The sequence below is a fragment of the Lottia gigantea genome, assembly GCF_000327385.1.
Source record: "Lottia gigantea unplaced genomic scaffold LOTGIsca_54, whole genome shotgun sequence".
NCBI classification, from domain to species: domain Eukaryota; kingdom Metazoa; phylum Mollusca; class Gastropoda; family Lottiidae; genus Lottia; species Lottia gigantea.
In genome coordinates this window covers 1,185,602-1,257,690 of record NW_008709848.1, presented here as the reverse complement: position 1 = coordinate 1,257,690, position 72,089 = coordinate 1,185,602, and the positions used below count along the sequence as shown (strand labels likewise).

General features: G+C 34.4%; 4 protein-coding genes across 4 annotated transcripts; 2 read left to right on the top strand and 2 right to left on the bottom strand.

The window, feature by feature from the left end:
* Positions 1–15,401: 15,401 nt before the first annotated feature.
* Positions 15,402–28,638, top strand: LOTGIDRAFT_165912 (hypothetical protein; the record flags this gene model as incomplete). The annotated part of the gene is made up of 6 exons (XM_009062946.1): positions 15,402–15,441; positions 15,648–15,772; positions 24,136–24,355; positions 25,908–26,198; positions 26,710–26,733; positions 28,580–28,638. 6 exons carry the CDS (start codon positions 15,402–15,404, stop codon positions 28,636–28,638), a joined length of 759 nt encoding a protein of 252 aa, XP_009061194.1.
* A 16,044-nt stretch (positions 28,639–44,682) lies between these two features.
* LOTGIDRAFT_165911 (hypothetical protein) lies at positions 44,683–46,179 on the top strand (the record flags this gene model as incomplete). Its single annotated transcript, XM_009062945.1, has 1 exon — positions 44,683–46,179. One exon carries the CDS (start codon positions 44,683–44,685, stop codon positions 46,177–46,179), a length of 1,497 nt encoding a protein of 498 aa, XP_009061193.1.
* Positions 46,180–48,069: 1,890 nt separating this feature from the next.
* LOTGIDRAFT_234721 (hypothetical protein) lies at positions 48,070–49,812 on the bottom strand (the record flags this gene model as incomplete). Its single annotated transcript, XM_009062944.1, has 2 exons — positions 48,070–48,639; positions 48,939–49,812. The coding sequence occupies 2 exons, from the start codon at positions 49,810–49,812 to the stop codon at positions 48,083–48,085; spliced, it is 1,431 nt and encodes a 476-aa protein (XP_009061192.1). The 3' UTR covers positions 48,070–48,082.
* A 1,760-nt stretch (positions 49,813–51,572) lies between these two features.
* LOTGIDRAFT_126644 (hypothetical protein) lies at positions 51,573–53,230 on the bottom strand (the record flags this gene model as incomplete). Its single annotated transcript, XM_009062943.1, has 2 exons — positions 51,573–52,266; positions 52,848–53,230. 2 exons carry the CDS (start codon positions 53,228–53,230, stop codon positions 51,573–51,575), a joined length of 1,077 nt encoding a protein of 358 aa, XP_009061191.1.
* Between the last annotated feature and the right edge of the window lie 18,859 nt (positions 53,231–72,089).

Genomic DNA, 72,089 nt, shown 5'->3' with positions numbered 1-72,089 from the left:
CTTTAATGAGCGTTAAGGTTCGTTCCAAAATGTAAGAATTGATTCATAAAATCCTTTCACTCCAGTACAATAGAAACCATTTAATTGGATAATGTACATTGTAGGTTTGTGAAAGGGGTTTCAGAGATCTATACTCACAATGAAGATATACCAATTTCTTAATTAAATAGTTCGCACCAATCCCCACCCAACTCGTTTCACCCCACCCTCCGATCACGGGGTTGGGTCAGTTGTCCAGACAGAAAAGTGTACCATATAGGTTTAGACAATCATGATATATATATATATATATATATCTTTTTTACGTAATGCATGCTGATTTATTTCACCAGCATTCTTTACGTCAGATGAAATATGTTCATCATAATTCTCACTGCAACAAGTATCAGAGCATGTGTTTCTCTGTATCAACCCATGTTTACCATTGAAACACATGTATTCTATCAATTAACAGGCAACTTAGTGCAAAAACTGGAACAGAATATTAGAAATTACTCAGAAAAACGTTAATGTTTTCTAAATATTTAAATGGTTTAGAGTGATAAATATATAAACGGCGTGCTCGTCGTATTTTGATTACTGTAATCGAGTTCTAATACCCAATTCCTTGTAAAAAATTAATGCTGAAAATAACTGAGATTTTGGTCAGCTTGATAGTTAATACCTAATAAGACGTGTAATTGGCGTTAAGCCGAGCTTTCCGGCGATAGCTTAAGCTAAAACCATGTCTTCCCTCTCGATTCAGATCAAATTAGGTTTGTTAATATAAAATGTGCTATCATCAAAATGAAACACGGCTGATTTTAGCAATCCTTTTATCTTAACACATCAATTATTATGGATTCAACATCATTTTTCTACATTTTATCGATAAGTGAACTTTTGACTCGAGATGGTGCTTCAAGATGCTTTTAGTAATTTATCAACACAAGGGTGTGAATAATTTGATCATCTACCAAATTTTACGCATTTTGAATTCTGCACATCTCGTTCTTTTCTCTCCATTGCTTCTTGAGATCTGATAAATATTGCCAATTAAATTGGAAATGTGTTGTTTAACCGAGCAGCGTTAAGGTACTCTATTTCATCGATCTCTTTTTCATTCACATGTACTCCCAGGAGGTATCCCACTGTAAAACTGCTTGAATGGTAATGCTTAGTAAAAGTGCTTCGTCCTTATGTTACCAACATTTGTGGTATTTCGAGAGTGAGGTGGCGGATGTATTACACTGGTCGCCCTCATTAGCATAGTAAGGTTCACTATTAAAAAACAAATCATTTCATATGTAAGTTTGTTGACAAAGGACGATGCGTTCAAGCATTCATGATCATGACAAACAATAGTTCGAACTTATATTGTACAAGACAATAACAATAATATATTTTTTTGGGAATATTGAATAATTAAAAACCAGCCAAAATTAAACCGAGCATAGCAGATATATTTTTAATATTTATAGAATATGGCGTGTATGGTCAAGAAAACTGAAATCTGAGTTGATTAAAAGTTGCTAGAATCTGATCTCTCGTCATTCCTCTTCAGACATTGTATTTTAATTTGTTTCTTATAGATTATAGATTCCAACTTTATTTAAAGTGAGCTATACACCAGAATTCTGTCTACAAACCGAACCTGACAACTTCTACTTGATGGAAATAGATCGATGACTGGATAGAAGTTAATAAAACAGTCCAACTCTAGACAGACATATTGTCCATCTAATTTTAAACGTCGTCTTTTACCATCAAATTAAGACTTACAGTTGTTAGAGATCCCCTCTGGTCATATAAAGTAATGAATTGTCTACCTAACCTAGTGTATATGCAAATGAGACACTACAGGAATGAATTAATATTAGAAGTTTAAAGGATGACACACTTTCTATGAAGGAAAACGATGATGCATGATCCATTTCCTTTCAGAGAACGAAATAAGATGATCAGTATAAAAATCCGTTCTAGCAAGACAATTCAATAAAATATATTGTCCAAAGAATGGCAAAATCGGAAGAAAAGGTAGTATAGTAGTGGACTTACTACGAGCACCTCGGCTCCTCTTTTGAGTACTAGACGCTGTGTAAGGAGGAGGATGACCTCCACCTGGAAAATTTCTTATCTAGGCAGAATGCATCTAATGCGCTTTTGGCAGTAAAAGTCCTTCTTTTATCGTGGAGAACACGGTAAAGAATAAACCACTTTAGAGGAGTAATCATGACAAGGGATGACCCACTTTATCGGGGAGAACATGGTTAGGATAACCCACTTCAGCAGGGGGAGCACGGTAGCGGATAACCCACTTTATCTGGGAAAGTATGACAAAGGGTGACCTACTTTATCGAGAATACGATATCGAGAATACGATAAAGTATGTTACACGAAGACCCGATTTTTAAAAGAAGTAAAAATATTTTTCATGGTTTGTTGTCTCGTCAAACCCTCGTAATAAATATTTTATCAAACTAGGTCTCGTTTCTCGTATTTACAGAAATTTGGTTTTCTACAAGATGGAATTATATTTTCTTTCCTTTTGAACACAAAGCGAACTGTATGTCTGACTGAGAATAAAGGAATGCAGACAATATTAAGTCCATAAATCCTTGATTTGGACAATATTTCATACAAGAATACTCTCTGTTAATTACATGTGTCCACAAGATGGCCATGGTACACCGCAATTACATCCATAACTGACTGAAGCAGGGAACAATTAACCTTTCAACCCTAGTAATCAACTATAATTAAACCCCGTGACCCTCTTAGATCACTTCCATACAGTACGCTCAAACATACGTCAGATATAGGGGAATTCTCTCGGCCATGTTTCATGTCATTGTTTTGAAAGGGGAGATAATAAGGGTCAACTAATCAGTGTTTATAATGAGATCAAATTTCTCTTAATGGATTAATTTAAATGAGGAATTAAACGACTCTGCTTTTCTCAATAGAATTACTTCCACTGCAACGAGTTTGCTATTCTGTACATAATGCGATTATGTGTAAACCACCACTGGCTTGTTGGAGGCAATCGAGTTAAAAGTCGTGGTGACATATGCAAAGGTCAATGCGGGTCATCATGCCACGTGACTGATGGTAATCATTTGGAATAATTATGACATGAGTTTAATTTTGAAATGATTATGTTATTGAATGGATAATTGGAAATGGAAAACAAAGAAATGCAAGTATCCGGTCAGACGGTCCTGACCCTGTCACATGACAGAATTGGTATTGGAATTATAATTCGGGAATTTGAAATAACGCAATTTAACATGTTAGAACAGTCTATTGGTGTTTATAATAACACCGTTATAATCTAAAGAAATTAGTATGTACATAAATAATTATGTATATATACATATAAATAAGAAAACATGATATGCAGCTTTCATTAAATCCGTACTACTAGACTGATATCAGTTTCGGCAAGAGGCAGACGTAACTTGTCCTCTAACAACCAACCTTACTAATAATATTATAATATTATACGGTTATGATACCATGTTACGTAAAACTAGTCCCTATGCTGTCCAATGCTGAATTTACTGTATAAATGACTGTGCATAATAATAACCGTAGTGGCCATGTGGAATCCACTACAAGGGGACCGAAATGTCTGACACAGTCACACAGTGGCAAATCGTTGTGTCTCATCGCCAACAAGCGGTAACTGACTCCAGTGATTAATAATCTGTAGTAAATATAAAACTATGTTGACGATGTCGAAGATAAAATGAACCTAATCAAACTAATTGAAAGCTTGCCAATGTCTAATTCCACTTCTTGTGTTGAAGTTTACAACAATTTTTCCAGTCTTAACATTCAATCTGCCAAGTTTTATTGAATTGTGCCCTATATAATGTGTAGGGCCCGAGTTGGTTACATCACGTTTGCGGTACTAACTACGGACTGCCTCATCTGATATTATACAACAGAAATGTAACAGTGTTGTGCCCAAAGGAAACACATTTAGTATAACTGTTGCAAAATAGACTACGTAATGGTGGTATGCGAATTTGTGAAGAGCTCCTCGCAATTGTTATTGAACCAACGGCTTAACTTGATGTCCGTAGTTATTATACAACAACAATGTAACCATTTTCCGTTCCTAAAAGACACAAATATGTACTCGCTGGTTCCGTAGTAGAGAGTAGAGACAATATACTTTTGCTAAGGTTAAAGTTTCCTGTCAAAGGCTCTCCTTGATGCTGTTGCTGAACCAACCATATAAATGACACTGATAATGGCCCGTTTCTCTGATAATAAAAAGCCGTTGTTTATGTTTCATATAATACGGAAATTGAATGATAAATAGTAGATGAAGAGTCTCTATTGATTAGACAATACTTCAATTCACATCTCCAATAATTGTCAATTTGTTAAAAGGATTAAACAATTTGTTATTAAGAGACTGCAGGTCGAAGCACGTAAAGAAAATACGGAATATTTACTCAACTGATTGTAGCGTGACGTCACAAGCATTGATAGGCATGAACTGATATGCTGGGATGATTGGTAACGTGTCTTGTAGACGCTGCCTGGTCGATTGTCAGATTACATCATGTTCACCAATGTATTCAGCATGCAGAAACTTGATATTCTTATTAATTCACAATGCACAATTTCCATTCCCTGTCTGGTCGAAAAATAACATCTCGGAATGCTGAGTTTGCGAACTCATTCGCTTAGTGGCATCAGTTTTCCGGACTGTCTTTAACGATTATGATAGAAGCCTCTAAAAAGCCTGTGCTCCATGGCAGTGACAAGTACTCCTACTTGATTGGAATGGTGTCTATTCCTATTATATTCTACATGTATCTTTACCATTACAACCATATTCTGTTGCCATGGTCAAACAATAACAGTTCCGGTTTTAATTTGAACGGAAGACAGAACTAAACTGGTCCTCCATTCCAACCGTAGCTTCACCCCATTTAGCAATAGTCAAACACAACAGGGGTATAGTTTAAGTCAGAACCTGGCTTGAACACGACACCAATTTTGTTTTTATTCCAGTAGAGTTTCGTCTTGAAATATCTATTGTCATTTTGTCGATCACATGCCCTTGGAATTTCCTCAGTAAATATATGTAATTTGGTTTGACTTGTTTAATCACATTATAACCTTCTGAATATATATCCCCCAGACGCGAACAAAAACGTTTTCCGTTTGAAGGTGTCTAATTGTATTTTACTCTCGGCTTTTTTTCTTACATCTAAATGCATTATGAGAGATTACACGTGACATATTTTTATCGTCTGAAATTAGAATTGCGAAATATAGCCCGAAATAGAACACCAGAAGTCGCCATACATGTATATATGGATTTAGTCGGTGTTAAGACTCATTAGAAGGAATTCGAAATTGTACATGACTTTTGAAATTATCTTATATAACAAACTTAATTGCTGATATGTGCTATAATACTGTTCTCCACGACTTGTTGCCGTCATACAGACCAACCAAGCAAGTGTGTATTTCCTGGAACATTGGCAAGTTGATAAAAACGAATGGTCTTGAAGGATATATATACTTCTTGAGTCGTAATCTACGCTATGTGTGATTGTTTGGATTGTATCTCCCAAAAATGCATGTTGATTATGAATTTAGAATAATGTTTGGGACTAATAATATCGACAATTTTAAAAAGGCATTGTCACATAATGATGTCATACCTCATTCCAACAAACTTGTCCTCAGATCTAACCTTAGTTTTATTCGATATATAGGGCGACCCGCTGTTTGTCAGCATGTAGACAGAACGTTTACTGAATTTTCTATTCGGGCATATTGATTCCGCATCAGAAAAGCTTAATTAGAGCACAACTCTGACACAATTTCAAAGATATGTAATTGATTGATTATTGACAATGAATGAATAGAAATATCTCCATCTTGTCATCAGGAACGTAGAAAGAATGTACCACAGTCACTAACTAGAGATTAACTAGCGATGATATTTGCAGTTTACGATAGATAGTAATAACAGATCAGTTAATAGGCCAACTATTAACTGATAAATGTTATCTTAATTAACGTACAGATGTTAATGAACTAATCATTATAGACTCCAATACCGACTGTTACTATCAACTTTTACTCCAGTTTAACTGCTGTTACAGCCGGGATACAGATGTCTACTCAGTATGACAGAATGTAATACATGTAATGACAAATTAACTCACCGGAATATCACGACTCGTGTCTGTTATTTTAAAGGCAGAGGCATTAAACAACAACGTCGACTGGATATAAAATTAAATTTAATTTTTACGTCGCAAGGAATTTGTCGTATTCGGCTATACTGGAATCCAGGTGTTCGAAATAATTTTCTTAGAATACATGGGGACACAATAGTTAATGTCCACACGTTTCAACGTCTGTCTGAACAGCAGTTCTTATGAGGATGTGTTGAATGTTCTGTGCACGATTATCACATATACTCAGAATTGTATACCTGAACAAGCTAAAAAAAATGAGATGCGACATATATCAGAACAACTAAGAGCTAGATCTACATGCTCGGTACTTTTGGACTGTCTGGCTGTAACATGTTCTGAGTATTTCATTTTATGAAATAAGAGTTCGAAGATGAAGGTGTTAAGATGTCTGACACCTTATATCATTATTATGTTCCTTTGTCGATTTGTTACACAATAATTAGTCTTATGTCGATTAAGACGTTTTGTCTTATACAATAATAAATGCCTTCTGACGTGCAAAGATAAATAGTTGATCATTCGATTATATTTTGTTCAATCTAAAAATGGAATGAAACCATATTACTTTTCAGAGCAAATGTCTTCCTCTCTTAATAAACTGCAATTATTCCTTGTAATTGCTTTTACTGTTATGTATTGTTGTGCAATATTAAAGGTAAGCTGGGTGCGAAGATTGATATAACACATTTGGATCTTTCCACAAGGTTATTGCGGTCAGTGATGCTGGCCAGGAACGGGTACCCTGTCTATCCGAGGTTCCAACGTGTGATACAGGGGTTGATTTCTGTCGGAAAATAAAAAACAGAAGGGTTATGATGCTGTCCTGGTCAAAATCAAACTTATTGTACACTGCCTTCCAGTCTAATCTGGATCATTTTAAATTCGTTTGTCATTAAACAAGACGCTTAGATATTAAATATTTTCTCTCAAACTTGCTGATATTATTATGAGGTATTCTGGAGAGAAATAAGAGCTTTCCCTATTTCATCTGTTTATTTTTGTTACTATGTTGTTTATGTATATAGACGAAAAACCTGTAAACACCGCCACGCTTTAACTAAATAATGCCCAGATGGCCATTTACCTTGGTCAATGAAGAACGACAATCAACATGTGGTTATCGCTGGTCAAGCACGCGACACTGACCACCCAGGGGACAAGTCTAATTAAATATTTATTCCAGTGATTTACGAATTCATCCTGGCATATTTTGACAAATTGCTTTTCTATGGAGTGTCTCTTCAACATCTCTTAAATGATTTGAAGCCCATTCTCGTGAATACCGATTAGGCTTTTATCAGATTGACGCATTAAGGAATAAACCGATTTATGTTGTATTAAATAATTCATAGGAGATCTTGGCTATTAGTTATGATAATTGTTTGGTACTCAGAACAATAGTAAACTTTCAGATTATTATTCGATTTCAATTAATGTATAAGTTTGCCAACCGATCAACAATTTATCCTGCATCAACTTAGCATCTATTTCATAAATAATAAACATATAATCTTCATTGAAATAAATTATAATTGGTGTTTAACGTTCTATTGCTATGTGCCCCATAGGGTTAATATAGGGTCTTTATTTTACTAGCATACATTTCGGTTTCTCAGTTTTTACCAACCAGTGGCTCATAATCCCAACCTCTCTTTGAAATGATTTTGTAAGATTTTCCAAGGATAATTGAATTAGAGAATGTGGCTTATACGAATCCCATATAATATCGTTTAATATACTCAAATATATTCTTTAACGTCAAAACTGGAAGTACTCGAAAGTCTTCTGTTCATTGTAAAAAATTTACCACTGAGAATAGTGACTTGTGATTCCATATCAAAATAGTTATGTCCCCCATGCTTAAACAGATAAGAAATAGATTTTCATATTTATTATTCTAAGTTGTGACCAAGGAGAGTATTGTTCAAGGTTAAAATTAGCAATTGAAATAACTATAATTCAGACTTGGCGGTGGTCAGAAATAATGATGATTATATGTTGACTTGTCCCTGTATAATTTCCGACTTAAAACTAATATCCAAGGATAATCTAACTAATCCCAAAATTAAAGGACTTTTCTGGATTTCTAAATGTAAATATGAGGGTCTTAAGATTCGTAAGGCGATGTGAAGGTTTTCAATTACTCACCTCTTTCGCCTAACGTTATGCCAACCTGGCTATGAATCTATCTAAGGAAAGCCGTGCTGAATTTGTGTGATGCAACTTAACATATCTTTTTCACAAATCTCAATTTTAGAGTGGCCTTAAAAGGATAGGTGCCCCATTTTTTTGGGGGGGGGGGGGGGGGGGGGGGTTCTGATTTTAGACTTGAATATATGTAAATCAGAAGTACTAGAAATGTACGAAAATCACAATATTTCATTCAAAAATACTTCAAACTAAACATTTTACTCACTATTATTATAGATGTCTTTTCTATACAACATAGGGTATCTTAGAATAACGAGTCGTATAATTCTGGACACAAGTGGATTTTAAGGCTCAAATATCGACGATGGGCTGTGAAAACTATTACTGATTGTCTGAGCTAAAAAAAATCCCGTTTCTGAGACTAAGTATGATTGGCCAAAAAGAATAGCAAACCTGTCCTTGAAACGTTCTATTATCTTATATCTCTTGGTGATTCCATCTGGGGCAGGATTGTTCTCTTAAAGAATAAGTCCACTCAAGAAGATTATGCTCATTCATGCATTGTTTTTTATTCAAAATAGCTGGCGGTCTGTTATTATAATAGGGTTGCTGGTAATGTGAGCAACTTTGGTAAGTTCTTGTCCGAAACAGACCGACACTTATCTGGCTCTACGAATGACCCTGTGAGCTAGAAAGAATAACACTTTTTGTGCTCAAATTCCCTGCCTTTCATCTCTGGTCAAATTTGTGAAAATGATCAAAGGTTACGATGATAATCTCGATGAAGGACTTGTTACGATTGATAACAGCGCTGAATCATTCATCAAACCCATAGAAATTCGAAGAACGGAAAAGAAGGGAAGCGAGCACGTATTGGATACCGAGCAGATACTGGAGGACATGTTGTAAGCGTATGGCGGGAATAACTGTTCACTGTATTTTGTAACAAGAGTTTTCGGACTATATTATATCATGTCTCAAGGGGGTATCAGTATAATCTGGATTAAATCTGGCAACGTTTTACTAATGAATTACATTGTATTTTTACGTATGAAAACGTGTTTTAAAGTTGATATTGAAGACATTATATTTTTCTTATACAAGGATAGTTGAGATAATTTTTACAGCAGTGCTCCTCAACAGAGGAGGAATCCAACCCAAGGAGAAATTGAAGAGCACTGTAGAGGACTGGGGTTGAGAAGCACTGCATTAGATGGTACCACAATTTACACCAGCATCTGGAATGTGAATTAAAACTGTACAAGTACATGTAGTATAATAAAACGTAAATGTATGTAAGAATCAGCAGGTAGTAAGGTTGTTGCAGACTGGTAATTTATGAGGGTTAAAATACGACTAACATCTTAAAATACTCTACGATAATACTATCTTAAAAGGGATGCAGTTCTCGAATCGTTCACATTTTAGGCTGTGCTGGACTGTTACCCGTATAGCGTTCTAGTCCATCGAGCTGTAAATGTGTATGGATAATCCGGGAAAGACCTAGCAAAGAGGTGTTTCGAAGGGCCAGCTGGTAGAAGAGTTCCCTTATAAATAATGGTTGTTTGTGGTTCTCAGATCAAACCACCGTGGTTGCGTGCCTACTACTTTAATATGTCCAAGATGACAAAGCTTGAATCCAGTCTCATTTTCCGAAAGTTGTTCGTCCCTCCATTTTAAAAATATTGGACGATCTCAATGTTATAAAGATGCATTATGTTTGCATATTCCTTCTGAAAATTCAATGAAACTAATTTAGAACTTGATCAGCAGTTTATTAAACAAAAATTAGATTACTGTATTCCTTTAATGAGAATAATCACCTAATGTTTTTCAACAATCTCTTTATCACTGTAAACTAACACTTTCTAATTTTTAAGTTAAAGTGAGGTTGGTGATGCGGATGTTATATCTTAATAATGGGTTTAAAATAAATACTCCACATCTTCATCAAGAACAATACGGTCTTATTTTAATCCTACCAAGTATTGCTTCTCTAATTTAAACTGTAATTAACTGGTCGTATTGCTCGCGTGGTTACTATGTTTAACGACTTAATTACAACCTCTTGCTTTACAGATGTTATAAAATACTATTCGCGTAGTAGTAGAAGATAAAGCTGGAGAAATTGCTGCATATAATTTTACTTTCTTGTCATTAGTCATAAGGTGCAACCAACATTTCATTCAACGATTATTGCGTGGAGTTAAGGAGCAAAGAAGAGTAAACGCACTTATTGACATGTATCGTAATAGTTAGACCTAACAACTTTTAAAAAATCAGGGCAAATGAGTATACCATTTTGAAAGTGATGACGTGTTGAAAAGCAAAGTAACAATTGGGTCTCGAACGTTTAAGACACACTGGCTCAACAAGATGAGTGGGGGCCAGTGGACCCTCCCACGGGAATTTCTCCTTTTATTTTAAATATGCTCTCTTGCATTCTGAAGCGCCTCTGTACGTCAATTTAATGTCTGCTTATGGAGGATTTAAAGATTGCTTAGTTTTATTATTATTTTACACTTATGTACTTTTTTTTTTAATTTTGAATTGGGGTGGGGACCCCTTAGGGGTGAGGTTCAACTAGTCCCTACGGGTTGTGAACATTTTTAATTTTCTTTAAAGAAAGCCAGTAAATTTCTGAAATATTTGAGGAAAACTCTTTCTTGTTAAATTTATGAGTCAGAGTACTAAATGGAAGCCATAAATCGGAACATTTCATTCAAATTGTTTTGTAGTAAAATAGGCATCAAGTCCACATTAGATAATTTCACTCACTTTAGCCCGATATCTGGTTAGAATCGACATAAAATTGACAATAAAATTTTGATGAGGTACGAGCTGTGTGTCTTTAACGAGAAAATTAAAATTGATTCGAGACAAGATTGTCAAAAGTTGGAAGAAAATTTGAAAGGAATTTTTATGATAAACCTCATTTTATATAACGCATACTTGTGTGATAAGATGTATGATCATTTGTGATTTTGAGTTCCTTTCATTTTGGTCTCAATTAAAGATAGATTTAAGCCGCGTAATAATCAATACAATCAGAAATACAAGAAGTGAACACACGATGTACCGGTCCGGATACGGTGCGGACACGATTCGTTTCTTCTTTTTTCTACTGTATCGATAATCCCACTCCGTATACACCGCAGCGGTCATAGTACCTCGCCTATTCGCATCGTAACGATTTGAGCTGCGAGGGTATATGGCATCAGGTGCGGTGTATATTGTTAGATCATCGATAAAGTAGAAAAAAGTAGAGGCAAATACGACCTGTATACCGTGTATTCACTTCGACCACATCGGATACCGTGCCCCTTCTTTACGTATTACGTGGTTTTGTTCTTGTCTGTTAGGTATTCTACGTATTCCATGTATTCCATAACAGCACAATATAATATTGTAGAAAACGCAACATGTAATGGGGCTATGACAACTCTGACAATATTGTACTTCGGTGGTAATTCTAGATATGTGAAAGAAAATGTAGAAAAATCCACGCTTTCAATTTGTTCTTTTTCTTTTAAACTAAAGAATCAATACGATTGTGGTGCAGCACTTTGTTTGAATGTATCTGCATCTGGTTTGACGGAATTTAAATGGGAAACGTCAAAGTCGTAGAATGAATTTGTTTTAGTTTGTCTTTTAAACTCAATCGTATTCGATCAACTGAGAACGTCTTTGTGCATTTTAGAACAGATACCACACGTGCCAAAATAATAAAAATAAAATCATCAAATAAATTAAATGATGAAGCACCTTAAGCAGGGAAAACTCTATTGTCCTGGTCAGACGTAAAGTGACCGGCGGTCAAGATAATATTGAATCTACTATTGTTCTGGAAAGTTAACAGAAGGCTTAGGGAGACAAGGAAATGCATATTTCACACGAAGTTGAAAGTGCAGTAAACACGCAGCGTTAAAATCAATTGAAGGATGATTATCTGCAAACAAAATTTGTGTTTTCACACGTGCGTCTTTATATATTTAAAGAAAGGTTTTATAATTCTTAAGGGAGAATTATACAGAACAATGTGTAGGAATAAATTTAAAGATCATTGTATATAAAAAATAATCAATTTTGAATACTTTAATGGATACATTCAACTAACGTCGCTTTAACAGCGATCAAAGGTTCGAATCCTCTTTAAATGAAATGAAATGAATGGAGTTTTGCGTCCTACATTTCTGCACCATGTGGGCTAATGAAGACAGGCAACACCATACAGGGAGCAATGAGGGAAATTTTGCCAGGACAGAGGCATTAGCATGCTCTTTTTCTATTTCCAACTGTCGAGGGATTGTTAACGTGCACAGTCTGTAGCACACGGGACCTCGGTTTATTGTGCCATCCGAACGACTAGACGCTTTTTCCATGTCAGCCCCCCTTACCTGCATCACTGACAGGAGGAAACGGGGTTGAAAGAATACACTTTAAGACAAGAAAGCTTTTATATATTCATGTACTGGTCAGTGTTTTCGAGAGTTTCTCATATAACAGCTCTCAACTCCTTCATAAATTTCGTAGACCTTTTGTGAAGTAAAACTCGACGAAAAATTTATTACACGATTTTTCACAATTGAATTAGTATAAATTTTCCAGAGCTTTTATGATTTGTGAAAAAAAATCAACTATCGTCACCTCCGTAAACAATTCCGCTTCTATCGAATTTTATTTTTAAAATTACTTTAACTAAATTCGGTTGAGAAAGGAAAAGAAAGAGAATTTTGTAAGAAAAGCAATTTATTCCTAGTTCTTCTTCGATAATGTTTTATATGCTGGAGGCATGTTCTAAGTAATTTCATTTCATTATTTGTAATTTTCAAGAAATTTAATTTGTTCCATTGTTTTTGAGGTGGGAATATTTCACGATTATCAGAATAATGACTTCCTTGTGGTGTCATATTCACTTTAATAATACATGTAATACTAAATTGAACACAGATTTGATACAGAGGCCTAGTGTTGTTTTTATCTTCTGCTTTTTTAGACGAGGGGAGGGGAAGGGAGAGATGGGGTTTGTCTAGCCCATTGCTCACCATTGTGTATATATACTTATGGTTTTGTATCACACTGTATATGATAACTGATCTATTTCTACGTATGAATTTTTTTTTGATTCTGTGTGTTCTATCAGGTTCTCACTTTCTGCGTATTCCAGAGCAGCTTTACATACATTTTGAAAATATCAAAACACTTATCGGAGCCTTTTTTTTCAATTGCTAACCACTGTGTTTTGTTTCATTGGTTTTTAAGTGCTTTTAACTAGAGCTCAAAATCATATCACCTAATATTACCTATATCGCCTAGTCACGTAAGTTGATCATAACCTCACTTAAATCTTCGCACGGCAAGGTAATTAAAATCCATGTTTTAATTAGATTATCATAATGTATATTATCTTTTCTTTTTACACTTATTGCAATATCACTTTTATTCTCTGATGTAATACCCAAGAATGGGACCTAACGTTGAGTATCTCACTGCAGACAATCATATGTAGGTCTTATGACCAAAATGTTAATTAATAATGTACTTTAGACCCAATTGTATTGTCTGTAATCCTCGTGTTTTTCTCCAATTTAATCAATGTACATGAGAATATTCAATCATTATTGAAGGTGAACTTCTCAGACTGGGCTATAACTAATATATCTATTTTCTATAATATCTCATGTTTTTCTACTCAGTTACAATCAGGGGGAATCGGAAATAGATTCAATTTTTATTTCTTATTGGAAAACGATTTCCCATAGACTGAGAGTAGTAACCATTTATTTAAAGAGTTCTTTACGGATATAAATATGAATGTTTTTTAGCCGATCGATATAACATAGTAATTGTTATTGTTAGTCGGATTTCGAAAATTTTGCTATAAGCTACCATATCGTGAATATTGATGCAGGAGTATTATTCGGCGATTTGCTACTGAAATTATTTTATATTTCGAACGCCAGTTTTCATTAACCCGCACTGAAGCAAAAACGAATGGTTCTTCCTACTGCTTAATTGAAGCGAATGGGACATAAGCAACTACATTATGCATCGCAAGCTAACAATTGATGCAGTGACTAATTGACGTCACCAAATTCAAACCATAAACCTTATCGTATTTGTAATGTTGCATCAAGTCTGTAATGCCAAGATACAAGACGCTTACAAGTTTTTCTTTCTCTGATCAAATTCTATTATGTCATATTATCCTCGATAATTAAGTTTCGTGAGGCTTCATGCTTATAATACGATAGATATGAGCATCTACTCTTCCCCCCCCGCAAACGAGCCTCTTTCAAATATTGATATGAAATTACAATATTATGGTTTCAAACTCTACAATTCGAGGGGGTCCCTATATGGGTTTTTATTAATATGTAAAAGATTAAGTATCGTCTCGAGTGTCCCCTCTTATAAAACAATTTAAACTACATTAATATATTCATAACATTTCATAGAAATGGGTAGATGCAATTACCTTCGTAAAGATAATGCACCTTCAATTCAGATGTTTGTAAAAAGGTATTTTATTTGGATCTTCTTTTGGTCTTACTGTAACTTAGTTAGGATGAACAGTGGTGTATTTAGATCGGCTTCTGGCACCCCCCCCCCCCTCCCCTCCCCGGCCGCCTAAAGGGGCTAAAGGTCTCGCCTCAGAGAGACACCTCATCTGGGCCCCGCCGTTACCCCTCTCCCCTCGGACATTTTCTACGTCCCAGAGGATACGTGTGGGTTGTACATAATGCACCCATGCACCCAATCTGATGTACGGACAAACGTTCAAGAGCAGAAAATCATATATATAGTCCCCTTTCTGTACTACACAATCTTTGCTATCTGTAATTCACTTCTCAGAAAAAAATAAAGCAGAAATAAGACATTGAGACGCTGCTGAGTTAATGACCTCCTTTCATAAACGTGTGCAAAAGAAATGAGTGCAGAAAGTTTTCTTTTCAGTCACACAGCGATGAACTTTATGAATTTTCTGCGTAGTTAAAGGTTCGATTACATTAAAAGATACTACCTGTTAGAATGGACATAAAATCTCAAGTCTCAAACTTGGTTAACACGAGTATGTATTCATCGGTTTGACTTACCAGGTGCCATGAGTAAAGAATAGAGTCTCTATATATAAGACGATACACCCATTAAACCAAATTGGTTTGAGACACGCTTCTAAGCATGTTCAGCGTCATTACCAGTGGCACAGTCTAAGAAGTTTGTGTATTTATCCACCATTTTAATTACTAATGTGCATATCATCTTTGTATATTTCAGAAAAATCTAATCCATCCGTCCAGCTTCTAGAACCCCGGTTTTTATCAGTGGCTACCAATATAACAGTACGAGAAGGGTCTCTAGCAGAATTACCGTGCTCTGTATTAAATCTTGGTACAAAACAGGTAAGATATTCTTTTCTCCCTTCTTCATTTGTATTAACATTTCGTCTAAACAATCTGAACTCAATGCTAAGTGCGACCTAGTAGATCGTCATATTAAAATAATTTTAAAACCAGAATGAAGACAAAATGTTTATCGTTATACCATAAAAAATAATTCGGGACTTCCGTTAGGGATAAACCCCAGTCGCAGAGTGATATCAGGTGACCCGGGAATGTAGTCAGTAAAATAATGTGGCATGGGGTGAAAAGTATAGCTCCTCAGGGATATCGAGCATCCCTTTTTCGTCAAGAGTAATGTTTCTCGGGGGGGTCAGCTATAGTGGTTTCAATGAGGTATATGCCTCCTTTCTGTCAAGGGAGCACCATTACACACAAGCTGTGTCTAGAGAGATGAAAAGGCAACAAACCTTTTATATCAAGCACTGCATGCCCTTATCATCAATATAATAAAACCAACAAAACGTGTGGTCATAGAAATAGTTTGTAAAACATTTCTAAAATTGCTCGTTTGATTGACATGAAAAAACTTAACTTTCCCAAGATTTGTTTAACAGACGTCTAAAGTTTCTTTAATCAAAGATTTCAATGTTATCAAATTATTTCTACATGAATAAACCCAGGAAGAAATTTGCTTTAAAATTTGGCCGAGAAGTACAAATAGAATTAAACAGAACGATGTTTATGAAATAGAGTAGAATGATTTTGCCGTCTGGTTTTTCTCGTGTATTAGTTAATTCCATGTCTGCTAAGCGTCCATATTTTTTTTATTAATAATTATCAAATGAATGATAGAAACCTGATTATATTTGACATGATAATAAATGAAACAGATTAGTCAAACCAGTCATTATGAGTACTGTATATACAAAACATCTTTCATGGCATCAACTTGGATTTGTTACCCTTCAGTTTACGCGTATAAACACGTCAAAAGGATCATCTCAACCAAATTATAGCTTATTTCAACTACTTATCACACGAAAATATATATACTCATACACTAATGAATAAAACTACATGATAGGTCATCGTATTAAACCTGCTATAGGGGACAATATTTCCCAAAAGTTCGATACAACATCAACAATTGAAAAGGCAAAAGCCATAAAATAAACATAAGTAAATTTTTATTCGTTTGAAAGATATCGAAATCGGAAGGATGCTTTCGTTACTACTGGTAACATTCGGTAACTGTGTCGAATTAGTATTTTCATATTGTCAATCAGTTTCCCTTTGCACGCCATACAATAATTGTTAATCACTGGCATTGGCAGTTACCGGCTTTTCTGTGACCAAGCTATTATTCGATCGGATGGCCATTGTGCATGATCCGGGTGGATGGCAGTAGCATATGTCCTAATGAATCTTCATGATTACGAAGAACTGATCTGTGGCAAAACGGTTGGTATATAGGCAACACCAGCTAACTTATTCAATAACAGTGTTCGATGAACATGATCTGGTTGGTTTATGATAATAACAACAGCAGCAAAAACTAAATCTACATACGGCAGGATGGACTGTATTGTGACTGTAATGAGTGGTCTTATGGCAGCGCCTTGTCAACTGTCTTGCGAAATCGATCTGGTTGTTCTATGGTAATACCGGTTTTCTATTGGAGTGAACTGTAACATACGCACACGGCAAGGAGGATTGCATATGTGACAAAGAATGAGTGCTTTTTGGCAGTTAGTACCTTGTCAACTGTAATAATCGTTTGAAATGAGCTTAAAAGTACCTCATCAATAAAACATAAAATGTTATCTAGATTTAATATTTGATCAAACTTCTGCCTGATGATGGTTAATGTGATTACATTTGTGTTCCAAGTCAATTAGAGACGTTAAAAACTAGACTTGTTTGTGGTTTGTTAATGACTGTATATAATTGAAGTTAAAAGCGATTATAGGCATTGATAGAATCCCAGATTTTTTATTGTTTGTGTGTAAAGAGCATGGTAAATCATGGTAAATGTTTGACTACACATAATGAATTATTTGCTATGTTTTATGTATAGAAGTACTTTACAACCTTTATTGTATTATGTACAACTACTTCAAACTATTATAAACGCCAAAGCTTTCTTGATATTGTCTGGTAGATTTTTAACTTATTTAGAAATCTTTACTTTACATTTAATCTATACTCTTGCTCTTGCTCAATAACACCAGGCCCGTGATTCAGCATCTTCACAATATCAAGCTACTTATACCCGGATGCAAAAGGCCACTATTCTTATATCACAGATTGTAACTGTATGGTTATTCAGATATATATCGCTTTTGGATTTGGATTGTGTCTAATGCACCGTGGCACGACTGAAACAAGCAAATGCCTATTCATCCGCACCGTAGAGAAGAGATAATACGCACTCCCACTTGATAGTTGGCTATACACATAAAAAATACCACCATGTGTACGCTAAAGAAACAGTTTCACATTGCCAGGAGCACTTTTTTTTAAAAAGATATATCGGCTTATATTTATTTTATGTAAATGATTCCATCAATCCTGATATTTTGTATGTCTTTAAACGCCCACAATTTATCTGTTGGTACTTTTTCATTCCATTTTCATTTTGGGTTGACATTCAGTTAAACTCATTATGGTTCAGAGGTCTGGGGTACACTTGATACAAGTACATTCAATATGCAACTGTATTGCAGTATATATCAGAAAATAACGGATTATTCTACTTGTGGAGTGCTCAGTTGCTCGCTCTGACCTATGACTTTCGGCTTTTCATAAATTTGTGCAAAATAAAGTTAATACAGAAAGGATTCTTTTCAGTCACACAGCGCTTAACTTTATGAATTTTCTGCGTAGTTAAAGGTTCGATAACATTAAAAGATACTACCTGTTAGAATGGACATAAAATCTCAAGTCTCAAACTTGGTCAACACGAGTATATATTCATCAGTTGGGCTTACTGAATACTGTTTCATCCTATAAGAAAAGTAATAAAGCTTTTGTCCTTTGTTCTTTGATGAATTCAGTTCAGAAAAACACTGAGGCTTTAAACGCAGGATAATAGAAGAACAATTGGCAGAGGAAAATAAAGCGATCAATCAAGAGAAACTATGCAACCAATTTTGTTGGAATGTTACGCCTGTTTAAAAAGCAATGAAGGTAGATTATTAACTTGTGTTCATTGTAAACCATACACCGATATTCCATCAAAAAATACTGACATAAAACATTACTTCAACACTTCTTCGTTTCACTCATTCCAACGCACTTTTTATATTCTAGCCATTAATCATTTTTATCTATACACAGTTATTCGCCCTTAGGGAGGCCTCAATTCTAAAGCCATTTTTCTATATTTTTGTCTTTGAATATTATTGTACTTTATTTGTAGACCTAATTCTGGACTAAAACCATTTCTATTAAATAAAACACGCACAGATTTTATATCATTTTGTTAAAGAGATTTTTAAGAGAAGATTATTCCTATGGGTTAAAAATATTTTATGTCATTTTATCAAATTATTCCAATTGCCTTTTTCCTTTAAGTTTTCTCTCAGGGATTCACCAAAGTGCCCTACCCCAGGCGACAAGGCATCGAAATCATCTAGTAGAACCCAGTTGTGGCGCCAGCCTCATATTTTGGGACAAAAACGTGTTAAAATCTCTTTCTGGTCTAATTTGTGCCTCAATTAGAACTTAAATTATGCACCATCCAACTGTTCTTGCTGACATTGCAACATATATAGGACATAATCTACGAGAAAAAATTGAAAATCTCAATTTCACAATGAGAAGGTTGGAACATCAATATTTTGCTAACAATATTGACTATGAAGAACAAAGTAGCAATGGAATATGTATATTTTTAAAGTAAATACAGACTTAGGTTTAATCAATGGAATATCTGTCAACTCAAGATTAAAGTCAATACTTAATTTTTTACGATATTCTGACTTTTATTAAATGAAATTATTGAAGATCTCTTCACTCGCTTCAAGTGGAAGGCACTGTACTGTAGACTACGGGTGAAATACCGAGACTTCCGTTATGTAATTTGTTACACAGATTTTCTCAATGTTAATAACCTTTAAGATATTTGTATACATAAGGATAAGTTTAAGATATAGAATAAGTCAGAATTGAAGTAGTGGCTTATAGTAATAAAAATTCTTACAAGCACAACAATTTTAGTAACCCAGTCTCGTCCAAAGCATTACACAATCGAGAGCAATGATAATATTGTAGGGAAATCCTCATCGAGAAGTACCATCAGGTATTTCTAATTTGCCTTTCAGATAGATCAAAGATTGTAAATCCTGGAAAATTGTAAAAATTGTATCATTGTCCATTGTGATTCCCACTGTGGCTAAAACAGGAGAAGAAAGAGTGTATTTAATTGTTTGTAGTTGTAGCATCTAGAAGTATTAAATAACATTTTGTATTTCTTCTGAGAAAGATTTTTACACAACAAAAGTCGATGTACACGAAAAATAAATAATAATTCAAATCTACAAAATGGGAAAGTGACGGAATTACCTTGGCATCGATGGGCAAACAAGACTCTTCTCTGTTCATTCATTTGTAAAATGAAATAATATCCACCATTAATCTAATATTTTTCAATGTCAATCGAACACTGCATTTTGTAATTTTCATCTGTTACGATTTTTTTTGCTCTAGAGACTTTCTATGCATTGAAAGAAAAATACGAACGCTGCATTTTTTTTTTGCTCCGGAGATTTGCTGTGCAGAAGAGAAAGAACTTTTATTAACCCTCCCCGTCCATCATCCGTTGTAAATCAGTGATAAAGTGACATCAAATTTTGACTTGATTCAATTACCACCATTAGCTCGAGACTCCATTTTCTCCAAGTAAGAAATAAATTTGAATCTGTTATTGTGTTAAAAGGCCATTTGTGGTTTAAAAGTAAAGTGTTTTATCTTATTTTGTCGGGATATTAATCCGCTGAAAGCTAAAAGACGGTTTAAATTCGTTTCATTTATTTAGATTTGATTTCTGCCTGTGTTCAATAGGCTGGTAGTAGAATATCAAGATAGAAATAAAGTCGATGTTATTGAGTATAAGACGCCACGAAGTAACAAATATATTGAAAAGTAGAGGCTAAAAATCACGATTTTCCGGCGCTAATGAGTGTTTGGCATTGCAGACGACTATAAGCTACTCAGTTTCACCTTTTCTTTAAATCCCGAAATACAATAAAGTTTCTAATCGCCTTTCAGACTGCTACAATCTTATAGACTCTATTTTAATGGTAGTGTTAAAAGTCAAGAAAATTAACAATAAATACCTTAAATTCAGATTTATTGACAAATTTGGTTTCGTTGCTCATTTTATTCAAAGAATACGAATGTAATGATTGCGTAGGTTAAGCCTCTCAGTGGGGAGTTCGACACAATTTCAACATATTTGTTTTACAAGTAGAAATTCAGCACACACCGGAATGGTATTTTTAGAGGTTAATTTCAGACTGGTAAACGGCTATAACAAGTTTCATTGCTGGAAATTTGGATTTGCCAGGATGTTTACGTGTGAGATATTGCTATGCAAGAATGCTTGAGCTCTAGATACAGCTTTGAATTATTTTGCTAGGGATTTTATATATGATGTGACCACAGTTTATGATGGTATCAATTCTCATCGTTGTGATATTCCACCACGAGAAATCTGAATCAAATGTACTTAGATTATAGTGATCCCTGTTACTAGAGAACCCCACAGTTTGAAAAGATATCCATGGTAGTTATAAGACTGTATCTCTTTTTATCAGGCGGTGAAGTGAATAATTTTGCAAGAGCCATACCATTTAAATATTGCCTTAGGATTAATGATTTTAGTAAATACAAACTAAAAGATATTCTTATTGAAGTTTGAGCGGGGGTTGTGACATCTTCCAAGCGTACTAATATAGAACACAAGAGAGGTTGAATTTCCATGGCATTTCTTGCATGTGTAGGCATATTCCATGCACTATCAATCTTATGCAATGTTAATAATATTAAAAGAAATATTTCTGTGACATGATCGCGAGAAACATGAAGTTCTATCGAAGCCTTTGTTCTATTGATCGACCTTGTCAAGTTACAAATTGAATATGGTTATAAAATTATCACTTGTTATGAGTCATACAATACAAATTGAAGGTATACCTTCTTGTAAATTATTCATTATGTTCTTGTGAACATAGTTATACTCCAATAGTTAGCCGTCCCATTAGTCAAGACAAACATCATAAGTCACTAAAGTTGATGGATGGTATATCAATGGCAATATATTTATGCCATGTAAATAAGGCATTATGCGTACCAATACCTTAAGTCTTTATCCCTCTAGGAATAAGCATACAATACGTATATCAAAAAAATATTATTACCTCAACGGAGGCGATGCAGTGTTGATATGCACAGATGCAGTTGAGCATGAGTTGTTTCTCTCCAGAGCGAAACGACAGGTAACATATAACTGACTGCCATCGCTGAGAAATTGGGTTCAGTTATCGGTAATATTTTATTATAAGGTCGACTTCTTTTATATATTGTACCCTAATACTTATCTTCTGTATCACAAGAGACATAAACTGGAAAGTATTGACCCGTACAGAATTAATTTATTCTTTGTAGAAGACATATGAACACATCGTGGCTGCGAGAGAGTAGATCGAAGCCTTGATATCAGATGTTTAACCGGTTTTAATACTGTTGTTGCAGACTTTTTGTCATTTTCGGACTATAGACTTTTGACGATGGCTTTAACCTTGCTTATATGGTGATATAATGTGTACTCATTGACTTATGGTGCATTATTTCATATTTCTATAGTCCTTTGGAATTGGATGTCTATACTGCCAATGTCACTAATTAATCCTTTTGAAAAACCATTTTTTTAAAAAAAATATGAGAATGGTCATTTGAAAGTTGTAAATTACGAAGCGTATTTCAGAAGAGTGTACTTCTCCCTTCATTATTTGACTAATTGACACGTCAACACCAATATTTCATAAGCTCTTAACTACTGTCATAAATTCCTGTTCTGGATGGTTAGAACTCACTCTCAACTATTCAAGTGTTACCGTATGAAATATGACATTAATTCCGATAACTAAGTGTAATGCATCATTTATGAAGGTATCTTGCTGTCTTCGAATCTGTCAATGTCAATGTGATCACGAGTTTGATGTGCTATTACTGTTTCGATGATATTAATGAGACAGTAATGATAGAAAAAAAAAATAATAAAGCGTTCCAAATGTTATATTTTCATCAAGAAAAGATTGACCTTAGTTCTTTAGCTAATTAATTTCCCAGAAACATCCTAACATGTATATTGTATGCTTTTTTAGCATATAACAGCATCTGTAACACATGTAATTCAGCATTCAACTGAAACGTAAACCATGAAATTGTAATGTGAAAGCGTGTACATCTTTACTCAGTCATTGCAATAAAATTGTATTACAATATAATCCAAAAGTACTACAACTGATGAGGTCGGTGTAACGTTTTGGAACACTCATAAGAGTGTTTTGTTTATATAAAATCATTATCATTGAAAAAGATAGTCTTCAACTGTTTCATTTTTGTTTTCGTTATAATCCAACTCTAAAAGCGATGTTTTATATATTTCTTTTCTAAAGCTATTTGAACTGATGTTTAAGTGGTCCATTATAAACCTGACATAATTTCCATGAATATTTTAAAAACTTGCTCTTTTTAAATACTTTTAATTATATAAGCTGTCACATCTTCACTATATTTTACAGTGTTGTACAATATTTTTTTAGGGGAATAAATATCGGCGACTTCAAGCATTCATATGATACAATTTTATCTTTGTTGGGGCATTCGTTGCTAATACACCATAGCATAAAGACATGTGACGAGCTATAATTATCTATCCGCGCGAATAGGTAATAAAATTCAGTAAATAATTCTAAAATTTGAAATAAAGGAACTGAAATTCAAACAAAAATAGTAATTTTGCTTCAAATGAAATTATGTAAAATTGATACGTGGTTGCTTCTAAACATCAAATTCAGAAACGCCTTTCTGATGAATATCTTAATATTTTTGGTAGATAAAGAACAAATAAATCGATTTTATCACAAATAAATGTTGATAATTGTTTCTTAGCATTGGCTTATACCACAATCACATGCCGGTCAAACCTTTTCAGCCGAAATGCTCTTAATGTCCTTCTCGTAAAAACTTAACACACATTTTCAAACTTTACACCTTCATATCCAATTGAGATCTTATTTCACTTGTCTGTTGGGTTTTATTTTTAACAGAATACAGTGTACTTACCGAGTTTTTTTTAAGTAAAATCTCTTGACAGCCGTGCCTTAAGTGAACGAATAACGTCGTTTATTTTTCAGGTTACGTGGCAGAGAGTAGGTGAAGATTTTTTCACAACAATTGGTCGCTTAACGTGGGTGAAAAAAGACAACATTATGATCGGTTACAACCAGAAAACACCTGAAATCTCCGACTGGAATCTATTAATTAAAAATGTGAAACCGGAAGATGCAGGGCTCTATGAGTGTCAAATTACCGCCACAGAAATAATGAAAAGAACAGTTCAGTTAAACGTTATAGGTGGGTTTTGATTTCTAATTTTTCAGTTGTGTCTTCTTTCCAAATGTACCACTATTCACTTGGCGCGTTGCTCAAGGCTTTAGCTCGAATATTCAGCTGCGCTGTTGCGGTGAACTGAAACCAGTTGATTCATTTGGTGAAGGACATACCTACCCTTTTGCTTTCAGTCACTTGTATTAGAAGACCTGAATATACGTTTGGATTTGAAAACTTTGCTCTTGGTTACTGGTCAAGTATGCCGCAGAAGCCCTATTTTCAGAGATCCTTCATATTTTCAGTGCATTCTATAAACATTTTGTTCCTGTTTTAAGTCACATGATGTCACACGTGCAACCTATGATTTGTTATTATGTAATAGTACTTCAAAAGAAGCTTGCATCTTGCATCTAATATCCCTTCTTGTGGTGAAAATATTTATTGTGGTGAAAATCTCTATTGTGGTAACAACCCCAATTGTATTATTGTATTAAAACAATCGTGTTAACAACTCCCATTCTAGTAAGAACTTGTACTGTGGGAACTTTTCCAAAACGATGTGCCACGACTTCCATTGAGTTAAATTTGCTCACAGATCATTCTCGCAGTACAATGGTCAAAGGTCTGTGTGATTTTCGGATAGATACAATGCTACAATACATTGAACCAAATCCCTTTCAAAGATGCAAGCTTCTTGACCTATGCCTTTTAAATGTGTTCGAAACTTTTCTAATTTGTTCTTTTTATTTCATCACTCTATCAAGGCCCTCCTCTTCACAAGCCGGGTAAGTGCTCTCATGCTGTTTCCTTTCCTAAATACAATCCTCTAATAATTTGCTTTAATACGTTTGGTTATGTGCATGCGTTTGACTAACCGTATCCTGTCTCACAATGAAAATATGAAATTCCAAATTTATATACGTAACGGTGGTGGCTACATAAAATTGTTTTTAATAGGTCTGGTCGATTCATTAACAATTAAAGCATGGATTGGAGGATTGCGTCACTTTAATACAATGCTCACGCAATCTGCATGTTACACGTAGTTGGTACAAGTGTATTTTCTGATAATTATGGCGCCGAACAGATTAGTTCTTGAGCAAACAAATTAATTAGCTTCTTTATTGTATTACTATGGCTATATCGGATGTTTTTCACGAAACGAAAGGAAGTTACAGAAGAACATTCTAGCGTGCTTACCTGCGATAGGAAATCACACAATGCTTTTAGTGCATTTCCTTCTTTTGGTTTGTGTTTATACTTTTATTTATGATCCCACTGTGTCTTGGTTCAAGCGCAATGTTTTCGGTTCCACGTGCAGTCAAAATCATTGACTTTCTCCGATGAAGGCGTATTTGTGTAATACCATAATCTGTGCTTTTTGACTCATACCAGTTGAAATTTCCTCAACTACCATACATATTGTAATGAATTGAATACACATATATGCACAAAACACACAAATATTAAACAGAACCCAGAGGTATCGGATGAAAAAAAGGCCTACCCTCTTGGAGTGTAACCTCATTTTCGATAATATTCCAATTCCATACAGACATTTATTTTCTATTTCCAGGTATTTCTGTGAAAGGTAAAGAATATGTGGAACATGGAGATTCTATAGTGTTAGAGTGTAATGCAACGGGTGGACCTCATATACCAGAAGATATAGACTGGTTTAAAAACGGGGACAAAATAGACTCCCACAAATATCATAATATTATAGTGACAAAATTTCGTTCATTAGAAAATCGAGCGCTTATTAGTAGGTTAATTATAGACAGGAGTACTAAAGAGGATACTGGTACTTATATTTGTAGAAGTTCTTTAGATGAAATTAATAAAAAGACAGTTACTGTGTTAGTAGGTAAGTAAAGTATCCAAACCTAGACACGAAAGTTTGTTCAAAGTATTCACCTTTAGGATTTTAACGCAAATTTGGCAGACCAAACGCTCTTGACAGTCTCCAAAATGGCTTCAGTAAAAATATATATTATCATTAATGACAACAATTTCCTCGGTACCTCGACAACCTTCAATGAGTATTCGGAGGTTTGTAAAATATATCTACATGACCGATGTCACTTCCGCTTTTGCATCCACAGACCGTATGTGGCTTCTTTGTGTTATAAAGTGTCCAAATAAAGATTGGGGTATATATAAGTCATTCCGAAAGGGTTTGAGTGTATACACCCAGTAGCAGAGTTTTCACTGCATCCGTAGCGACTCTTGCCAGTAGCATATAAGCAAAACGGCATAGTTAATATTTGAAGTCTTTAATGCCCTTAAAGCATTTGAGTAATAAGAAACGCGTGATTGCCCTTTGATTTGACTGAATAATCACTCTAATCTATCATTCTATTACTTGTTCCTTTCAGCTGATTCTTCTAATGTTAAAAGAGGTAAGAATTCTTTAAGGTTTTCTTATATGTATCATCAACTATAGGATCCAAAGAGAGCATGCTCATTATAAATTCTCTTATGTCTGTAACGGTAGCTTTAATTTAGTTAATTACTTTTAAAGTAAGATTTATTATATGTCTGAATTTGTACAAGGGGCGGCTTTGTCTAATTACGGCAGTAATGTGTATGTTCAGTCACATATGTCTACCTCAGAAGCTTTAAAAGATGTGATACCAGAATATGCAGTCATTTATGTCTACCATGGTAGCTTTAATATATGTGATTATCGCCGTGTGCTGTAATATAAGACTACCATTAGCATGGTAGCTTTAACATCTGATATTACCGCTATGTGCAGTTAAATATGTCTAACTGTAGCGTGGTAGCTTTAATATGGGTAATTACCACCATGAGCAGGCATATAGTTCTACTATGGTAGCTTTCATATGTGTGATCAGCGCTATGTGCAGTTATGTATGTCAACAATGGTAGCTTTAATATAATTATGTGATTACCACTATATGTCTACATGGTAGCTTCAATATGTGTGACTACTGCATTGCAGTATAATTATGTCTACCATGACAGCTATAATATATATAATTACCGCCACGAGCAGGTATATTATGTCTACCATGGCTGTGGTTTATAAACTGAAAGTCCCAGTTCCTGCAAATGGCGTGTCTAATTTACTGGTAAATGGCCAGGTATATTATAAACGGTTTATAATAATTAAGGCAGAACTATTACATTATATGTATACCCTTTGATATAAAACAGACGTTAATAATATTCTATCTTTATATTAGTCGTATCCTAGTCCGAGAAACTATCAAGCTATTATATATTCCAACCAGTATAAGACTGTTCCTCATCAAACCATAAAAAAAAGACGTCAAGGAGAAAATTTGGTCTGAACATTACCATTTTTATGTGGTTTTTGATTTATTCACCGTGTAAATATGTTAAATATCTAGTACATTTAAAGTCATTGAAAGGATGTGCAAGTTATCTCATCTTTTATGATACACTGCTCACAAGCAATGCGCACCACTTTTCAACAAGTAATTCATCCTACGCGATTCACACACCTGTAACTGTTGCACCTACGCGTAACTTCCTCTTCCACTTTGAATCCAGAAAGGAACACTGTCTGATATCATGGCCAATCTTATTGACAGATCTTATATGGATTGTGTATTTACAATATAGTTACTCGGACTATGACAAGTTTTCTCATCTAGTTTTCATGTGATGATTAGTTCTGTTCGAAACAATCTCTCCTATTTCTTTTATCTCAGATTGTATTGCATGTTTCTTGCTAATTTAGTTCTTCTAACATCGTTAGCCGATTTGAGAATGTCGAAAAGTCAAATATCTTATATTCATGTGCTTGTCATGTGCATGCGAAAGTATATTGTGGGCAGGTGCTTTTTCTCAATTGATGAAAGGTACCTTCGTCGCTTTGAAATGCATTTGAAATACACCTTTTTCTGATCGACTTCAAAAAGATCAATGGCTGGAAAATCTCGGTAATCCGCACAAATGTAGTAAGAGCTCAAAGCTATTAGACTCGATTATCTTTCTTTTACCATTATCTCTCCCATATTTATTCTTTTGTTACCTTCCAGTTCATTGTATTTCAAATTCAACTTCATTGTATCTAGTTTTGTACTGTACTTTTCAACCAACCGTTGTATGTTATGTTTGTACTCGACTTCTATAACTAACCCTTGCATCATGTGTATTTAACCATATGTATCTAACTATGTGAATCCTAAATGTATCTTACTATAAGCATTTAACTATGTATCTAATAGTAACATTTTTCTGACCTAATTGCAGAACCTGGCCGGTCGAAATCAGGGTCATCTCGAACACACAGACATCCTGAACAGAGTTAGTTAACTTTCATATTTTTCTTACTGGAGACTTCCTTCGTTTTCCATCATCCTCGTTTAACATGGGCCAATTTCTTAAAAACATGGTTTGGTTTGAAAGCAACTCATAAGAAGGGCAAATGTAGAATACATATTGTAAAATTTGCCCTTTACCTTACAACAATGTTACCAAACTGGCAATGTTTGTCTCCTGGAATAAAAATTCAGGCGGGAACAAAATTGTATCATATCTTCCAGTAGAGCATATTCTAATGCAATTATACATCCTTAGTAGATTAAAGGGTTTTAAGATCGGAGACAAAAACCTCTCGTCTACTGCATTGGCTTTTTCCAAGATAATTAATATGTGGATTAATCACATATAATAATTTACCATATTGGAAACATTACTGATATTCTTGATGGCCTTGTAGGACATAAATCAAAATTTATCAATAATATATTAACATTTCCTTGTAAATCTAACGAAATTTGTTTATGTCTTGAGTTTGAGATATGGAATCTATGCAATCTAACAAGGCATCATCGAGTCGATCAAGTCGTCTGTAGGACGAGAGATAGAAAACTGATGGAAAACGAAAGAAGATATCTGTACATGTTGATCTAACCTCATTTGTTAAACTTATCTTAGGTAACATGCGGAAGTAGTCTGTAAAATGTTTCAAATGTTATCACTGATTGAAACCAAACAGATTTAATCAGTTCCAAATATCTGACATTCTGGCCCATCTTTCTTTCATTTCATCACGTGTTATTTTACGAGATTCTCTGAGATCGGGGCTTAGTCTAGTCTAGAGAAGATCCTCTGTTTCCAGAATGTTCTATTAATCGCACGTGAATGTCGGCATGGGTTTGTTTATGAAATGAAATAATTTCGGCTATTTGAATGAAGATACTGATTTTTTAGTCGAGTGGTAGCGAGTGCTTTTTGATAACATTTTAAGATGGCATGAATAGATTTGGTCAAAAGGCTGCGAGTCAATTGCATCTTGACTAAATATTCTTCACAATCACCTGCAAGAGTCAACTTTCTTGTATTACGGAATGTAGCGATTTGATGCTTGACGGGATTGTACGTTATCGAATACAGTCAATCAGAGTCTCGACAGGAAGTCTGTAAATAATAAACCTTAATGTCTACAGTCTTTCTGTCGAGAGCTTTGATTGGCTGTATTAACTGGCGTACAATCCAATCAAATCGTTGCACTCTGTAATACAAGAAAGGTGTCTACTGCAGTCAAGGTATAAGACGAGGTTTGAAATAGCCTGACTTTATGAAGACGGACTAAAAATGCCCAATTCTTTTACGCGAAATACGAAATAACATCTTTTCTGTTAAAAAACATATCATCAGACAGTAATGTGAGAATAGGAATTTTTTGACAGAAATTAATGAATTCCTTGTGTTCTTTTTTATTTTCAGGAACTGCCAATACAAACAGCGCCATCTCACAAACTTCCACAATAATTGGCTACCTTTGCGTATTGCTGACGTCATCGGGATATCTGTATAGTGGGTCGTGATAATCATTCATGGTGTTCGATGATGTGCCTTCAACTATAAATAGGGTCAAGACCTGACAAACCAGTCTTTAAATGGGCTACGATGCTATACTGGAAAAACAAGTCTAGGCGGAAGTGAATGTGTCTATCAGTACGCATGCGTAAATCTGTAGTAGAGTTTTTTAGAGAACAAATGGAAAGATGTTGTATGTTTGTGCAAAGAATTTTGTTGTTAATTCTGATTAAAATATATCAGAAATATATACATGAAACGTAACTTTTGAAAATGAAGACGGGTATTGAATTGACAAAAATTGTTTTTATTTTACGTTTGTGGAAAGAAGAAGATTCAGGCCTGCTAAATTACTATCAATGGAGTTGCGGAAACCCTGCACATTGCGATTTTCTTTTATAACAACCGTTGCGTGTAAAACAAACCTGTCGGACATTTGTAAAAATTCTTCAAGTGTAATGAATGAACCACACACGACGGAATGATGAACCCTTTTCTGTATACAATAGATGAACCATACACGTAATGATGAACTTTTCTCTGCGTCCAAAGAATGAGCCATACACATAATGATGAACTCAAAGCACACACGATGTAATGACGAACTCCATTTGCGTGTGAAGGATGATCTATAAATGTTACGTACGATTTCGGTTTTACACACAGAGTGAACGCTGTTTCACGAATATCCAAGCATGCAATGGACGAATCTTTTCTATTTACAATGGATTTGTCATTAATGTAATGAATGATCAGCATTACAAACAATTAAACGTAATATTGTGTGGACAATGGCCCATGCTTCTCGTGACTCACTTAAGCATGTCAACTGTCACGAACAAAAGTCCTAGTTGAAGTAATGGTCACCTTTTTCTTGGTTATTTTACATCACAGGCATTAACATAAAATAAACCATATACTGAAAGAATGCTTCTCTTGAACATGCGACTTGTGTACTTAAAGAGCATTGGGACTCAATGAGCATTGAACAGGCTCTAAATATATTTGTAGGTTGTGATAGCTTTGATGGATGCATAAATCATGTAAATGTTAATTTATTTGTATGTACATATTGTAACATTGAATTAATTGTTGAAAATACATATTGTGTAGAAATAATAACTGAATTTTAACTAATGATATGATACGACTGACTTGGCTGTTACCTTTAGCCAACTATACCGTCATACATACAAAATGAACCATAGTAAACAAAGTACATGACATGTATTGGAAAAGTTTAGAATTTTGGTTGGAAAATGTGAACATGTTAGAACATATTACAGCTGTTACTCAGAAGTACACATGGCTCGGACCTTATTCTTAACTTAACTTCAGATGATTTTTGTGTTCCAGACATCTACTTGGACAGCAATTAAAATTATTGTTAAGTTAAGTTTCATTATCCAATCAGATTACTGTATTACTTTTCATCTGATTTTTGAGAATAAGAATCATGGGCAACCCTTTGGTTCCGCGAAGTAAGTGATGCCACTTCCCGTTAATACTTATAATGCATAGATTATGTAAACCTAGTGTAGGTATTATATTGTATAACAAATAACAAATAACAAATAACAAAAGTACTTTTGTTGTTGTTGAAATATTCAAATACGTTAAAAGATAATAAGTCACAGCCTGTATCACATTAGTCGGAAACAACAAACTGAATTTTAATTGAATTCATTTGCTAAGACTGAAGGATCTTGAAAGAAAATAGTTATGAATTTATGATGAACTTTATTTCATTTTTCTTCAGTTGGTTGAGTAAAAACAATGGGAAGAATTGGAATTCATTGTTAACAGCCGGTGATGATGTGCTTTCAACTGTTAAAGAGAAACATTTTGAACAGTCTGAACGCTTCTTTGCATACATAATAAACAAAATTAACCTAGATTGTCCTAGATTATGATATGAAATCATAATACTCCTCCGTTGAAGCTTTTAAGTCATAAGTCTTTCATTCTCGTTTGCATCTTCCTTGAGTTAACTCATAGACAATGACTCCATTGGATGGAAACTTCACTATTTATATAGATTGCATTGGTAGCTTTTCTATTTCGCACTGCAGCTATATTGTATAATAATGTATAATATACAACCACAATGCAAACAATGCTGATACTGCTATTGAGACATTATAATGATTCTATCCTGGGATTAGTGATTCTGTTCCATTCAGCATGCAAAGATATGACTTTTTCTTAAACAAGGTCGTAGAAATGACGTGTGTCGGTAAACACGCCATCAATACAAAAGTTCCAAACTACTTCATTAATGCGTATCACATACCAAATGTTATTAGGCATTGAAATAGTTGCTCAGTAAACAAAAAATCGGAGACAATTGACAATTGTTCCCATGTTCTTCGAGCGAAATGACAAAGCCTCGATTTAAAAAAGAAATAACATCACACTGTCATGTTCCATTTAAAAAAACAAGCTTTATTGTGATTAGATTTTTTAAATTGTGAAAACATTTCTTTAAAAATTGAAGCAACACATTAAACACAATTTTCTTGCCATTTAAGATATTACTTTTTCTCTTAAATCTTTCGCTTTCTAGTTGCCCCACTGTCTGACCTAAGTACAGAAAAGAAACTCCAGATGGAATTAGACGAACGTAAAGACGATCTTAAATGATTAGCCATGTCTTTATAGTCGAAAACTTTCTCATTTCTTTGACTTCATCAAATATAATAGCATTTCTCCAACAACAATTGTGTATAGTCGTTTGGAACTTTATCAGATCAGACGTTTCTTAATCTTTCAGTTTCAAATTATTTCTTTCATTTTCTAAAACGTCTCATAGGGCACCTGCGTGATGATTTTCATATAAATGTTCCGTTTTAGGTATCATTATACATGAACCATGAAATATTTTAACCTGGGAAGATACTGATCTTCTTTTGATAGCAAAATCACACCTTCCGAAGAACTTCCTTTCCAACTGGGAAATGATCAAAACGCCTCGATTTTAAGGTCTAATATAAATGTTTCTATTATGATTATTTCGTAGAGTTTGCCTGTCAACTCCAGCTTATATTTTTTATAAGTTCATCATTGTATATTAACAAGAATTAATAATTGCGCGGTTCTATAGCACAGTCGGTTAGAGCATTCATTCTTACATGACGTCATTTACTTGGTAACTTCGAGCGCATAGGGACTGTGGGTTCCGATCTCGATCGGCGTGTGAAAGTCCGATGACCATGAATAAGTCATCTTCACTCAAAATTCCGGCTTTAACTGTGAACCTAAGTCGTTATCCTTGTAAAATATAGTTGTTTTTTTCTTTATTTATTCTATGCAAAGAATTATGAGAAGATATGTTTATCATTTGTCATGTTTTTGGAATAAAAAATAACGCAAATTGTGCTGGAAAACACTTTCACATAAAACATCAGAAACCTCTTGACAATCCCTTCAACAAACAATGATCATATAAATATGAAAATGTAATTCCGTAGCGAGACAGCAAATGAGGATTTATGTACAATTTTAATATTTCCATTTAAACCTCGAGTATTATTTGCCTACTTATCTGTAGAACAATACATCAGGGGATTACAACCTGACAATACGAGAATTTTAAAGTAACCAGGTTTATCAACTTAAGCTGCTTTACTTATGTAGGGTTGGTCATTCGAAATCTCTGATGAATATTGTTGTCCATTTCGCCAATTCAGAATGCAAACGTTTTTAAAGTAGATGAACATATTGTAAGGCGACAAACTACACATTATGAAACAATAAGAAGAGAAAAGAGACAACTGAAAGTTGTGTCGTCGCAACTTTATAAAGCACACTTGGTCGTCTACAGAAACCGCGTGGAATGTTGGAGAGGATGAAGATACACAGATGGAAACGAGAAGCAAATGATATATTGTGATATTAACAATCACACTTATTGCCACCTTTTTGGCTCTTTACTGTTGCTACTTGATTTCAGCTGAATCGTTTTATGGTAATTTAACCATGTGTATTTCTTTACAATCATTCATTTTACCAGTTGCAAGGGTTTGACTTGTATTTTGTATCTGTAATTGTCATTTAGGTATCGTTGATGGTAAGAAAGATGACCTAACAGAATCTACAACAGAACGAAGCATTATCTCGATTGGAGAGTCCATCACTATACAATTGGCCATACTTACTCTATTCCAAACACCTGATGGTACTTCTCTTGGAGGAGTCAACTACGATACAACTTTTACTCTCGATAATTGCAATAATTTTGATTGATGGAATTGTCTTGCTTGTGCGGATTTTTAGTCATAATTGCTTCTGAATTTGTCAAACTTTGGACGAGATTTTTTTAATTAATGGAATTGGCACGGATTTTTATTTATTTACTCCATAAATCGTTATCAATATACCTTAATTTGAAATATGTATAAGTATGGATTTAGGGCTGATTATGACACGGGGTATAATAATGTTATTTTGTCTGGATAGTGACTTGATAAATCAAATATGTAATACACTACCAAGAACCTCATCTAGTATCTGTAGACAGGATATTAACAAAATGTCTGTCTTATATTTAATATTTCAGATTAATGGACTTTTACAACACAAACCATTACTTAAAGTTATATAAACTATAGATCATTTTATAATTCAGCCTCATATACAAATTACCTTTTCTTATTTCCATCTTATTAACCTTGAAAGCTTCATAGTCTTGTGCTACAAGGTTTATACCGCTTGACAGTTGGGAACCAACAGGAGTAAGCTAATACCACAGGCAAAATTACTCTTACTGAACACTGTCCGTATTCATCCGCCTAAATCAGGTCCAGAATGCCAATCTCCGTTCATTTCCAACTTCTTTTCGAAACGTATGGCATACGTATCTGCCAGTTTTTTGAAACTGTGTAAGCTTGAGATTATTACCATATCAGACAGATATCTTCACATTTTGTCATTATCTTACTTTCCTTCTGACTTCCCTTTGGACACCATACATCTCTGTCGATTGCAAATTCGAGTCGGCTGGATATCAAACTCATCTGATTGGTCATGTTGATATCAAACTCATCTGATTGGTCATGTTGATATCAATCTCATTGATATCAAACTCATCTGATTGGTCATATTGATATCAAACTCATCTGATTGGTCATATTGATATCAAACTCATCTGATTGGTGATGTTGATATCAAACTCATCTGATTAGTCGTGTTCATATCAAACTCATCTGATTGGTCCTAATTGTTGAATCCAAAATCTAACGATCCATTTTAAAGCAGAAAGCAATATTTTGAGAAGCACTAATGTACATTGCACAGGGATTTGATACATGATTTTCCCATCTCCAACATCCATCTACGTCAAGTTGAACGCTACTTGTATCCCTCTACGGTACGGGTCTCGCAATCTTAAAGCTATTCCATTACAAGATTACTCAGACATATAATTCCTCCCTAGTTTGCAAAAAAGTTATATATCTTATTGCTGATATGAACTCAATAAAAAAAAATGCAATGCCTCGGACACCCATTTCTCAATACACATATTGCGATAAAATAAATGTAAATCACTGGCATGACAAAACATTCATCGTATCAACCATACTTTTAACTTTATTTAAAAACTATTCCTTCACAACTGGTATTTACCACTAGTTACAAGTGACAAAAGGATAAACTAATACCCCGAAGATATCTGTTTTAAATATCGTAAATATGTCATCAGCTAAACTGAAACCAGACATTTCTAGTTTTAGCAGAAATTACTCTACTGCTTGTCAATAGAACTGGTCTTTTGGAGTTAAATTAAGTTGAAAATAACCTTAATTACAATTCCCGTGGAGGCTTTTAGAAGTGTTATAAATCTGGCGAGTGAGTTGACCCTTCTTTCATCCTCAGTAACCTTACTGCCTTTGAAAACTCAAACAGAATTACTATATATTACTCTTAAAGTCAAATATCGTGACCATGAACCACAGAGTCTCATTCTTCCTCCAGTTTATTCAGAAAGAGGAAATATTCTTAGGATAGATTTGTTGTGTCTGGCGTTATTCCGTCAGTATTTCAGAATATTTTAGGAGTACACGTCGATTAAGAACATCATATACACCTAGGTCTCTGCCTTTGTTCCAGAAATAAGGCCAACCAATGTGTGTAAAACCGACAAGAGGTTGGTTGTGGCAGAAGCAAATGTTATGAGAAACCGAAAAGTTCACTACATGTATTTCAAAACTTTTTTATCAATCTCAAAAGTGCATTATATCTTTTATATAACCTTCGAATATTTCATAGTCTTTTTATAATCGTCAATTGTTAACTACATGTGTATCTTTCATAGCCCCTTATATTTATTATATATAACGACCTTCAATAGTTCATGGTCTTTTTCATAACCTTCAAGTAGTTCATTATATCTTTTAGCCTTCAACAAATAGTTCATACATCTTCACGAAATGATTCCATTAACATATTATCCTGTGCCACAATCTAAATAGGAAAATGTACAGCAAAAATTAAAAGATTTATAGTTATCCAACAAAATCCGAGTAAACATCGTACAGATTTATATAGACATAAAATCAGATAAACACTTTACATTTAAACCCCAAATGGCCTTTTAATACTATCACACAATCAAATTTATTGTTGATTTTAGCAAATAGGTCTCTAGCGAACGACAGTAATTGAGTAAGTCAAAGTTACGTGTCAGTATATCACAGCTGTCGATTCCAAAGTTCTATCAGTTCAATAGTTCATTTAGATGTTGTAAGATTTACGTATACAGTTTAATTGTGAGAAATATTCCCTGATTTCTCATAACGGATCGTGCAAAAGAGTACGTTTAGTTAGTGAAAGCATTCACTTACAAAGGGCTAATCAATTCGATTTCGATCATCAGGGCATTTTTTTAATTTATCATCCAAAATATTCTTTTGATTGAAAAAAAAAATTTGTGTAATCTCTAAGATATTCATAGATTAAGCGATAAGGGTTATTTCTTGTAGTTCTGTGTAAGTTATGCAAGTCTGGGAACAGGCTAAGATCACACAGCAGGTATAAGAGCTATATCCACCATAGAATGTATTAATATTATATTACGTATAGTGCGATCTTTTGAACTTATCGTAATATTAAATGGATTTGAAAAATTAGTGAAGCTTTTTTTATTTTAATATTTATAAATTCTGTTAATCTTACAATGCTTATTTCTTTCATTTTAAGTTCATACAAACACGTGTCATAGAGTTGTCAATGTCTTAAAGCTGTGAATCTTAACTCAGAGATTATTCAAACAATGCCCATGGGAATAACATCATATACTCACAATGATTAGATATCATAACTTCTAAATTAGCTTCATTTAACACTCTTTCTGCTCCAGGCTTCCATCGTGTGTTTAATAACACAGACGTATCTTGGTGATAGAGCGAATGTGACATTGCCTATATTAGCTGGCTGCCTTCAGGACAAAACTTCGTCCAGCATGAAACGAAACCACACTACACTTGGGACATATTCATATTGTGGGTAATATAAACCCAGTGATACAATCATAAGTATGTGATGTACGAAGTGTGTCCAGGAAGCCAATACTGCATCTTATGCTGGGTTGGAACGCTGTCTTTTCGCAAGTGAAAAATCAATCGGTATCTACTAAGGTATCAAAACTGCTGAGATCAGATGCCGGCTTTTACCAGAATTTCATCGAGATAAACGTCTGTTGTACATGAGTAGGCGTACACTTTTTAAATGATCATATTATAATTCCCATCTGGGATCAACACGTTTTAGTTTAAACAGATTAAAAGGCTATTTGAGAGGTGTTTAAAACATTTATCATTGTAAATATAAAAAAAATAATTCCAAATTACGTTCATATTAAAGGCAATAAAAGCGTCATATGAAAAATATGAAATGAATATATAGACATTGAAAGAAAAGGTGCTACTGAGCCAATATAAGGAATTAATTTCTCTTACCAACTTAATCTATAATGTCCCTACAAATTTTCACATTGGAAGTAAATTATTGGAAAGAAATTATAGCCTAACATGTAACATTATCACAATAATCGTAGCAAATATTTGATTCAATAAGTCAGCACCTATTCATGGCAGGCAATCTCCTCAGACACTAGTGTTTACTTGATCAATACCTTATAAAGGCTTCTACCCAATCTGAGTAATAAATGCTGTTTAACATGGACTATATTCTACCATAAATCAATTCCTTATCTCATAAAACCATTATTATATTCATATTATTTACCTGTTACTTCGATATAATCTTGTACGTATTTTATTACTTTCATTAACTACGTCACGTTTCCTTTTGCTATCTGTAACTGCGTCACGCTTGCAGTAAGTACGACCGAGCATTTCATGTTTCTTGTTGCTATTATCAAATGCGTCACGTTTCTTTTTGCGATCAGTAACTGCGTCACGTTTCTTATTGCTATCTGTAAGTATGTCACGTTTCTTATTGCTATCAGTAGCTGTGTCACGTTTCTTCTTATTGCTACTGTGTCATGTTTCCTACTTGCCATCAGATACTGCAACCAAATCTTTCAATTTCCCAATGCTGTCTGTAACTGCGTCGCGTTTCTTATTTCTGTCAGTAACACTGCGTCGCGTTTCTTATTCTTATTACTCTCGTAGGTGGAGGATGATCAAGTGGTAACGCTTTTGACAGAGCCAAGCAGATAAGACTTTTATTGCTGACGGTATTTGATAATGTGAAAAATTATTATTGTATAATTTGACAAAAGAAACAAAAAACGTAAAGAAAATGTCAAAACAATTAAAGTTTGATCTATTTTAACTTAATTTTTTCAGAACTAATTTGACAAATATGATTAACAGTGATCTGCCAAGAATAATTTCACACAGAAATATTTTTAACACAATTTCTTATGTCAATTAAAGAAAATCGAACTCTCTTTTGTCGCAAATCACTTCAAAGTTTCATATATATTGAGTGGAATTTACCAGTATTGATAAATACCAATGTAACCTATATTCAATGTTCCAGAACCCTGCTCCCACCTTCATAATAGTTTGAACATTTTTTTTATGAATTTAAGCGTTACGGCACACTTCTACTAACTAGTACTTACTAGAATATAATGATACTCTGCTTTTTTAACCATAGCCAAAATAATTAAAAATCGATACAATTTTGTTTCTTATTTTTTCTGTTATGTTTCGTCAGCATCGTAAGCTAAAAAAATTTCTATCGCAGTCACGTTCAAATGACGTTATTTCTAACCAATCAAAGAGTGTTATGTAGGACCTGTTTCTTCTAACAATGACAAATTGTAGAAAAAGCGATACCAAGAGGACACCATATTGCTCACTGTCTCTATTAAGAAAACATATATTCAGTATTCGCAGTTGTAATAAAAACTCCTTTAACGAACGAAAATATTCTCCAGACTTTTATTATCAGAAAACTTAGATTCGAACATTTGAGATGTTATTGTCTGTGGAACAGTCAGTTATTATTATTTATGTGTTTTTCTTAATACCTTTGTTATTGCAATTGTGTCACTGTATAGGGATAGACTTATGGGATGCTGACAAGATTTGCTCTTGTGAAGTATTGATATATTTCAGGGTAATAGCGTGGTTGAAATTGAGGATCCCTTGAGGGCGTCTCAATATAATAAAGCAAAGCGATAAGTGTTCAAAATTACTTAAACTCAAATTTTATGAACTACTTAAGTCGGCAGACATTTTAATAGGACCATCTTCTCATCTACATATCAATATATTTTCAACAATTTCCAATTTTCACAATAGAATTAGAAAGACAAAAGGATGTGATTTAGAAGAAAATACAGATTATTAAACGATCGTGATATTATTAAAGATCTAGACAATTGACTCAACTAAATTTATCTTATCGATGAGCTGAAAGGGGTTAATATGTCTGACCTTGGTTTTCTGAACCAGTCGTCTTCGGACAGACACGCTTAAACCAATGTCTGATGCATCACCAGTTTCGGCTTTCAGACCAACTTACAGAAAAACCATGTAAAATTTGCTGAGAAAGCACAGCTTACTGGTGATACAATGTCTACAGTATTATTATCTTTGAAGACAGTTATAGGCCCGCTAATCTCTAACTTGCGAAACTTAAAGTTAATGCTATCCCAACAAGTAGATGCTTTATTTTCAAGATAAACCAGATTGAGAATTTCATAAGTACTATCTAAAACAATATCACTAGCTAAAACAACCATCAAAAAAATACTATACAAACTGAACAAGCACAACACCTAAAGAGGCCCGTGATAGAATTGCCTCTACTTTGTTCAGCGACAGACTTAGTCGCACTTGTTAACTTCCCAGCATCCAAAGCTTTTACAAGTACAAGCATGTCATAAAACTAAATTTATACTACAAATTAAAGGACCAATATTACATGTTAACCACTCTAGCATAATCCTGTTATCAAGTTAAATTAATTCTTTATAGATATCATACTGATTCAATTTCAATGCAATATTGCTTCCTAACTAAGCTAAGAATCCATGGTGAGAGAACTATAATAAAACATTAATTTTTTTTATTGCAGAATCTGAAAATACGTCATGCAAACGGGATCTATTTACAATTGTTAACAGATCAGTTTGAATCGAAGTTTTAATATCTGTTCCCTTCATCATGAATGATTTTCATCATATGGTTACAAGTATATTGTCAGTGTAGCGGAATGATAAATAACTGGAATAACTCTGTAATAACCGCCTGATTGCCACCGTCAGATAAATGACTTTGAAATATTCTACACCATGACCATGTGTCAATTTCAACAGATTTGTCAAACTGCATTTTTCTGTAATTAGATTGAAGTGCAGAACGACAGACTGCAGATTGAATCGTTGCAATACAGTGATCTACCGCATAAGTCTACTGAGAGTAATAAGAAAATTCAATATCCTACGGTTCTTTCATGTCGTGATATGATACCACAATAAAGCTTATAAGGAAGTTACAGAATTACTTGGTCGATTTACAGAGGGATTATTCCAGAATTGAACGCCTCTTTGTGTATTTTTTACCTACTGACTACTTCTAGTACCCTTTCCATCGAAGCATTTTCAATTCTTCAGTTAGCTTGTGCATTATGATGTATTTCGCTAATGTTCAAACCTAGTTTCTTTTTCGATAAAAAAGAAAATGTTGTTTGTTTTCGACTGTAAAGGGATGCTAAATATTTATAGGAAGTGTTATTAAGAGACTCCTTATCATTATTATTTATGAAAATGAGTATAGAACTTAGAGAAGAACGGTGATTTCATAGGGTTAAAAAGCTTTAATGCAATCTACTTGGCATTGTAGTGAAGATACCAACCACACAACTCCTCCAAAGAGATGTGAACGACATTTAGAAGCTAGGACTTTTGACGACACGTGTATGAACCACGTATTAAAGAAGTGAGTTTTCTCCCATAATTATTGTCTTGTGTTATATATGTCCTGCAAAAAGACATTCAAACTATTTAAAACTGTTGTATGTAAGATCCCACCCACGATTCCTTCAGATGGGAATTAAACCAAGAATATGAAGAATTGAAATGCAGTAAAGCAGTTGAAAATGTTGACAGATTGATTCTGTCTAATTATCAATATTTCCATTCAACGTTATATAAAAAGAAAATGAGATTAAAGAGTTAAATATAATGTGGATGTTTCTCAGAATGACCTTTAAGGTCAAGCAACGTCTAGAATTCATCCAGATCAATAAAATCAGTTAGAGAATGGCCACAGATTGAAATTGATAAATGATTTCTTGTTGGATATCGTCATATATCATGAATTGTTCTATTGAATTGTCCGCTATTGTCCAGTGTAGTAAACGGTGAATTATTGCTCTAGACCGTCTCCATATATCAGCCACCTTCGACCTTGAATAAGTGAACAGTTAATTGTGTTCCATACTAGAACTGTTCTCTTGTAAGCTTGGTGAGACTATGATAATGTACATTTAAAAGTCGCCATTCTTCCATGTCGCACTGGCCAGGGACCATTGAAATATTGCTCTTTACTGACCCTCAACAAGACTCTTAAGTCAAATAATCTTCGACTACGCATCTATCCAAGGTTATCAACAATAGCAAATGGTGACCAAATGGTCCAAAATTCCTCTTTTATCTTTCCTGGCCACAGCTTCTTTCAAATATACTGTCAACTGTTAGAGTATAGAAGTTTCCTTAAGGTTTTGAAGATCAGAACTCTTTTTTCACATACAGTGGAGACGGATAATCTATCGCCATACAATTAGTAATACAATCGACCAGATTGGTACGTACAGTCTAGGAATTTTCAAATGGAACTTGAATCTGAGATTTGTGCTCTTTTGAACCCAGTACGAACTGAGCCTTCCAATATTTGAACAAAAATACTACTCATGTTCTAAACTTAGAAACAAATCACATGATGAAACTCCTCTTCAACAAGAAACTCGAGAAACAAAGTTCAATTGATTTTTTCAATGAAATTTGATTTGCTTGAAATTTTATCAGATATTGGTGATATTGCAACTCGTTTCCTTGCTATCGGAGAAGTTCACAGGGCATACAGTTTCACATTTTATCTTTTCTCATTAATAATTGGATTGAAGAAAGAATTCTGTGATGACTTGACGGTCAAAGTAGAAGCTATTTTTGATCTCGGTTGGATATTGTTTTGTTGATCGTTACGAGCCCTACCACCAAATGTGATGAAGAATTGATATGGTGAACAAATATTCTCGTATTATTGAACCCTCATTTCGATCGTTTTGTTCGAAAACTATTTAATATTTGTACTTAACTTGGACAATGGAATTGTAAAAAGGCATTTTTGTCAATATCATTAAGTACTGATATCATTAAGTAATACAGTCTCTTTACGTTTGTCAGTAAATGGAATTTTACCGATTTCTTTTAAGTGATTACAAAAATCAGCTTAATATAGTAATGTTAGAATGTAGAAATTTAATATTTTGTTATTGATATAAAGTTATAATCGGACATTTTGCGTAAAAATTTGAAAATCATCATTTAAATCGTTCTTAGAGTGAGTCGATTCATATAATCACATTCAAATAACGGCATCGGGTCAACCGTTTTATCTTTTACAGACATGTAAAGATGCCCCAAGTGAGATGTCACTCTACGTTCTCCACAAATTTCCCGGCGAAGATTTATAAATCGAGTTTGCGATGGGCTTGATAGGTTGACATAATAAAGAAGGGGCATGCTGATCTGTAAGTTAATCAGGTGTTCCAAACTACAAACGCATGTGCATTTCATTCCCAGAGACCACGGTGTTAGGGTTTGCAATCGCGACAACTCCAATTGGTTATACTGAATAAAGGGAAATAACTACTGAAATTATACATAAGTCAGACTCAATAAATTTACCCTCTATAACTTTCCAGAAATCTTGTGGAAAATTTTCTCTTATCTCATATGAAAGCCAGACAAAAACATAAATACATTGTACTTGTTAAAGAAAAATTAACATGTGGTGGCCTTTAATATTGTTAATAAAGCAAACCGAATAAAGACCACCGCTGGTGCATTGAATATACGCTTGAATGATCTGTTATAAATCTTTTGATATGTTCCCAAAAAAACGGAGATAAATTGCTATTTCAAGTTTCAGACCTGGCCTAAAAAATATTTGAAAAATAACAATCATTAATGCAGAATTATTGTTTGGTCTGAGTGGCTCTGCTTCTTTTCCGTCGATTTTTGGATGTGACCTGAATGTGGCGTGAGAAGAAACGACGAGTTTGGGGTGGGACAAAATTATAGAAATTGTTTCTCTGCTGAAATCATATATACCACCAATAGAACATTAAAACATAATTGTGCCAATAATGTGATTATCATCTCTCCGTTATTGTTTTAAAACGTAATGGATTCATGTAAAATTTGTCTTTATCATCCATATTATCATGTGGTACTTCCTGGACAAAAGAAAACTGCCTATACCGTGTAGTTCAGAATGTCTATATATTCGCGATCTGAAGAAATGAAAACATCTCAGTGAATAAAAGTCCCATTTAATCCACAGCTTTCATACGCGTTATTGTAGACAAACCTGGTACAAAAGTTTAAAAATGATACGGATAGCTCTATCGGATAGTAAAGTATATCCGTGTAATGTTGCTTAAGTTAGGCATGACTGATCACCAGCATAACCAACAGCATATTAGTAATTAAATGAAGAGAACTAATTTTGGATTTTAAATGTTTCATGAATGGTGAAAATATATTTCAGATCTAACTTGAAACCACTTTACAGTCTCTTTATAGTGGGTTTGCAAGAACCACAACATTTGAATAAAAATTGGAATGGTGCGAATTGATGCTATCAGTGTCCCCAATATGCACATAATTTTGAAAAAAACCCTCTTGACAGTCTCTCTAAGCAGACATTTGATATCTGTAAAATATCTTGTCTATTGATTTTTTTTTTATCTACAATAATTACCTACATATTAAAATAAATTAAATGGAAACACATTAGATAGTGGCAGTATGAATTGACATGTTGAAAATGGAAGGGGTTTTAGGCGAATTTGTTGAAATATCCAAATTGATGTACTTGACGATTCCTACTCAACTTCTAATTTGCATGCCATTTGTGATAAGCAATTTTCTAGCAGGGCATTACTCAACCCAGGATTTCGACATAGTCGGAATGAGTCTGTCTGTGATATATTCCGTGGCATTGTCGCCGATTTTTGGACTATCGTCAGCGGCTGAAACTCTTCTGTCCCAGACAAACGGAAGCGAACATCGAAACTCTCTTGGCATTGTTATTCAACGGTGTTCGTGGCTCGGGTTTAATTTGTGCTTTCTAGTTAGCTCTGTATTAGTTCATGCGGGATTTCTCTTAAAACTGTTCCGACAAGATGCCGCATTGACACACAAGTGTCAAGAGTTTATTTTGGTTGCCCTGCCATGTCTTTTCCTTTGTTCCATGTTGAGTATTCAAATCAAATATCTTCAGTGCCAGAAAATTGTGAAGTGTATTGTTCCCATCGGGATAATAGCTAATGTCCTTCACGTGGGATACGGAATATTGTTCACGTTTGTCATGGGACTAGGTGCTAAAGGAATATGTGTTGCTTTGAGTGCCACGTTTTTATCTTGGAATATGATATTATTTGTATACATCAAATACAGTGGAAGCCACCAATCTACGTGGACTGGGTTTTCAATGCAAAGCTTGGATAACTGGAATGAACATCTTAGTATAGCTGCACCAAATGCTTTTATGAGCGGATTGGAAACGTCTTGTTTCGAGATCTACACTTTGTTAGTTGGACTTATAGGAGCTGTTGAGCTTTCCGCTTATTTGATACTTAACAACATATTTTCACTACTATTCAACGTAGCAGGTGGAGCATTGACAGCCGGGACGATTCAGATTGGTAACTATTTGGGAAGTGGAAACCACGAGCAGGCTAAGATAGCAGCAATTGCTACAGTTTACGTTTCTGTGGGGTTACCTCTTGTATATGTGAGTATTTTATTGACGATGCATAAAGTCATCCCGTCCATATTTACTAAGGATAAGTTAGTCATTTCAATGGCTAAACCATTCATTGTGGTAGTGAGCGTGGTCCAGTTCTTTGATGGTATAGCCATCATTTCTAGTGGGACAATTCGAGCTTGTGGCAAACAGCTGTTCCTTGCTGTGATAGATATTGTTGTTTTCGGTGTAATTGGTATCCCACTCTCTATATTTTTGATGTTTTGGACTCCACTGAAAGTATATGGAGCATTGATATCACTGACTATAGTTTTGATAGTAGTTTGTTCCTGCATTTTTCTTCGAACATATTTTATCAATTGGCAACAGGAGGCAACAAATGCGATAAGAAAGACAGAAATCGATTCCGTAACTCAATTAACGGCTGATGATCAAGACGAAATGCATCCTATTCTACCACTGAATAGTTCCCGGTCCTATGTTTTAATAATTGTAAAAATCTTTCTATGTCCTCTGATATTTATAACGTCTTTACTGACTTCGATAATGATATAAAGTTTATAACTATTTAAATTAAAACTTTTCTCTATATTGAACAACTACACAACGTAAGCGGACGTCAATATAGAGACGATAAATCTAACCGCAAAATGGCATCAGGAAACTGAATTGAAAATCAACATTATACTAGGTCGACCCAAAATCGTATGTCTATGGACACAGTGGAAACTAAGAGCGCAAGACTCGTATAGTGCTCTCTGAGAACCTTTTACGCCATGATATTACCAAAGCTTCCGTTACACCTAGTAGAACGGGTTGTGAACTGGCTCGAACGTGTCGATTTAGTAGGAAAATGTCTATATTACAATCATAGTTAGTTCTAAAACAGTTCCTTATACGTCCTTCTAGTCCTTATCCCGTCTGTTGTCCGTTTATATGAGGTTCAGATCGGGTAAAATTAACCCGTTCTCCCCATCCAGTCCAAACTCGGTGTAAAGGGGGTATAAAGTAACTGTTGTTTTGGCTAGATTTAAAAAACAAGAGTTGTACACCAAACAATAAAAAGCAGGCGTATTAACTATACACACTTTTATTTAATTACACAAATTGTGTCTATTAATATATCAACCCTTATCATATTATGATGTGCACAGCTCGAGATAGCGATCACCAGTACTTTTGTCGAGCACCGAACTGGAAACAATAATATTAATAGGTCCGATATCTGTATCATCGGAGTCTAGAGTACTGTAAACACTAATATTTCTAATATTTTTTTGCCGAGATGTTGAACAATATGTTATCGAAAATATGTGTATAAGGTATAATAGGTGGTGGTTGCAAATGGCGGCCTCCATTAAATTATCGGGAATGTTGCAGCTTCGCATCAAACCTTCCTCGATAAGCCATCGATGTGAAACTTGGCAGAAGGTTACTAACACGTTTCCTTAATATTCACAACATATTTCAGAGCATTCTAGCGATTCCGATCAGCTTTAAGCCATTTTCAAACTAAGTTGCGCCGAAGTCTCATGTCTGTTGACAATGTCGACGTAACCAAGCAAATGACGTAAAGTGAATAGTTTCCCCAAAAATGTGTATTGATAAAGACGAATGAAAAAAAGGCGAGAAAGAGAGAAAGCGAGGAAAGCGAGGAAAGCGAGGAAAAAGGCGAGAAAGCAAGGAAAAAGGCGAGGAAAAAGGCGAGGAAAAAGATGAGGAAAAAGATGAGGAAAAAGGCCAGAAAGCGAGGTTTAAAAAAGTCGTGGAAAAAGGCGAGAAAGTAAAAAAGGGTGAGATGTCGAGAAAGCGAGGAAAAAAGGCTTTTTCTCGATTTCTCGCCTTTTCCTCGCTTTCTCGCCATTTCCTTGCCTATTTTACCATCGCTTTCTCGTCCTTTTCTTCGCTTTGTCGTCTCTCGACTTCTGTTGAAAATGCTTTGTGTTCAAGCAACTTACATCAAGTCTTAGTGAATTATTACGAGAAATAATATCACCATGCGAAGCATGTGGATCTCCTTTTGTTTGTGATTCTAACCGACATAAACGTTTACTTATATATACCGTTGAATATGTATAATGACATTTGTTGGCGCTTGGACCAGAAAAAATTTCAAGGGATTGTTGACTTTTGTTCACTAGTTGGTGTATCATTAACAAATGGGGCACACCTGCTTAGACGGTCTAAAAAACATTAATATTACTGCTACGACGACAAAACCAGTAGCAAAATGATCTGAAGCTTTTCTAGTACACATCGGGTGAGGGGGGCAAGCAGGGCCAAATATTCTGTGGGGGGTGGGGAAGGGCGTAGACCATTCTTTCACTAACTAGAATTTAAAGTGGGGGTGGGGGGAGCCGAAAGAATTACCACCGGGAAGCACGTGGTAACGTAGTCTGTTACCGTCCACAGATCAATATTGTCATAAAGTCGTAGATACTTGCTACCTTAAACTCTTTTATTGTTTTCCTTTCCATTCTTTAAAATAATGAAGTAAAAGATAAAACCTATTTAACGTAGCATACATTCCAAAATGAGTTCCATCGTAAGGCATGAGACGTTCTGACATCGGGAAAAAATCCACTGTTGTAATGTTATATTGAGATTTTAACAGCTTTGTCATTTCGTTATTATAAGCAAGAACTTTATTCCATGTTTGGGTCACAAATATTGGACTTTTTAATGGCCCAGGAGCCGGAATGGTTCCGAAAATAACCAGAGGCCAAACGGACTTGCTGGCTTTAAGTTTGTCCAGGCTATCTTGAAGAACAGTTTCCATGGCAACTTTTGTGTCGCTTTTCTGATGAAGACCAACTGAAATAAACACTAATGTCCTTGGTTTAGTTATCACACTGGCCATAAGATCGTCAAATTTCTTTTTATCTGCCAATGCTTCTACTTTATGGACTTTAAAATCCACCTTTCCTGTGCACAGTTTTCCCTCTCTTCGTAGCTGGGTTTTACATAACCCACCATTGTCAAATTGTCTGTCGAACTGGCATCGTTTTAACGCATCTACAAAACATAATTAATAATTACATGAATACATGTATATACCATATATCAAGTCAACAAACTTGAAAGTGTCTGTGGATACACCTTAATTTGGTAGGACTGCCTCAAATTAAAATGGTACGGAACGAGTTTGTAACAAGTCATAAATCTCTTTTTCATAAAATGGCGTATACGAACGAACAACTGAACAGAAAGCAGAAAACGGCAATTTTCGGTCGTGTTCGAGTGAACTGCAAATCACAGGTAGCCGAAAACAACCTACAACGTTTTTCAAACTTAGCAGTTTTAATTTCACTTACCTGGTTTTATATCTGCTTCAAGGGCACCATCTTTCAAATTTCCACTCAAAGTAACAAACACTGCAGTTGCCAGCTGTTCAACCAAAGAATCACCTACGAAGTGAACCGTCCAGTTTTCCAAAAGTGTACATGATTCTTTCTTAGTGAATGGTTTGAAATCACAGCGTCTGTCATGCGGTACCCATTTTGCATACTTCGGGTGAATAACATCTCTTCTTAGATCAAGGCAACCCGTACATCTACATTCTCGAACAGTTTTGCCTACACACATATTATTAAAACAACATGGCGTTTCACCCTCCGGATCGCAAAGTGCCCGGATGTAGTTTGCAATAGGTCTAAATGTTTCATTGCTACATTTAAGATCGGGTCTTTGTAGATTGTGATATATTGGTAGTCTATTTGAAGCCTTTTTGATTATTTGCCAGGCTTCGTGGAATTGAACGTCTGTTAATTTCGGAGTGTGCCATCTTCCGAGAGTCATACCCTCTAGAACGGAAGGGCATTTATTAATCGTTTCTGTTCTTGAATTCAGCAAAGATGTTTCTTTAGGTTGTTTGGTTGTAGTAGTATATTTGGGTGCCTTGGTCGTTTCTGGTCTTGGAGTTATTTTGTGAGTAGTCTTCTTGGTTGGAACTTTGGTTGTTTTCTTTGTTACTCTTTGAAACAATTTCTGCTTCTGTTTCGATACCTCTTTTGTGTTTACTCCCACCTTGTATTCCAATGGCTTTGGATTAAATTGTTTTCTGTTGCCCACATCACTTGGCTTTGTGACATACAACAGGAAAAATACCACAAAAGCTATTCCAAAACATAGTGTCAAAGCTTTGATTCCACTGATATTTAAACTGGAAAACGATCGAGATAAACACATTATAATCGCCCAGTGACCGGGAATTCAGCAACAACACCTTCTGAGTTTTGAAGTCACTGAGTAATCACGTTTAAGTTCTGAAGTCAATCTGTTGATCACATATTATCGTCAATATAATAATATCTACTGTTACGTTTATTACTAGTTATTCATACTCCTCCTTCACGATAAAGATAGCCGTAGGGATTCATTGAATATAAAGATTAAAGGTATATCGTTATCATTGTTGATTACCACGCCATTGTAAGAGCCCTAAATAAGTATAGATATACTGATTTGTTAACGATATTCCCTCAGGCATCATATTTAAAAGATTAAATTTGTGAAATCGTACTAAGAACAACCATGAAAACTACATAGTATTATTTAAAAACACATATTTTGCAACATTTTTTCTCATCATAATATAACATCTGTAATCAGTTTTCCCCCTTTAGCTATTGAAATAGATAAATATTGTCATCAGTTACGTCCCCTGAACTTTTTAATTTTCTCACTAAAGTTTTTTGCATGTTGGTGGCTGGTGTAAAGAAAAAAATTGTTAGGTCCTGTTTTATGAGGATTCTCCGCACATATACATGTTGGATATTATCTAGTATAGTTACCCCGAAGGCGAAATGTGTGTAAAAATGCTGCTTTCACAATTATATAGAAACATAGTCAGTTTCAGTAGATATCCCTATATTTGGTTTCATCTGGCAACAGGTAGTCTTGGTTGGTAATGGTAATTGAGTATATATGTTGTATCTGTTGTGGGCTCGTTGTTAACCTCGATTTTGAATAAAAACGTTTTAATTGTGGTTTCATGAGACTGAAATGCAGTAATTGAGTTGTCCACCCTACATCGTACGGTGAGTATAGAAAGTGCTAATCTTCATAAAGAGCTAGTACAAGTAAACGACTTGTCGCAAAATGGAGTGTCTGAGAGATACGCGTAGCCTCTATTCAATACTATTTAAAGCCTGTCATCATTAGCTCTCTGACAATGTTGCTAAATATAAATACGGGGCTTTAGTCTTCATTCCTTGCAACAAATGTTGGCTAGTGTTCTCGAAAAGCTGATACAGATTTTAGTTGTCATGAACAAGCCGATCGCTGCCACATAAGCTGTTATTGGCAGAATTCTATGTTAGTCATAATGGATTGTAAAGTGATAACCCTGGTCCCTTTTGTTAATAATTTTTTTATTTCTTCTTTTGTAATAACCATCGAATAATAATGACATTTGTGAACGAAAAGGAATTAATCAGAGATTCGCGAGCTTCTTTCAAGATATCTAAAACATTGATTTAAATTTAAATTCAGTTTTAATCCACATTCAATATTCATTTTAGAATTTCAATCAACACAGCAACTTTTCAATTCATCATAATGTACATAAAAAAAACCAAGACTTTACTGTAGATAAAAAAATGCACAATCTGTTTATTTTTGTTCTGTTCATCGGGTGTTTTACAGTTTGCTTCTCTAGAATTGTTTCTTTTATATCACACGGAATGATAACGCCCACACTATTCAGCAACTATTCAGGTTATGATCCAATCCAAGACCATATCGCGCATCGCAGTACGTTCTTTAGAACGTAAAAATTATACAAAGTCAACAAATTTCTATTCATTTAAAAGACGAAATTTAGTTGCAGTACTGGAATTGGTTTGTCTTTTCAGGGTGGTGGGGTAGTTGGGTTATCTTATCGTGTTTAACGTTGTCAAATCTAGCGAATAACCGTCTGTGAATAGCAATCAAATATTCTCTACTATTCAAGAAGTACTGACCATCATAAAACGTCCCAGTCTGCAACTCGAAGTGTATGTAATTTTTCTCTGATCCTTTTCACAACATAAGACACGTTTAAATCCATTTCTAAAGTTTTGACTGAAAATACTGTAAAATATAGGATTGACGGCAGAGTTGATATAAGCAACGATCATAACGCACACTTGTAACGACCAATGTGATTGGAATGTCGCTGGATAGATCACGTGATAAAATAACAAAATTTGTTGTGGTGAATAACTCAAGAAATACACCAACACACTCAAAATTAACATTTTTACCACACCACGTCTAGCCTGTACTGCTTCTGATGTCACTTCTATAGGAGTACCACTTTCGTCAAAACTTTTCAATTTTCGGTGTAGTTGGTCAGTTTTGACGAAAAGATGTTTCGACACGGTTGCATATAAAATAACTTGGATAATCAGAGGGCCCAGATAAAATATCACAAATTCGCTAAATTTAAATACCAAAAAGAATGTTTTATGATATGCCGGAAATGACATCATACAGAATTTCAATGACGTATCGTTCTGTTGTCCGGGAAGTACTTCATTGAAGGTCAAGGTCGGTATGCCAGCTAGACAGGATATTACCCAGATTACCCCGATAACTACTGATATCCGCTTCCGGTGGCAAAGAACATAAGCTTTTAATGGATGGATTATACCAACATACCTACAATAGAACAATAGCCATGATTATTGTATTGTATTATATTATGTAGACGACCTCGGTCTAAATAGGTTCGGATAATCCAGGATCTATACTAAGAAAGATCTATACTAAGAGGTTTTGCCAAGGGCCAGCTGGTAAAAAGAATCCTCGGAAATCTTAGTTCTTATCCTTGTATATTGATATTGATAGCGATCATTTCAAGTTCTGAATGTTGCTAATGACGAGCACAGTTGTATGACATTTATTCTATGTTATGAATGCAAATTATTCATCAAATAAGAAATTCGTCACAACTTTTAAACAAGAACGTGCAAAAGTCCAACAACTAGTCGTTTGCAGACACACAGAAATTAAAGGTTTTGACTACGATCGATATTCAAGGTATAACGTATTGAGAATGATCTTTAGGAAGCCCAACAGCTATTAATTGTTCCATCACAGTTACCATTAGTATGCTAATTTCAAAGAAACATAGATACATTACCACGTCCCGTTTATCTCACTACCTAGGCCACTTCCAACATAACCGGAAGCAGTAAAAACCAGAGGTAGTAAAACGTCTTTGAGTTGTGGATACTCACCTTTCTATGCAGACGGCAACGAGCGTTAAAACAGACGTATACAAACTGGATACCATTATATATCGATTGATTTTACAGGTCAAAAGGTCAAATATCCAACCACGATTAATCATAAACTGGACAATTTCGGGGATTCCAAACATCATAATGACTAAATCCGCCAGAGCCAAGTTACAAATCATTAGATTAGTCGCACATTGTCGCATTTTCTTGTTGCTAATAACAACATAAATCACTAATCCATTTCCAGATATACCCACGAATCCTATTATCAGGAACAACAGACTGAAACAAATCACTTCCGGTAGTCCCGCAGCGTCGAAAAGTTCTTCAACCACAGTTAAATTAGTTGTATTGAAGTAAGTCACGTTTTTTACTTCCATTGTAAACGTTGCCAGGAAGGTTGGACCTGAACAAAGGGTCTATAAATAAGGCTGTTCGTTTTCTGCAGACTATGAGACTTTTATAGATGATAAATTCAATTTCATTCTAGGATGAATATGTAACTTAAATATTCAGATTTCTAAAGAATTCTGCCTCATTTATTCTCTCGGTTATTGGACTTCGTGGCTATTAATCCATTTCCCGACTGTCAAAATTAATAACTGAACAGTTTAAGATCTATTGTTTATATATCAAATGGTATATATTTTATCACGTCTCCAGCGTTATTCACTTCATAAAACACGGGACGCGTCCTTATCGTCGAAATGTCATTCCATCAAGATATTAGCTTCATCATTTACGTAATATGGGCCTTATCCTCGAGGAAATTCAAAATGGCCTTTACAAATACTCATCTCCAATACATTATCTCTTCTTATAGATACATGAATAGCGCTACACCTAACAAAATCCAACACAAAAATGTATTCATGAAAATGCAAATAATGTGAATTAACGTCGGGAAACACTGGCAATTTCGCAAATAAAATTCCGTTTTCTTAGTCCAATATATTCCTGAAAAATCGAACCAGAAAACCAATATCACATTGCGCATATAGAAAACAATGTACAGAAGTCGAGTCACCCTCGTAAATATAATCTCACAGAAATATTCAATACTTATGTTATGATTCTTTGAACAATTCTTCCTCGGTTGAGTTTGTTTTGTATTGTGTAGTAGAACCATTTAATTTGATCATTTTTTACGAATTTCCCTATATGAAAAGACTCTTTGGTGTTGCGAATCTTTTACTTTGATTGCTAATAAATCGACTGAGCCACTTTTTTGAAAAGTAGATGAACGATAAACAAATCCTAACACTTAATTTTCTCCATATATTATAAATGTTCTCGAAGGAAATTAATTTCTACCACTTTGATACAGACAGTATGTGCCAACTTATCCAATTACTCTTTAGAAACATCTGATTTCCCCACAGTGATTGTCCTTGTAATCTCACAAATAAAAATATTGGATTATTAATTTTAATGAAACGACGTTGTGACCGTTTCGTTTCATTTTCATTAAATTCAGTGTTCTCGACTTTTAATTTCAATTGCTGGATGTACTGAGAACTACCCTACTTTCAAATAGTTTCCTCTCACTATCATCCAAAACTGTTGTATATGAAGTTATAATCTTTTCTATTATTTTCCTCGTATTCCAATTAATCCTATTATATTCTTGTTACAATCTTCTTATGTTTCTGAAAATAGAGAAAATTTCACCTTTCAAAGTAATAATATTGATATTGATTGAAAATTAATAAACGTCTCGCCGAAACTATGAAGCAGACATTTTTGAACTGATTAGATTATAACGTCAAGATTGCAAAAATTAATAAGGCAAAATAATATTTGATATAGTGACGCCAGCACCTGAAAAGGAACCACTAAAGATGGACAGGGAATCTAAATGTTGATTCCCATTACCAATGATATATTGAATTATATAATTATATATTATATAAAATATAATTCGCAGGAAACATCAACGAAAGAAAAATTGCAGCCCCGACTTTTAATCCTTTAATGAAATCGCGCACAATATACACTGAGAAAACTTTCCAGTCCAGCTTTTCGAAATATAAACTAAATTACCACATTTGTCATTAGTTTCAACTCCACATGACAATTTCCATGTCAGCACTTCATTACTGACTGGAAACCTGATATAATAGATTGGAACCATGTAGAATACAGTTCAGTTGAGTTTTGCTGAAAAGACTTATGACAGATCAAGGAGCTTTAAGGCGACTGGAGGCGGCACGGTCTTATCAAAAGCTGGAAGGTTTGGGTCTAATAACGACATAGCACAGAGTGACGTAACTAATATGCAGTGACGGCATTGTTCTAGGCCACACAAAGAAACCACGAATAAAAAAAGAATGCGTTATTAAAAGTTTTTGAAATATGCTTCCATGTCTGAATATTTTATATTTAAAATCGATATTTTACTTGCCTAAATGACAAAAATATATTCATATGTGTTAGTTATGTAAATTTTCGTCAATGGGCAATAAGAAAATAATTTCTTCTGGCTTAACAAAGCCTGATAATCCGGTATATGAAAATGTTCATTATCAAATTCCGATTGAAACTGAGATCTGTAGCCTAAAACTGTTATTCTAAATCTAAATGTCGTCGAAACTGTTTTTAAATGTATATCTATTATCAGATTTAATAGCAATTTCTGCGTAAAGCGATTAAATATTATTAACACTGATACCGAACCGAATATCGATCACATTGAGCTTTTCTTTCGACGCACAAAATCTAGCTCAATATTGAAATTTCAAACTTAGGGGGCGAATTTATTTAACAATTGAAAGGGAACGTAGAAAATTCTCTCTTAAATTTATTTAATTATATACGCACCATAATAATGTCGATCGCATCGTGTTAAGGATTGCTGAAATAGAAATTTATCAGCAAGTATATCAATTTGTGAGTCGTCCATAACCCTGTGCAAGTAATGTATTACACAAGTGGCCTTTGTGTCGCTTTCAGACAGTTCTGTCGAAACATATTCGTGTGTAAAATTCAAAAGATCATAATGTATGTGAATAAAATTTTCCCTTCGAGCGATATTTATAAAAAAAGATAAGTAGCAAGGATCTTAATGTCACTTAATATCTACGTACACGAAACTATGGCTGGGATTAAAGTTTATGAAAAAATATTCTTATAGGTTAATGCCTTATGTAAGGATGTATGAATTTTACTTGCAAAGATAATAAGCACAACAATATAATTTTCAAAATATTTAACAATTTACGTACATATTCGCTTATATCCTACAAATTCTTGCAATTGATTTGCGATGAAACTTTTAGTAAGAAATTACTAAATAATCGAAAAAGATTTTACCTACCTACTTACACATTGTCCTAATACAGCAAGTTCATGATCCACTGCTAAACTTTTGTCTTTTCATGGATTTGTAAAATAACTGTTAGTTTTCTGTTGGTTATTCATTTATTGTAAATCAAATAGCTATAGCTCTCGGTGTCGTGTTAGGTTTGTCTGATACCATGTCTATAAAACTGTAATAAAACTTTACAACAGTTCTACTACTCGTCCATTCCTGGTAATTCCTCGTGCTGTCACATAATCGAAACTTATCTGAAAGAGACAGAACTGTATGTAATAGTCAGATTACTTTAAAATCATTCGTGAACAGAGTTCGGACCACCCCGAACCCGTGACAAATGAAAAGGGTCTTGAGGCTGACAGAGAGAATTGAGGAATATATTATCGAGCTATATTCAAGAGCTTTGAGTTCAACCCTCACAATTTTCGGGCAAACTAGTATTTTAAAGCAATGCCAATTTATTGCTGATATGCTACTTACGATAACTTTTTGTGGTGGAATGATCTTTATAACCGGGAATTCATTAATGCTAGTTAGTTGATTTTGACATTAAAACAATCAGGAAGCAAACTTGAAATTGATAAGCTTGGTCTTATTAGAATTAATCTCGAGAGCTCGATAGGTGAAAAGCTTATATCGGATGATTTCTTTCATGATTTCAATGTACAAACGAACCAAGATAAAAACATGATATTAGAATCTGCTTCTGGGTAGAAAATGTCCTCTGAAATGTACTATAATTTTTCTTTTTTAAAATGTTCAGTTTCCTTTTATGTATCATGTAATATAAATATCTAATATTATTTAAAACCCAAGGCTATCAACAATTCTTATGAAAATTTCTAATTTTGTTTTTAACACCCCGACGTCCAAGGATAATCCTACCTCTTAATATATTATGAAATGATCTAATTCATCTCGGGGAAGTAATATAACACACGTTGTGTTGTTAATGGAAATAGCGAGTCCAATAACTATGACAAGTTGTGATGGTTTCACTGTCATTAATGTCCATATAATTTTCAGAAATGGTACAATTCCACTCATCAAAACATGGCTTCTGAAATAATTCTAAAAAACTGTAAATATAATCTAATGTAATGCTCCACTGCGTAAATAATTGGTAAGTAATGTTTAGCTTTTGTTGTATATCGTGTGAAATATCCTGTTAAAGGGCAAGTTTTCAGATTCTTGTTGATTTAAGATAACTAGAAATATTGCATAAAATGGCATTATAACTGGTATAATCTAAATTACAAGTCTTGTGTTTGCCAAAACTCTGTATACATCATGACCGCTTTCAAGTCTTTTCTATCAATCTTATCAATATATCCAATACCAGACTGAAATATATTCTTCAAACATAAAAATGTACTTTTAGACGTGTTGCAGAAGAATACTTCTTATTACAACGAAATCTTGTTAGATTAGACAGGTATGAGTAAGATTGTCGGGATGAATAACAATTGGTCAGAGTGAAAAGGCCAGGATAGATAACAGGAAGTCAGAGTGAGAAGGTCGAGATTGATAACAATTGGTCACAGTGTGAGGCCAAGAAAGATAACAATTGGTCATAGTGAGAAGGTCGAGATTGATAACAATTGGTCACAGTGTGAGGCCCAGAAAGATAACAATTGGTCAGAGTGAGAAGGCCAAGATAGATAACAATTGGTCAGAGTGAAAGGCCAAGATAGATCTACAATTGGTCAGAGTGAGAAGGTCAAGATAGATAACAATTGGTCAGAGTGAGAAGGTCAAGATAGATAACAATTGGTCAGAGTGAGAAGGCGAAGATAGATAACAACTGGTCAGAGTGTGAAGGCCAAGGTAGATAACAATTGGTCAGAGTGAGAAGGCGAAGATAGATAACAACTGGTCAGAGTGTGAAGGCCAAGGTAGATAACAATTGTTCAGAGTGAGGAGGCCAGGATAAATAACAATTGTTCAGAGTGAAAGGCCAAGATAGATTTACAATTGGTCAGAGTGTGAAGGTCAAGGTAGATAACAACTGGTTAGAGTGTGAAGGCCAAGGTAGATAACAATTGGTCAGAGTGAGATGGCTGCCGATATATATAACAATTGGTCAGAGTGTGAAGGTCAAGATAGATAACAATTGTTCAGAGTGTGAAGGCCAAGGTAGATAACAATTGGTCAGAGTGAGATGGCTGCCGATATATATAACAATTGGTCAGAGTGTGAAGGTCAAGATAGATAACAATTGTTCAGAGTGTGAAGGTCAAGATAGATAACAATTGTTCAGAGTGTGAAGGCCGATATATATAACAATTGGTCAGAGTGAGGAGGCCGATATATATAACAATTGGTCAGAGTGAGGGGGTCGATATATATAGCTTTTGTGAAAGGTTGAGGTTAATGCGAAATAAATATCATTTATGTGAATTTTTGTATGTGAATATTTCACGTGAGCATGCGAAAAACCACCAGTTATCACGTGAGCAAAGTGAATTGTGGAATTGGTCGTGAGGAGGAAATCATTCATCTTAAATAAGTCATTGCTTCATCATTATTCCACTCGACCACCCTGTAATTAGACGCGTATAATCAGGAGCAGACAACTGCCAAGAGTCATAAATCTTATGGCGTTTTTGATTGAACAATTTATGTGTGTATAAATTGAACTATTTATCAATGTATTAATTAAATTATTTATTTTTGTAAATATGAATTATTTACAATTTCATATCATCATATCAATATCCGTTTCATATTCAGAGCCACTATAAAATAAATCGTATAAACGTTTTGTTATATAGTGCCGATCGATATGAGAAGATATGATGGTAAACGAAAGATGATAAATAGTACGATAAATCTTTAACCTTATAACCAATATCATGTTATACTCACACTATCATTTATTATACTTTATTATATCATACATCAACCTGTCAGTCGGATAATAATTACTTACTTATATCATCGTCTTCTTTCAGTTGAATCATAATATCTTTATATCGCCGTGTTTAAGACGAATTCAGATCTTAATTTTTCAAATGCCCATTGGTTTGACTCGTAAGATTAAAGTTTGTCAAAAACGATATTACCGTCTTACAATTTGTTAAATCGACTGATCAAATTTAAGCTCTTCAATCACTTCCCGGGCGTTATAAATTCTTCACAGCTGTTTTGTATGATGTAAGCGAAAAACAATATATCAATAAATTGTATGATATATACACGCTAATAATGGAAGTAATTCTAGCCAGGGTTGTTGTTTTCTTATTAGCTTGAGTTCTTCTATTACTGTAGAATTCCCCGGAGCTCCATTATCTATCACATTGTGTTTTGTTCACAGATTCCAAGCTTACGGTAAATTGAGACCAAAATTGATCTTATAAAATTCAGAAACAACCTTATTATCTTACAATTTGCGCTCTAATGTCTTATATAATAGTAATGTATATTAATTTAAATCTGAAAGTGTCAGAACTCACGATACGTAAGAAGAAAGTCGACAATCGCAAAATTCTTGCTCCTTTATAAAATATATACCCATTAAAACATCATTGATGGTTATTTTTGGTTTGTTTTTTTTTGTTTCAAGGGGATCAATGGTTTCCCCTTGTTAATCAGATTGAGCAGGCTGGTATACAACACGATTGTGCACTTTGCTCCGAATAGATTTCACATGAAATGTATTCAGTGCAAAAGCAATGCAAGTGATAAGTGCGAAGTTCGTAATAGCTTCCTATTGTGAAGACGACAATTTAATTGCATACAATCAATATCATCAATTTGTTACATCTCCGGGGGAAACAATTTAAGAAAGGATTTATAATATATCATTCTAACTAATTGCTTAACAAGTGTAGTTTATGAATGTGGAATGAACATGTATGGAGACGCCAGAAATGACTTAACAATAAGTTAAGCAGATTGTACTCACGCTATGATAAAAAAAAACAATTATACCGCTATCATGCGATTACGTTTTTGTAATATTTTTTTTTATTAATCAGAATTGTCAGTATTGAGACGATTTAAAATTTTTTTAAAGGAATTGCCTTTGAATAATAGGGATAATAGTTGATAATAGCTCAGCGAGTTATACGCGTCCTAGCTCAACTCGGAGTTGATAATACATTCAGACACATTATTACATGTGTACTCTTCCTCGTCATTTGGACGCCAAAAAGCCTATAAGAGACATAAAGAGGGAATAGGCCAATCCTGGGCGTTTCATGGTCACTTCGGTAGCCCTGCCTGGGGAAACTAGGAGGGGCAGAGTTCCATCTTTTATATGTTGATAAAACCCATTATCTATCGAGAATAACCCACAATATTGGACATTCACAATATTCATTCTTTGAGTTATTATGACTATTTACCAGCAGAAAAAAATCTGATTCCACACCGCACCAAAATCATGAAAGATTCATGAGATCATGTTTTCATCGGTCATGGTGGTTCATTTCCATTTCGTTCAAATGTACAGTCACTCATTTGGTACACGTCGAAATCGATGTATTGGTCACGAACTCGAGCTAATTTGCCTATGGAAAAGTCGTGTAATGTGCATATACTTTTATAAATGTACAGAAAAAATGTATGTTAAGCAGCTTAGTTGGCTTAGTGGAGAGAGGGTGTTAAACATGTTGTTTTTTTCATTCTCGAAATACCACAATAAAACATTATCTATCGATAATGAGTAGGCGATAGAAATATGGTATATCTTATTTCTTATTGATCAAAGCTGAACAAGATTTGATTAAGGCGAATACCTTCCAGGTCTGAGTTCTCTTAAAAGTCACAATATACCGTTAACAAATTCCAGAATAAAATAAAATTGTTAAGAGTTCTTTGTGGGGGAAAGTTAGACCTTGGTTATATTACCATCATACGTAAATTTCAGATAGATATATGCCGAGTTTCCTTCTACAAATTGATTATACAGTAATTCGGTTGTAACCTTTCAAATATATCAGTTTCGAGGGGATGTCGGATTTAAGAGGATGTGGTTTGGAGGGTTTTGGGTGAAAGATATTATGATATGAATGGCATGGATCTCATTTCCGATAAACCGGGGCTGTTTTCGAAGCGTCAATAGTCGTCAATATGAAGTTACAGGATTTCTGTGTTCCATTCCCGTCTTAACTCAGTAGGTTATCTCCATAATATAAGCCAATGGCATGTCGGAATAGCTGCAACCGGAAGGCACACAACCAGCTCTTTAATTAGCATCATTTCTGGATTGCACGGAGCTGCTTATTACTGAATGTACCGACGTGCCAATTTGAAATAATATAGAACAACCTGGTGTGTTACTTTAAAAGTGGGTTTTTCATTTATTCATACTTATATGAATGGAAAGTTGAGGCCGTCACATGATAAAGATTATCCGAGATAATTACCGCCAAAGACCAATCGATAAATTCATTAATGTTATGTTTCCAAAATTGGGAATAAGTCAGTGATTTTTTTAAATATCCAGTGTACTTAATTAACTCGTCTGAGCTTAAAACTAATAAAGACACAGGTTCACTATTTGTTCGACCAATCGTACCTTCATTTCAGGAACGGGAATCTTTAACTAAGTAATAGATTTTCACAGCATGCCGTCAAAATCTGAACCTTCAAATCCATGTGTACTCAGAATTACACGCAATCAAAAGTAAAACTGACGACTCGTCTTTTCTTGAGACTTCTAGTTTGAGATTTATTTGAAGGGATTTGCTGACAATTATAGTACTTCTAAAGACTATTTACATGTATTCAAGACCCAAATCATTTCTCGAAATGGGCCAACCACAAAATTTAAAGGGACAAATGCGCGATTGGTTTGGGAAGATTGTTTTGGATTGGGGGGGGGGGGGGGGATTGGTGATTTCAATCTTCTATATATATAAATAATCCTCAAAAGTGCTAGAAATGTACCCAAATCAAAAGCAATGGACACTTTTACTGATTTGCTTAACTAAAATATTTCCGTTTCCGAGATTAAGGTTCCATTTGTCAAAAAATGGGGCATGTGTCCCTTTACTACGAAGATTTGGCAAGATTACCATGACTTCGTTTAGTCACATGAACAAACAAGGAATTCATTAGAAAGACTAATTTTTGTATCAAACTAAAAGCTTGAAGTGACCAAGACAGAGAACATCGCGGTTGCCCATCTCAATAACCACTATACTGGACTTGACTACTTCGTGATTATCGTTATCGTCATTTTCAGCAACCACATTGGATGCGTGTCTGATAAAATGATAAATCAAGACTTGTTACGACCATGATGACGTTCAAGAATCATTATATTCATAATGACGATGGGAAAACCAAATTGAAATTTTGAAGAAATTAATTAATGAATAATCATCATGTTCGTGATAATGATGTGAAAACCATGTGACAAACGCTGAAAATTAATAAAAAAAATCTTGGACTATCTATTCGCAATAATTGTTTTATTCATTGGTAAAGTGTTTTCACCATCAGGTATTAAATGATAATAGTCTAATCCAATTACAATCACGCCATCCTTAGATTTTCGTAATCATACAACACTATAATCAAAATTAGAAATTCTAACAGAAACTTTTCCCTAGGTGTAATGAAATATGTTCAGGTTGTCGGTGCGTATTCAGATTATAGACTTACATTTCTACGAGATGTTTCATGAACAAAATCGGCTATGGTATTTTGAAATGATGTATATTTAACCAGGTTTTATTTTGCCATTTTATAATTCAAATTTAGAATACCCGTGGTCACGCAATAGTAACCAATATAGAATTGTTAATATATAGTGTGTCTTTTTATCGGACTGTTATGGTTATGTTTCGGGGAAGGGAAGTGGCAGATACATGGGCCCAGGTTATAGCGATTTCTCGCAACTTTAAAATATACTTATCACATTTTAGAAATAATTGTCCACCTGAATCGTATATGGCGTATTTTACGGAGAGGTTATAAAGGTATATAAAGCATTTTAGAATTTTGTGTAGAAATTGGATAAACGGCGAACTGAATACTTCAAAAAAAACTTTGAGACTCTAGAGGTTGGTGTGTGGGCGGACAATGTCCACCCCGCAAAAGTTTGGAATTTTACAACATCTCCGCATTTACCGATAATTGTCAAATTACCTATCAATATGAGAGGTGTGGGTTTATTATCCTCGTATTCAAAATACAATGTAATATGATACTTAACGTGACAGTTCATCTCACTCTGAAGATTATTTCAGGAAAAACAATCAGTGATATCAGAAACCTGGCACCGACCAGTAATATGAAAATTATAGAGAGATTCCCCTATATAACAATACTTCACTTCGCTCGCTTGATTGCCTTAAGGTATTGACAACCCTACTTTCTAATTACCTCAGTTGATAGATGGTATTTACTGCGTCCACGTTAATATCGACTTTAGAACAAAACTGAAATCTTAATTTCAGAAGTGATTTTGCTTCATTTAGGCCAAAATGAGCGTATAATGAGCCAATTTTCGGCCATATTTATGATATTGTCATATCGGAAAGTATCGAGCAAGATCCACTCTAACAATTCACAGGGGTGTATACATCAAAGAAAAGTTGTGAATAACACACCATGTCATGTACATTGCCAGGCTAATACACTAACATTTTATATTGGTGCTCAAATAATATGAAGAATTTCTTGTCGACTGAATTGTGGTACGCTGGTAGAATGAAGACTGGCCATAGCACTGTGATACCTGTTAATATTTTGAACGTACTTTTCATGTGCTATGATTTTCAAAAAATTTATGAATAGGAGACAGAAAGATAAGAAATAGAATTAGTGTTTTAACAATCAGATCATAAATAAAGCTTACTATTTAATCCCCAGATAATTTACTGGAATCACAATTCAAATTAGAAATTCCCCTGTTATTGACACTTATAATCATCAGGTTATTAGCCGATTGAAATACGATGGTTATATCAACAAAACCCAACCACACAAGAGCCAACATTTTCCAAAATGAATGCTCCGCTTTGATTTTTTAGTTTAGATATGATAAGAGGCGTTAGTATTTAACTTTAGATTAAATTCTCAGCTGGGTATTTTTTTTCCACAATGTCCTTTGACTTTGCGTGTTTTCGAGGTTCTATATCATGACATGAACAATATTTTAAACAACTATTCACGACCATGGTAAAGCGTGAATGAGGTACATTATTATCCACTGTAGTTTCTATCTTCTACCTTCTGTTTCACGGTCAGCGATTTGATTGGATTATTTTTCAGCGAATACAGCCAATCAGGGCTCAATTTTTTTTTTGTAATTATTTTTTAACGTCTTTCTATCGAATGCTCAAGTTGGCTGTATTCGTTAGTGTACAATCTAATCAAATTGCATTCAGAAACTTCCGTGAAGCAAGAAAGTGGGTCATTGCAGTCAAGGTATAAGATGAAGACGTAATATCCTGACCATGTGGAGATTTGTGGTTTCAAGCTGTCGTGTTCTTTGAAAGCTGTTGAAGTCTACCTCGACACTTAAGACATTTTTAAAACATATTTTATATTCTGTCGTCGATTGGTTGTTATTTCTCTACTGACCCGAGACACATCTTCTCTAAAATTACCTAATGAACAAACAACATTCTGAAACAATCAATACATGGTCTGGATCGCCGCAGATTGAATCGCTCAAGTCGACGACGAGATACATTTTTATTGGAAAATCAAACATGACCAACCAACGTGATTGTACAATTAGTCACAGAAAATCAAGCATTGATGAGATTCACAAACATTCCACCAGTTGCTAGCAGACATCCAAAATTCGGTTGCTCTCGGATTTTGTCTGTCAGTGTTATCATGGTGTCACTCAGAGTTTCACGCTATGTGATCTTCATTCAAATGACCTATTTACTCCGAAGAACGCATAGCGTGAAACCATGAGTAACAACATGATTGAAGTCTACAATATTGATGTTTTGAGCACTTTTTATCTGTGGTATTTCTATATCGCTCTACGATTGATGCATTGAGTTCTATTTTAACAGTGGTATTTCTATATCGCTCTACAATTGATGTATTGAGCACTATTTTAACAGTGGTATTTCTATATCTCTCTATATTGATGTATTGGGCACTATTTTAACAGCTTGGTATTTCTATATCACTCTACGATTGATGCATTGAGTTCTATTTTAACAGTGGTATTTCTATATCGCTCTACGATTGATGCATTGAGTTCTATTTTAACAGTGGTATTTCTATATCGCTCTACGATTGATGCATTGAGTTCTATTTTAACAGTTGTGTTTCTATATCTCTCTATATTGATGCATTGGGCACTATTTTAACAGTGGTATTTCTATATCGCTCTACGATTGATGTATTGAGCATTATTTAAACAGTGGTATTTCTATATCACTCCACAATTGATGCATTGAGTTCTATTTTAACACTGGTATTTCTATATCGCTCTATAATTGGTGTTTTGCGCACTATTTTGACAGTGAAAATATTTGTTATCGTATACCGATATAAACATGATGTACTTAAATGCACTGCACTATCGATTCAGGTTTTGGATCCGTTTCTAAACTATAGTATATATAGACATAATATGACCCTGCATGATACTTTAATTGAAATCGCCTATAATGACATAATCTGAACGATATTGTTCTATTTCAATTACGAATGTTATTAACTCTAGGGAAAATACATGTAATCGATTAGCAGGTGGTCTGAAGATATCTATGACATTAATAATCTTATTCGGAACGTGTTCTTTATTCAAAATTCATTTTTAAAAATGATTGTAAAATATTTTCTAAACGTATTGATGTGTTTCATAGCATATTCGTAGCATCGATGTTACGAGTATTCCTGATTCATAATTCCTGATAAACAATTCCAATTTTCATTTAGTCGTATGGGTTCCTGCTAATTCACGAAGAAAACGTTTTATTCGTCGCTATTGCAAAGGCCCTTAGATCTTATTAGCATTTTTGAGATCGCCATTATATGGTTAAGCAGATCTATAATTTGAGAAGCTACAAACATCTGAATGAAAATTTTAGTGAGGCGATTAAAAGACATAAAATGCCCCCTAGATATCTCTAAAAGCTAGAAAACCGCTTCAAAACCAATCTTAAGATAATTCAGTTTTTATTTTTCTGATATTAAGACTGAACTCCTCCATTTTTAAAAAATTCAAAACTGTAATAATGGCAAGTGTTTAGAAGATGTTATGCTTACTTCTAGACACCTCATACCATTTTTCATTATGAAATACTTACTCACTTATGATTAATATACTTCCTCGTGTGAAAAATTCACATGCTGTAACCAATGTTTCGCCAATATGTTGTTTGGATTTCGGGTTTCGTTCTGCGGCTCGGATCGTTAGTATTTGGCTAATTTATGTTTAAAAAATCAAGAGTTATTGAGGTATATGGTTATTTGTTTATAATGGGGTGTACGTCATAGAAAATAGTAGAATTTCGGTAGTGTATTTATGAATAAACCGTCAGTAATACATTGTGAAATGTCCAATTATTGGTTATTAGCTAATTGATAGTCTCAACTTCCGGTTGTCAATCTTGCTATCAGAACATTATCCTTTGGCTAGATCGTACTTCCGATCTGTCAGCCAATTAATCAAAATCACAGACATCAACGTCTCGGTATCGCTTTGTAATTTGTTTTGTAATTTAAAGTCATTGCCGGGATATAAAATATTATATTTGAGGCATTGACAATGTAGTACTGTACGTGACAGTACGTACACACTGAAAACATCAATGTTCATTCAAAGACCTGATTTGCTCATATTTTCTGAATCAAATGTTAACGCCATATTGCCTTTTCACTCCTAGCTTGATTTTCAAGTGGATCATCAGGGTTAAAAACGAACTGTTCAAGATAGACCGGGTCTGAAGCTCTTATGCCGTTTTTCCTTGCTTGACTTCTGAATATAAATTTCAATATATCTGATCAGCTTCCTGAATAGCTCATTTGCGGATACCAATGTATTGCCAAATTGTTACTGTGGATTTCGAGTTTTGTTCGGCTCGTTCTTACTTGTTTTTTGTCATTTGCTTTACTCATTGTGTGATTTTTAAGACTAGACCTTATTTTCCGTTTCATATTAAGATACTAAATACCTTTATTTGTTTAAGCGAATTGTTTATCTAGGTTTCTGACTATAAGCTTATTTAGATTGGATCAAGGACTAACTGTCAGAAAGGATCATTTAATCTGGCATGTACTACTTAGATTTTAGATAACAGAACTTCCGAGCGTCAAAGAATGAAGTTAAGCGTTTTGATAGATTTCGGGGAAGGGAGGGTTTGATTCTCCCAAATGTACAGGCCTAGGGTGGAGCAGACACTTTATTTAGAAATTAGGATTAAGGGTCTTGATATTGGGTTTTCTTCTGTTCTTATTCTGATCTGAAATTAGAAAAAATAACTCGCCCGATGGGCGAAAGGTATAGTATCTGTTATGTACTGATTGTTTTTATTTTTACTATGAACAATATTATCATTTAAGTTCTTATTTTTTCAGTTTTCAGTTTTGAGAAAACAATCGTACAGACTTGGTTGAAATCAGAAGATCTTGTACAAATTCGATGAAATCGTAAAACTTGGGACTTAATTATACCAGAAAAGGTATGTTTTGGGTGAAAGGAGCCCTTGTGCAAGAGTTGATGAGTATCAGTTTCTTTGAAATACACTTTAATATCCAGTTTATTTGTTTCTGCTATGGAATCTCCCTTAAAGACTGTGGTATCGAGAGAGTCTATGCTTTTGTCACTCACGCTTGCGGTTAGTTTGATAGAAGGATGGTGGTTGTTGAGAATTTCAAAGAATTCCCAAAACTGTTCGATAGAATAAGTCCAAACCATAAAAATGTCATCCAAAAAGCGTCCGTAAAAAGTGGGTCAAATGGACAGAGGGGCAACACCTCACTTTCTCACTCTGCCATGAAAAGGTTTGCGTACGAAGGGGCGAATCGTTTGCCCATTGCTGTCCCTGAAGTTTGTAAATATGTTTTACCATTAAATGTGAAATCGTTTCGACTAAGACAAATCTCTAAAAGCTGTAGAATTGCATCGTCGGGTCTGTTTGGATCTGGGTTTCTATTAAAAGCTTTACGAACTGCCGTTAGACCAGTAGTGTTATCGATATTGGTATACATAGAAGGTCAGATGATATTTATTAACTCGCACCATAAAGGCGTGGACAATCCCTCTTTCGGTGGACTATTTCAATTACCCCTCTGTTTGACAGCTGGCTTACAATCGCCAAAATCAGTTCGACGTTGACATCGTAAATAATCGTGGATGTAGTTATCTTGCTTGAAACAAATTCGGACGACGTTGGGCTTTAATTTAGTGAGAAGCAATGGTTTAATCAGATTATTATCTCGTTTATCGTTGGTATAATGTGGTTGAGATTGATTAAAATCGCTGGTAAGCAATAACAATTAATCCAAGAGAATTTTTAGTGATATATCAAGTATTAATTACAAATCCAATACAGCCACTCACGGATTTACTTCTAGAGATCAAGTGGTCAATCAAACCTTAATAAAGGAATTAGAATTAAAATGGAAAAGGATTATACCTTAGCCAATATACAGCAAAAGCTGATCAATATATTGTAACTAACGAATGAATAGTCTCTAATTCTAACAGGAAGCGGATACTAAAGCAAGCAATGTGCTTTAGTCCAAAAGATTTTTCGTGGAACATTGCGTGTTCGGTGAAATCTTTGTCAAGGAATTAGAAAACGCAAATGGCCCATTATAAAATGAATATTTCATAGTAAATAACATTTAAAATGTCGTTGGGGTTGAATAAACTGTTAAGGATTGACTTCTATCTCATGGAAGTAATTACAGCTAAAATATCCAGATTCTAAAGTGTGCTATAGACGACCAAAAGGGTTATAATGATCTGCAGAATTAACCGTTCTTCTCTCGTAAAGCTGAAGGTATATATATTAAATAACGCTATGGTGAAGATAACTGCCAATAATGCGATTGATTTATCAAAGCTGGTCTGTTATTATCAAAGTAGTCAGGGAGACAAATGATGACGGGGTTCATACGGAATCATCAATACCATCTATTTTAAAGTACGTCCTCAGACAATAAACAGTTTAAGTGACATTGAAGAACAAGTAATGGAAACTCTTTGGCTTACAAATAAGAGTGGTTAGGTCAAACGGTAGGTAGGTAGATGACAAGTTAACGTTAGGTCAAACCTTGAATACGCTATTATAATATCAACACAAACACACGCGCGCTTGTCTTGGCGCCGCCATTTTGATTATCACGTGACCAGTGTCACTCAGATTGTCGTCGTCTCGGATGGGACAATAAATCGAGGCCCCGTGTGCTACAGGCTGTGCACGTTAAAGATCCCTCGACAGTTGGAAATTGAAAAAGAGCAGGCTAATGCCGCTGTCCTGGCAAAATTTCCCTCATTGCACCCTGCATGGCGTTATCCGTCTCCATTAGCCCAAATGGTGCAGAAAAGTAGGACGTTAAACTCCATTCATGTCATGTCATGTCATGTCAGATTGTCGTCTGAAATCAGCAATATTGTTACAATTTCGGGCGCCCAATTGCTTCATATAACCAATCAGAAGGCAAGATATTAAGGAGGATTCTCCATATTTAAATTAAGTGTTTGTTGTTTATTGTTTGCAATACTTTTTCTGGTTACATCGGTTACGAAGTTTATTATTTTATTTTTGGAAGGCTACAATGAAAGTGGCACCAGGACAAGTTTTTTTTTTAATCCGCCGTAAGAAGTAAGTTAATTTTAATAACATAACGATGGTAGCCTCGATCTGTACTTTTAACTCAACCAGTATATTCAGACAATATTTTTATATAAAGAACTTAATTCTAAAAGAATTCTTTTCCCCGTAGGCTGAGAGAGGAAAATTGAAATTTCATTACAATTAAATTTGTCCGCGCTATCCAGATTAAATTTGTGTAGGTTTCCTGACATGTTCGTGTGATATTAAAAATCCATGATTATATAAAACACATTTTTCATGTTGAAACCAGGAAAAAGACGTGAATATATCACCCTTTTCAAAAACTGAAATGTAATGACGATCGAAAATTCATCGATAGTCACAGATATAATGATTGGCACTTCTTCTTCTTTTCTTATGTACTGTTAATTTCAAGCAGAAAACCAACATTATACCGATTCATACTTACAAATATCTAAAAATGAATTGCAGGTCAATAAATGTTTATCTTTAAATTATTTGGGATCGTTCGTAATTCACTTAAACAGCATTGAATCAGTTTCATAAGCTATGTTTTATTCATTATATTAGCCTATTGTAGACGGAACTGAACAGTTTAACACAGTCTGAAACCACATTGATTTCTCGCTATTTAAAATGCGGTCATTGGTCTCTTGAAGAAATAAATCTCATTCGACTTGCACAGATATCGGCTATATGAATACTTAACTGAACGACATATATCCAATTAGATGCAGATTCGTCGACAAGTCGATTGTCCATGAGGGATTATGAGACACCAAACCGACATTTTTCTTTGGTTTTTGTATCAATACATCTATAATCAAGCGTAGAATTCATTAATGGTGTCTGATTTCGAACCATCTTTGTTATTTCCCTTTATACCATTTTTTTTACTTTACGGAAATCATTGTTCTTCATCAGTTGAAAAGCTCTTAACAAGCGTGTATTCTTTATGAAAGATAACCAATAATAATGTAGGTAACACAAGGTTTTGTTATGAATTAGAATCACAGTAGATCAACAGCTATCCCCGGTCTTTTAGAATGGATCTGGCACCCGGTTCGTAGAAAATTTAATTAAAGCAGTAATAGCTTACAATACAAAGACGTTGTTTCTATACCTATCTCTGATACAGTCCGATTGGAAATCCACTCAAGTTTTGTTAAACTGGCGAAGTTAACGTGCAGATAGTGAACTCACCGAACAAAACATTTTAAAATCTCTCAAGCAGAATAATTCAATCTTTTTTACGCCATTTGCAGACAGGAATAAATATCCTTTTTAAATTTCTGTCACTTTTTGACTTTGTGGAGATTTTTTAATAAAAGATGTCTGGTTTTGGATGAAAGAAACAAATCAGTTGCAATTAATAACAATTAGGATTCTGTCAAAGTCTTCAAAAGTGGTACAAAACAGTCCCACTGGGGCACAGGCAATCTGTTAGGGGACCATAGATAATATTTAAATTTAGTCTACCGAAAGACGCAACTGCCATAAGGCATCGTATAATCTTGTGCAGAAGTCCAATCTTTAACCAAAACAAGATGTATAGATCTACTTTCTTTTTGCACCTTGTGTGTGTTGCGAAATTATTCATGCTTCTGTTCAGCCCATTGCTGGACATGTATGTGTCATGGCTCAATACAACATTTTTTTTTCATAGCTCAATACAAAAATTCAACATTTGAATCATAGCTCAATACAAAAATACAACTTTTGTATCACAGCTCAATACAAAAATACAACATTTGTATCATAGCTCAATACAAAAATACAACATTCATAGCTCAATACAAAAATACATCATTTGTTTCATAGCTCAATACAAAAATACATCATTTGTATCATAGCTCAATACAAAAATACATCATTTGTTTCATAGCTCAATACAAAAATACAACATTTGTATCATAGCTCAATACAAAAATACATCATTTGTTTCATAGCTCAATACAAAAATACATCATTTGTTTCATAGCTCAATACAAAAATACATCATTTGTTTCATAGCTCAATACAAAAATACATCATTTGTTTCATAGCTCAATACAAAAATACATCATTTGTTTCATAGCTCAATACAAAAATACATCATTTGTTTCATAGCTCAATACAAAAATACAACATTTGTTTCATAGCTCAATACAAAAATACAACATTTGTTTCATAGCTCAATACAACATC